Raw genomic sequence first — 55,399 nt, 5'->3', positions numbered from 1 at the left:
TTGTATGAATGGCTCTTGTTTTTATGCTGCAGAGTGTATCATGCTGACACTCAGGGCCAGGATTGTGATGATGAAGCATCTCGCTGGTTCATTCGTTATTTGGGGGCAGAGGAAACATTTCGCCTGGTGCACTTTGAACCCCAGATGAAGCCCAGGAGGTCGATGGACATCGAGCCTATTTTCCCACGATATGAGGTAAAATGGACTTTGTGTGTGTGTGTTGTTTTTTATCGCCAGATTTTAAGTTTGTTACCACAAACAACCTGCTACATACAAGACAAGGATTTCCATTTGGTTGTACTTGTTTCCCATTCATGCAGCAGGTGGCTTACCCAGATGTCGGACCTGTGATGCTCCTGTCCGAGGCTTCTGTCAAGAATCTCAGCAGCAAGTTAGACAAGGACGTTACAGCGGAGCGTTTCCGCCCAAACATCATCATAAGTGACTGTGAAGCTTTTGATGAGGTATGTGTGCCTCAGCTTTGACTCCACTGCATGGATGAAAAGTGTTTTCTTTGTGGTCTTAACAAAGGAAAACGTAACAAACTGTCATGAAAAGATCAGATTAGAACCTCAAATTGTGTCTCTACACACACAGCCCATGAGGGTTTGTTTTATCTTTACCTTTAATTATCATTTGGTTCTTTATGGCTGACTAATACTTCGCCCTTTTTAGTGTGAGCAGCGTGAACTAATTTTATCTCCAACTCAACAACCAAATGCTTCTTCAGGATTCATGGGAAGAGATCCAGATTGGCGGAGTTAGATTTCAGCGTGTAATGTCGTGTGGAAGGTAACGCAGTCCATGCTTCACACAGAATTACTTCATCAACACTTTCTCTGTAAACCAGGCATGTCCAAACTATTCCATTAAAGGCTGTGTGCCCGCAGGTTTTTGTTCCAACCAATCATGAGCACATGATGAATCAACTGTCTGAAGACTGAGATAAGGTAACCCTAACCCTAACCCGACACCTCTGCTCTAAACTAATAAAGGCTCAGCTGGAGACCAAAACATATCAAAGGATGCCAAGACCTCTGAATAACCACAAAATAACAAAACGTTATTTAATACTCAAAATGCAAAGTAAACAAACAAAAAGGGATGGAGCCCAAAGGTGAAAGAAACCAAAGGTGGGGAAGCTACTGAGCCAGCCACGTATAGTCTTCCCCCAAAATGATCAAAAAAAAAGCTAACCTAAACTCAAACAAAACAAAAACTTCATAATAAGTCGAAGCAGCCAACAAGCTCACTTTTAGTTTTCCAGGGTCAGACAGTGCAAACTATGAATCAGAATGTAAAAACCACAGAACAAAGAAAACAGGTTTATCACAACCCAACACAAAGCACAGCCTCAAAACACACAACGCCCAAGAGATCACTGTGCCATAAAACACAGCATCACACAATCAAAGTGTCTATCACACGTGTGCCAAACTTTTTACCAACGCACACAAGACAGGCACCTTAAGTCTTTGCAATATAATACTTTACATGTATAATTAATCGCTGCCATAATCAGGACAGAGAAACACTACTGCGCATATGCAACCTCTAGTATTAGTATAATCTTCCACTCATTGAAATAAACCCACTGACCCTCTTATGCTCTGAAGGCATTTGTTTGTAATTTGAATAAAAGGACAAGCCCAATTTTCAATTGAGTGTCGATAAAGAATGAAAATGACTAATTATACCTTTTAAAACAAAATGGCTCAAACACACATAACAATTTGGATTTAAACATTTTAAATGATTAGTTCAACAATGTAATAAAATGTTCTATAAGTAGTATTTTGTTCCACAGAAAAGGGCCACCGACTGGGTTGCATAAATGATAAAAACTTCTGTAAAATCACTAAAAAGAGATAACTGAGGCTGTATATTTTCCAGATGTCTTGTAGTCATGTATTTGACATTTTTTGGTTCCAGCTGCAGGTCAGTGATGAACAGATCAAACTCTGCACATACATCATTCTGCACTGTCAAGCTTAGCAATTCAATGTGTGACATTTCAGTAAAAGATTTGAGTGTTGGATTTCTTGGTCAATTTTCTGCAGTGACAGCAGCCTGTTTGCAATCATCAGAAGAAGAAGAAGAAATGGTCGTTGCGCATGAGTAGACTGGGAGAAATGTTTCACTTAATACAAATCATCTTAATAAAATGGTGATTGTTGAGTTTTGTATGTTTATAAATCAGTGAGGTATGTGTTTTCTACTTTTTTTAAAATGCAGTCTAAAGCAATTGTAAGCAAGCAAATGCAGGACAATCTGTTTACTTTTAAATGATAATTCACAAGCAAGGAACACATCACCAAGGAGATATGTTTTAACAGATTTATTGACAGAATTTGAATGAATTGTGTATTCTTGATGCGGAGTGATTCTTGATACAGTGATTCTTGATGCGGTGTGGGGGGGTTCGTCACTGCGCCCGGGCAGTGACGAACCCCGAGGAACCTGTGAGAGAGGAGAGAAGAACAGAAGAGAGGGCGGGGGGGGGGGGGGGGGACTCGAAAGCGAGAGTGAACGAGGGGGAAGCTGTTAGGTCTGTTTATACAGGAGCCGGAAGGGGTGTAATTGGTGTGTTCCCGCTCCTGAAACTGCGCTTATCAAGCTTCGAACATTGCTTTCATATTTCTACTTGAGGATCTTGGCTTTCTTACAAAATGTGTATCAGTTTGAATCATAATTTCTGAATGTATTCACAGTTTTTACTCCCAAACAGACAAGTTTTGTGGTCATACACTGGTCCTCATCTCTTCACTGAGAGTAAGTTGAGTAGCTGAGAGCGGTCTGATGCTAAAACAAAAGTCTGGCTCCATCTTTTATAGATACAGTATATCTGATAGGGCGATCGCTGCCATCTGCTCCTGATGAGTAATAGAATATGAATAAGTGTTGGGACAAAAACTCAGCAGGTTGCACCCTCTGATAGCCAAAGATATCTGCACAAAATTTCATGGTAATCCCTCCAGTAGTTCACTTCACTAAACAACGGAAATATCAACCATCATGGTGGCGCTAGATGAGAAGTTAGGAGATCACCAAAGTCTAAATGGACTCATGAACATCTGTACAAAATTATACGATAATCCATTCATTAGCACTGAGACATTTCAGACCAACATCCCAGGAGCCACACTGATAATGTAGTTAATGAAATGAAATACAAACTAGAAGTGTGTAGTAGTGTGTACTGCACGATGATGCAATGTTCACACCTCAGTAAATTTAGAGTCTCTAAACCACCTGACTACATACGTATATTCAGGCTTTTAAAAAGAAAACCAGTACAGTCAAAAGAAACATAAAACAACAGAATGTGGACGTCATGCGGCATTGCACAGGATTTTGCTGCAACGTGTTGTTGATTCACAGGAAATGCTCACTGAGGTCTAAACTATGATGGAGCTGCCTCAAGACACTGCAGAGGGGCTGATGCCTCTGCCACGGAGACAAGAAGCTGGATGCTCGGATTTGAGCTTGGGCATCCAACAAAGAGGTGATGTTTAAGATTGGTCAAATAGGTCAGTTTCAGATGATACAGTAATGTGATACATAGTGAAAAGTTGAATTTTGTGGTTAAAGCTGCAGTTGGTAACTTTGATGAGAGAGAGGACTTAGCATCAAATTTGAAGAAGTACAACTTTCAAATCCCTCCCCCTCCCTCTCCGCTGCACTCCTGCCCTGCCTCCAAAGTCCCTCCCCCAGAGGAGGCTGACGTGGACGACGGCGTGTGACCATGGATGTGCACACGATCGGTATGAACTACACTCCACACAGCTAGATATAAAATGCTTTACAGTGACTTTCACATGCTTATACCTTACCTAGAAACTCGGAGATATGAGCTTGACTGAGCTGAGGAGGAAGGTGGAGGGGCCTGTGAGGAGGAAGGGGGAGGGGGCTGTGTGTGTGAGCAGTGATCGACAGCTGTCAGACACTTTTTTACAGATTACTAGTTTCATGTAATGCTGTCTTTACATAGTGACAGTCTTAGCAAATATAACAAAAAGTTACTTTTATAAGACTCATCAACTGCAGCTTTAAAAGCAACATACATTTTTTCCTAAATGTTCCTAACATTCAAATTTGTTCATTTATTTCCACATTGGGAAACTCAACAAACTCAACTTTATTAGAAGGAATTCCTCTAAAATGACAGAACACCAAAACCTGCAAATATCCCCTTTAAAAGAGGGGGAAACCATCACGTTGGGTGTCACATCACACGTCAGGAAAGTGTCCTGTTGAAAAGTGCCGTGGTCCAAACACTTCAAAGAGTAACAGCCACAGGTAATAACAAACGCCGATAATAGGAGCTGTTGCACAACAGGAAGGAGCCTCTTACAAATGTCTGTCAGGCCTTTTTCACTGAAGCAAAGCAGCAGAGCGTCACTATGTCATCCAAACTGATGATGTTGAAGCACAGATGCATAATTACTGCATGTAGGTCTGTAATTTTGAGGATCCTGTGATTTAAAGAACCTCAACATACATGACATCATATAGACGAGACACGGTAAAATGACCTACAAATCAACGCCCACCTTCACTTAAACTGACTCTCAGGCTTCTTATTCAGTTCAATCAGTGTCATTTTTGTACTGATTCTGCCAGGGAGAGCAGTCTGGATGTCTGAGGACTTAGGACCCTTTGAATATGAGAGGGCCTCTGAAGTTTCCAGAGAAAAACACTGCTCAAGTTGTCAAACAGGAGGAGTATAAAGAAACAGAAAACACTCTTATGCCTTCATTTTAAAACAAGCCTCTGTGAAATCTTTATAACTTGTAACACGTAAATGTTGTTGGGACAGTAATTAGCAGTAAAATGTAGTTAATGTAAAGTTTGGTCCCTCTGACTGATATATCATTATATGTGACATCATTAGATTATTAATAGTGAAGCATCAGTGTTAGAGCAGCATGTTACTGTTGTAGCTGCTGGATGTGGAGCTAGTTTGCACTACTTTATATACAGTTAGCTAGTTTACACTACTTTATACACAGTTAGCTATTTATACTACTTTATACAGTTAGCTAGTTTACACTACTTTATATACAGTTAGCTAGTTTATACTACTTTATATACAGTTAGCTAGTTTATACTACTTTATACAGTTAGCTAGTTTACACTACTTTATATACAGTTAGCTAGTTTATACTACTTTATATACAGTTAGCTAATTTATACTACTTTATATACAGTTAGCTAATTTACACTGCTTTATATACAGTTAGCTAGTTTACACTACTTTATATACAGTTAGCTAGTTTACACTACTTTATATACAGTTAGCTAGTTTACACTACTTTATATACAGTTAGCTAGTTTACACTACTTTATATACAGTTAGCTAGTTTATACTACTTTATATACAGTTAACTAGTTTATATACAGTTAGCTAGTTTACTCTACTTTATATACTGTTAGCTAGTTTACTCTACTTTATATACTGTTAGCTAGTTATACTACTTTATATACAGTTAGCTAGTTTACTCTACTTTATATACAGTTAGCTAGTTTACACTACTTTATATACAGTTAGCTAGTTTATACTACTTTATATACAGTTAACTACTTTATATACAGTTAGCTAGTTTACTCTACTTTATATACTGTTAGCTAGTTTACTCTACTTTATATACTGTTAGCTAGTTTACTCTACTTTATATACTGTTAGCTAGTTATACTACTTTATATACAGTTAGCTAGTTTACTCTACTTTATATACAGTTAGCTAGTTTATACTACTTTATATACAGTTGGATAGTTTAGTCCAGTGGTTCCCAACCTAAGGGTCAGGCCCCTCCAAAGAGTCACCAGGTACGTTTTTTTAGTCATGATCAGTGGTGTGGTGATGTGGAGGGAAATTACAGAGGGGCTTTTAAGACACACATGCACAGACAGTTTGTGATGTTTATTTTGAACACTTACAGTAGGCCTACATGTGAGTAATTTAACAACAACGTGCTTCAGTGTAATGTATTGTGTAGTTTGCTTCAGTCTGCAAACATATTTAATTTGCTTTAAAAACAACCAGAGTGAGAATAACTTGGACCAATAATTTTTTGACAGTCAAAAACAAAATGTGCCGGAAACTGTGTCATTACAGGGATTATTGCCTGAAACAGCTGTGTGTTTTCACCTTAAAGGAATAGTTCAGTGTTTTGGGAAGTATGGTGTATGGTGGATATGAAGCTATTTCCAGCTAACCAGCTTCTGGTGAGTTTTGTTTGACTGACAAAAATAAACAAAATAAATGTTAATGGCTCATAATAAAGTCATATTTTTTTTTTCGGCACAGACACCTTTATTTAACAGTACACAGATTTGAAACAGGAGACAGAGGTGGTGTGACATGCAGCAAAGGACCTCCAGCTGGGACCGGGGTCAGCTGCGTATGTGGCATGCACACTAACCACTCGACCACCTCGCACCATAAAGTCATAATTTAAAAAAAAATGTTTCAAAGTGCTTTGTCAGTGTCTCCTGGGTTGCTTTTTACCTGAGGTTGGTTTCTCATTGTTCTGCTGCTTTTCGTCCAGGCTGTAATGGTTTTATTCGTGAAAAAGCATTATTGTCATTTGCAGGTTCTTTAGCCGTTATGCTGTCCTTCTCATGTTTGATCTATTTTCGATCAATCTTCTTCTTTGTGAGGTCCGTGTTGTTTTTCAGGGTCATGGGAGTTTCTAAAGCGTTAACTTTTAAACTAGCTGTGCCCGTGTGATTGGAGTTGAGGTTTACTTGGTCGCTGTCAGGCTTTATCACGGTTGTCTTCTTTCTTCTTCTTCTTTCTTTTCCCCCTCTTCGTTTCTTGGATTTCTGTGTCAAAGTGTTGTCCATCATTTGAGTGTCGGCCGTCTGCTCGTGGAGAACTTTGCTTTTCTTCAATGGTTTTAATTTATTTTTCTTCCTCACTTTCTTATCAAATGATTTCCACTTCAGTTTCAAAGCAGTGCTCATCATGGTTGTGCTGGCTGCAGTCGTTGTTTTGACCTGGCTGCTCGTCACAGGTGGTTTGGTGGTAAGTTTGAATTTTCTTGGTGGTGGTCTCGTAGGTTTTTCATTTGTGTCCAGCACAGTCACTGAAACAGCACACATGTCAGTAAGTATCCATTTTCACATGTTTACTTATTCAACTCTGAAGCTACTTACTGTGTGTTGCATTTTATGAGGCTGAAATAAGATTAAGTTTGTCTCTGAAAACAGGCAGAAATGTTTGAAATGTTTTCCCTCTTTGTCTCCTTCTATTTTAAATTTGTTTGACGTGGAAATGGAAGACTGCTTTTATATATGATCTCAATTCAATAGTACAATTTGGCAGCATATGGACATGAAATGGAGAGGAAAATGGTCTCCTCAGGACAAGAGTATTAAAGATTAAACAAAAGTTGGCAATTTTTTTGGCTTGCCAGAATGAGCCTTTCCTTCTCATCTAGTGGCCATAGTGATTATAACCAGATGACGTACTGTAAGGTAACAAAACTTAGTGGACTTAGCAAGAGACGGCCCTTTACTTCCTATTTCCAACTGTAAGTTCCCAAACGCTAACCAAGTGTTTTTTGTGTGATTGATTGATTGATTTGACCTCTAAAGGTTGGAAAACACCATGAACATATTTCAATTTTAGGTACAATTTTGGTGCCTCCACTTTGTCAGACAAGTCCAATCAAAGAAAATATCCCTTCCAAAACTATTTTCATCAGGTCTGGTATGTGCACCATGATAATAAATAAAGATATAAGTATCAGTAATAAAAATGCAAAGGTAAAGTGGAGTGACTTACATTCCTTTGGCACAAAAGGAATCTTTTTCCCCCTCACTTTAACTGGGAGCAACTTCTGCTTACATTTCCCCGGAGGAGCTCTCCTGCAGGAGTTAAAGAGGAAGATGAAAAGAGTAAGATAATGTTATGCTAATAAAAGAAAAAAACATTTCCAAGGAAAGAGCATGATACAGTTTAATGATGATATATTTTATCTTAATCATTGATTGTTTGATACTCAAAACCAGTTAACCTACTTTCAACGCCAAGAACTGACAAACATTGCGGGAACTAGTCTCATTATATCATCTGCTGGTTAACCATGCTTGATCTTTGCCAGCCGTTTGTTGTGTAATTTCAAACACCCGGAGGTTTCACTGAACAAAACAAATATTATTTTATAAATTCCTGAAAAACAATAAAAGGTTTATATTGACACGCACCAACTGTCTGACATCAGTTTTGCATCAAGTTGGGCATTAAGACTTTTCACCAGCTGTGTTTGGGGAAAAAATAAGCTTTTACAACTTATTGATGTTGGAAATAAGATACAGGAAGATTTTTATTTCCTTATTGTCACTGAATCTCATGTTCAGAACAATGAACTGATCCTTCTTACAAATATTGTGTCTGTGTATGTGTGTGTGTGTGTGTGAGTGAGTGTGTGTGTATTCAAAGCCTGATACAGCTTATTCTTCTCTGGCGTAGACCTCTGTCCAAAGCCTATGAAAAACACATCAATGAGCCACACCACTGCTCTGGGTGAAATATTCCTTCACCGCAATGTGTTTGTTTAGAATCTACTCCAAAAACTACGAACATCAATTATATTTTTAGCCTCAGGAAATAAGTTCTTTGCACAGCAGATACCACAGCAACAACATATTAAGAATTTCATTAGTGCAAAGTCAAAAGGTTGTGATATTTAGTTAATAAGGCTCTGTACTGAAAACGTGAACGCTGTTTATTAGTCTTTAAAACCATCCAGTGCAGCGGTTTGGCACATGAGATTTATTGACAATATGTGACAAAAACAAAATATAGAAAAAATCTTTTTAACCTAGCCTTTCCAATGCACCATTTGGCACCATTTCTTATGTTATGTTAAAAATGTGTAACAGCAAGCTGTGGCTGCGACTGAGACTTGTCAGGTTTGAAAGACTACAGGATGCTAAATGTAATGTTGTTGGTATAATGGAAGAGGGATACTTGTTTTTGTAATGTGATATAATTCATTCTGTGCTTTTGGGGGGGGCATTTTGTTTTTTAACCATTGCTCCAAGCAGGTATGTTTTTCCAACCTCATGTCTGCTCATAAGGTGCACACTGGGGCAGAAAACAAGATCACGTTTATTTAATATAACATGTAGGAGTCCTTGGTAATAAAATATTACTCATGTAAATAAGAGATTACTTTTTTTTTAACAAATAAGCTGTTTTCAATACTTGACACAGTGGCCATTTCAACATGCCCAATCTTAAATTACTCCCTATGCTGGCAGTTCAGTTAAAGATGCCATGACGGGGAAATAAGAGCTTTAAAACAAAGTTCCTGCTTAATTTATGTTTAGTTGTAAATGATACTCCACCTGGATGGGTCCATGAATTTGAAAACGGTTCCAAAAGGTGACGCAGTGCTTGGATACGCGGTAGCCAGAAAGTACAGTTCACCTAAAACAACAGAAACATTACCCTCTTTGGCACCGTGTTGGAATACATTGCTAAACACTTGGACTGATTGAACCTTACCTGCTTCGTCTTCAGCGAATGAGATGATAAACTTGTGGTGATGATTGATGAGCCCAGGAAAAGAACACGTTTTTTTTTCTCCCATACACACACTCCTCTCTTTCCAGTTTCCTGTTATTTTATCTTCCTCCAAAGCCATGATTCGCCTGAAAGATTGATGAATCGCTTTTTACACCATAAATCGGCAACATGCACCAACATGGGTTCATTGCATTGTGAAAATGTAAGGACGAGTAAAAGCCTCTGAAACAGCACTAAGAGAGGCTAAAACAAGACAATTAACCAAGATCTTATGGAGGGGTAAACCCAACACATGTTCAGTAGCAGAGGAAACTCTTGGCTGAATGAATGTATAGATGTATAGCTATTGCCAAGCAGGAACCTCTTTCACCTTAAATATTGAAAAAATAGGTCCAAATTTTGTGAAGTACATTCATTTGCTTTCTTACCAAGAGTTACAGAGAGTTAGATGAGAAGATTGATACCATTAGCATGTCTGTACGCTAAATTTGCAACAGGCTATTGCTTGGCCAGGAGCCACACAACTAGCGGAGACTCCAGGAATCGTTCAAACAAACCAGATACAACTATTCATTAGGGTGGATAGGCATGCAAGTACATGCAATGCCTTTTTATCCCTTCACCAAATACACTAACCAAGCTTTGCTCAAGCCTTACATCATTTTCAAGTCATGGCTTGAGTATATGCATAAAAACAGAGTCTAAATGTAGCAAACAAAGTTCATCAAGTTTGAGAACAAGAGCCTGGATACATCCTGAATCTGAAGCAAAAAAGCATATGAAAATATCAGTGCATCAATAAAAACGATAAAAATAAAATTGTGATTCAAGCCTGTTTGGGGACTTGAATTCATTCACATTACAGAGGTTTTTTTTATCATTTCAAAAATACACAACAGCCGAGCAAATAAGCCGAGAAAGCAGGTCTGTTTTTCCTTCATTCCTAAAAAAAAAAGCTGACAGAGATTTTCAACAGTTGCAGTGAAGTTCTTGGCTCAGATTGATGCATCGTCTTACCCACTCATAAAGTCGCCAAAAATGTACAAGCCGTTCAGATTGGGTGATTCACATCCTCGGTACACATATCCCCCTGTCACAGACTTCCCAACATGGTGGCTGTATGCAAATATAGGGAGGATGTCATCTGTCGTGGAGGAGAGAGAAGCACTGAAATTAACTAAGCAGATTAAAAACAGCAAAATGAAGCAGAACAGACAGGTGGTGATTGGAAAGACACAGAAAACAGCTCTTTGGTTTTATTTTCAGGGAAATTTAACATGCGCTTTAACCCTCCTGTTGTCCTCGAGTCAAGGAAGGAAGGGAGGGAGGGAGGAAGAAGGAAGGATGGAAGGGAGGAAGAAGGAAGGAAAGGAGGGAGGAAGAAGGACGGAAGGAAGGATGGAAGGGAGGAAGAAGGAAGGAAAGGACGAAGGAGGGAGGGAGGAAGGAAGAAGGAAGGAAAGGAGAAAGGAAGGAGGAAGAAGGAAGGAAAGTACGAAGAAGGGAGGGAGGAAGGGAGGAAGGAAGGAAGGAGGAAATGAAAGAAGGAGGGAGGAAGGAAAGGATGAAGAAGGAAGGAAAGAAGGGAGGAAGAAGGAAGTAAAGGAGGAAGGACGGAAGGAAGAAGGAAGGAAAGGAGGAAGGGAGGAAGGAAGGAGGAAATGAAAGAAGGGGGCAAGAAGGAAAGGAGGAAGAAGGAAGGAAAGAAGGGAGGAAGGAGGAAGGAAAGGAGGAAGGAAGGAAGGAGGAAATGAAAGAAGGAGGAAGGAAGGAAAGGAGGGAGGGAGGAAAGAAGGAACAGTCAAAACAGACAGGGTCAATTTGACCCGGGAGGACGATACGAAGGTTAAAATACTCACTCAAGGATGAGTTTTGGCATAGTTTCATATCATAGCACTCAAATCCCTCTTTGGCTCTCCATCCATAGTTTCCTCCCTTCACGATGATGTCAATCTCCTCATAGCGGTTTTGACCAACATCACCGCAGAATATCCGACCTCTGCCGTAGCGGCTGACCGGGTCTCCACGATCCACAGAACATCGCCACATGTTCCTGACGCCGTATGCAAACACCTCTGGTCGGGCGTCTGGGGCCCCAAGGAATGGATTATCAGGCGGGATCCTGTACTGCCTCCCACTGGAGTCACTTCCTTCCACATCGATGCGGAGGACTTTTCCCAAGAGAGCACTCCTGTGGAGCAGAAACACTGGATTTAGCACCATTTGACCTTCATGTCGTCCTCCCGGGTCAAACTGACCCCGTCTGTTTTGACTGTTCCTTCTTTCCTCCCTCCTTACCTCCTTCTTTTTTCCTCCTTCCTTTCTTCTTTCCTCCTTCCTTCCTTCCTTCTTTCCTTCCTTCCTCCTTCCTTCCTCCCTCCTTCCTTCCTTTCTTTTCTCCCTCATTCCCCCTTTCTTCCTTCTTTCCTTCCTTCCCTCCTTCCTTCCTTCCTTCCTCCCTCCCTCCCTCCCTCCCTCCTTCCTTCCTTCCTTCCTTTATTCCTTCCTTCTTTCCTCTTTCCCTTCCCCTTTCTTCCTCCTTCCTTCCTTCCTTCCTTCCTTCCTTCCTCCCTCCTACCTACCTTCCTCCCTCCCTTCCTTCCTTAACTCGAGGACAACAGGAGGGTTAAAAGGCCTTCATTCAATAATCTGCAACTATTTTGACAATTGGACTTATTTTTCAAGCAAAAATTGTGAAAATATGTTCCAGCATCTCAGATAATAGGACGTACTGCTTCTTTTTCTCATATAAATCATACATTTTTGAGTTTTTAACTTTTGGTCATACAAAATAACACAATTGTTGATGTTTCAAAGACCAAACTGAAATATACTCGCCGCAGATTAATTAATAATGAAGAACCTTAAACATCTTTCTCTCAAATCTGAAGCACCTTACTTGTTTTGTGAATTGCCGTACTTCCCAAACGGATCTCCTGCTTTCCCACCGTCTCCAGTGAAGATGTACAAATATCCATCCAGACCAAACAGCAGCTGGCCTCCGTTGTGGTTTGCAGCAGGTTCCTCAATCTCTATAATGACCCTGATTATAAAAAAAAAGATGTAATTCAGCGTAATCCCACACAGTATCCGTGATATTTAGCTTTTTTAGACATAAGATCCATTTTCCATGATTCCATACCCACAAGGCATCTTCCACTCTAACCATTCATCACTGACGCATTAGCGCTTGTCACTTATTCTTTATCCGGCAATTATGTCTTACAGAAAGCCTAGATGAGTGAGCCGGCCTGGGGCATGAAGGGGTCGGCTCGCCCACTTTTCATGCTATGTATGCAAATACTTTTTTTTGCCTATGTTTAGATAATAATAAAAATAACCACCTCTGAGATTTCTGCTGCCACAACAATAGGTTGGAGGTAACTATAGCTTCTCTTTGGATTCTGCTTTCAAATTAAAACACCTTAAATCCAGTTATGGACACATATTATCGGTCATATTTGGCACAGTTTTAATTTCATGTTAAAGATTTCTGTATTGTATGCATGTTTTTTCTCTCTGTGCTTTCCTCACTGGTTTGAAGTTGGAACAAAGTGTCATGTCACATACTTTCATGGCACCAGTCAGCAAAATTTAAATTAAAATCCGTTGATAATTGGTGGATTGTTTATTGATGTTGGCGGCAGCGTCGATTAAATCTAATCAAACCACACTGACACAATCGTACAAGTACAGTGAGCAACAGTGAGACTGGAAACGAGGTGAAACCGCTATATCCTGTTTATTTATGTGTTCACTAATTGAAGAATAAAAATGACAAGTTGTGGTTTTACAGTAGATTATGCACCATTTCTTTGGAAGGAGTAACATGATTATTATGTTGTGTCTGTCATATTTTTCCCCACTTTGTTATTTATATGTTTTCTATAAATGTAATACTTTTTTTTATTGATTTACACTTTAATTAATGTTTCTCTTCATAACTGTCTGTGTGTTGACTGTAATTGTCAGTGTCTGTAGCGCATCTGGCTCAACTCTTGTTTTTAATTTTGCTCTATAATAAATTGACTTGACTTTTACTGTCTGTTGATGTGATCTTTTTTGCTCACACTGCAAACCAATTTCCCCCTGGAACAATAAAGTTAACCAATCAGCTGGGTGTAACGTCACATTTTGGTTCTGTTTTGCAATGTTTTTTGGTTGTTTTTTGAGCGATTTACATTTTTTTTCTTTGAGTCATTTTATGTGTAAAGTGAAAACATGATTGTAACACATAAAGGAAAGAAAGAAGACATGTGTAATTGTGCTCAGGCCCCTACAGCCAACCTTGAAGTGATATACTGTATATGTACAGTACATGTTAATACAGGCTTTGGTGCAATTACTGCCCGAGCGTGAATGTCAACATAGTCATTATATAGTGTTTGAAAGACAGTATATAAAGAAATGTACATCATCAAAGCTAATTCCTGTACCTCTCGGAGAACGGATCAGACATGTTTGTGTCAATATAGACATTATATAGTGTTTGACAGAGCTGTACATCATCAAAGCTAATTCCCTACATACCTCTCGGAGTAAGGATCAGCCATATTCATGTCGTAGGCAGACACCTTCATCTCACTGACTCTGATATTCTCCGGCCCACTGTTGACCTGGATGGAGTAGTAGATGAAGAAGCGTCCGTTGTCTTGGTACTTTGGGTGGAAGGCCATACCCAGGAAGCCCCTCTCATCCCCTAGCCAAGGTGTGGTGAGCACCTCCCCGGTCAGGTCCAGGAAGGGCTGCTCCAGCCGGCTGCCATCGTGCAGGTAAACCCAAACGAAGCCCACCTGCTCTGCGATGAACATCCTGTGTGTGTCGTCATTGCTGTGCAGCATCAACACAGGGTTCCTCAGATTGTTGGCCACTTCAGTCAGGCACAGCTGGAGACACCCTCTGGGGTCCTCCACCACCTGCCCCAGGTTGCCGGTGAGGTCGGGGCTCTTCAGCACATTGGGGTAGCAGTAGTCCTGGTCGGACAGGTCGACCATGTGGCAGAATGTGAACACGTCTCGCTCACAGGTGTCCTGCAGCCGCTGGTTCGCAGTTAAATATTTAACCACATGCCGACATTTACCATGAAACTCAGAGCAGAAACCAAAGCAAAGGCCGGGTAGCTCTCGGACAGGTGTGTACGGGTCCTCGGCATCAAAGAGGTGGGCAGCATACGGAGAGCACTCCTGGATGGGACAAACAAGTGACTCTGTAGTGACGATCAAAGAGACTTTCAGGGCAGGGGTAAGGGTGAAAATTAAAGGGTCACTCTCAAACAGGATGTGTAGTCATCGGACTCTGGCATTATTATTAAGCATGGTGTCCCATTATAGGACACTGGCATACTGGTTTTCAAATGAAGCACCTCCTGATCTCCCATATGCATGCTACTGTTTTAGGAATGTAAAGTAAATCTATTGTCAAGGCTCAGACACACCTGGTAGTCTATTGCAGTACTGGTCATGAAGTTATTTACGCGTTTTTCTACGACCAATAAGTTTGTCACCTGCTCTTAGTAAGTTATTGGAAAAAATTGTATTGATCAGAACCAGTGCTATTTTTCTGTTAATAATTAGTGATCATCATAGATAATCCGTGACGTCACCCATTGGTTTGTGGACTGCTGCTCGGAAGCCAATAGTTTCGAATCTAGGCAGCGCCATCTTGAAAATTTCAGGTGCATGCTGGGAAAAATAAAAACACGGATTCTACTTATATGGGCATGAGGTGGGGCCATGGGCGGAGCGGGGAGGTTGCTATGGAAGCGAGGGCTGGATCTCGAGGATATTGGGCAATCAACCTGTCAATCACGACGTAGCCACGCCCTAATGCATTCCCTGCTTTATTGTCAAATATAATAAAATCAGGGAGGCCAAAATTTCACAAATGAACATCATACGGCATTGAAGAAGGCTTTAAACTAGCGATTGAGACCATAAACAATTTTGAAAACGTTTACTGAGGTTAGAAATCAAGTGAGAAGTTGGTGAATTCTCCATTGACTTGTATTGAGACGGAAGTCCTTTTGACACCAAAACGGTCGCCCCCTGGTGGCCTTTTGAGAGAATGCAGCTCTAAGTTACTTCCGCGTTGGCCTCATTTCAGAGGACCGGAACTCCCCGCCTGGTGATTATCTAGCCTATCTATCGGAAAGAATACTAACAGTTTTCTGTAATGGGAGCTTTTCAGATATTAGGCATGTTGAGTGTGAAATTCCACAAGGAAGTTATAGCTAATAATAACTAAAACACACAATTAAACAAGCTTTAAAACGGCTGTAGTCATATTGTGTAAATATGTTTGTCATATTGTGTAAAGAGTCATTACTTATACACATGTATATGTGTAGTATGTGTATATATATGTTTGCATGTCTAGATGCAGCATAAATATGTATGAGTGTATATGCATATGTACAAATACTGTAAATGTTTTTATGTTTTGTAATGTTATGTTAGAATAAAGAATAGTCTTGTTTTGACATTTTCTGTAATTTGCTGGTATGGAAATCTCCCCATCAGAGATAAGATTGCACTGTTAAAGATTGTGAAGGTGGCCACAAGATAGTGAGAGTGGAGTTTAGCAGTCTTGCGGAATTTATTAGTTTTGCTTTTAGAAAATTAATGTTTTTAACTGCAACTAATTAATTGTGTTGTTGAGTTTAATCTGTTGTGTGGTCTGTGTTGTTTTTTTCTGTGCCCCTTTGGGACAAAGAATAATGAATCTGAATCTGAATCTAGTCATTATAAAACACTTTATATTAGAGTATCATTTAGAATAAAAATAATGATAATTTTATTTGTATAGCACCTTTCATACAAGAAATGCAGCTCAAAGGGCTTCACGTCTAAATGACAAATAGAGCATAACATGTTTAAAATACTGACCACAAGAAAGGTTACTTTACTAATATTCAACTGTTTCAATAAAAAAAACTAACTGCTATTTAAAGTTTGTTTTAATCCTTTTTAAATCAAAGTTAATTGATAACTAAACTTTAATCTGTTTGCAAATGTGAGACAAACGTTAATTTAACATTCTTCCATTAGATAAAACTAAAATATATATAATATATTAGACAATATTTCTGCATAGTGTAGAGTAATTATCAGTGCACTGGGCTATGTTAAATAACTGTGCTGTGCCACAAACTTTTATAACCATCCATAGCAGCATCCAAAAACAACCACAGCAAGAAAAATATATATTTACCTGACACATGACTTCTTTCAACATATCTGCACAAAGCTCATAATCTGCTATGTCCAAATGGTCAATAATGTCCCAGTATCTCTCTGCTATCTGGTTGTCCGTTTCCTGGTCGCAGCAGCCAAAAGTCTCGTACTGCTTACAAAACTCCAGATGCCACAGAGGTTTAAAAGGTGGCTCGAAGTCCAGGCATTGAGGATGAGCTGCTGCTGGCTGAACCGGGACCAGCAGCATCACTGATATAGTTAGGATAAAGTGAAGAAAGCTCGGGGTCATTGAGGATGAGCTCGGTCCTGCAGCATCCCGCGCTCGTGTCATTTTTGCCGTCTGTCCACAGAAACAATCCAACTGTTTGCTCTCCTTTATGTGTGCACGCGGACATGTGTGTTGCGCGTGCACAAGAGTGTGATTCCCCACAGCGAGTCCCTGCTTCATTTATACTCTGTGTCTCATCACCTGACTCCAACACAGGTAAACACACATCTTGTCGCACAGCATGAAAGACAATTAAGTTATCTTTTGTTTTCCCGTCATTTGCAGTGGTTTCTGAACTGCAGCCATGTTCCGCATTATTCAAATCATTACTCAAAAATGCTCTGAAGCAATCTAACCATAACCACAGCATGCCTAACCTTCATCTTTACCTAACCTTGAAATAACCCTGAACTTTAAATCAAGTCTTCAACTTCTAATTTATGATTTACAGTCAGGGGACTTGATTTGTGTCCCCACAACATGAGAAATACCTGGCCTGGACCACACACACACACACACAGAGAGAGAGAGAGAGAGAGAGAGAGAGAGAGAGAGAGAGAGAGAGAGAGAGAGAGAGATTCACACAGATACACACACAGTTTTACTTATGTCACTTTTAGGGTATTTAGATAGACTAATATTAATTTACTTTAATCCTAACCTCAACTAATACTTACTTAAATCTAACCCTAACCTTAACCTCTGACCCAAAACTCAATTTTACCAATTTGGGATACAGCCTTTGTCCCCAATCAACTGGTGTTAGATCTGGTTTGTGTCCCTAAAAGTGGTTTAAGACAAACTTCAGACACACACAAACACACACACGCGCGACAGAGAGAGAGAGAGAGAAAGAGAGAGAAAGAGAGAGAAAGAGAGAGAGAGAGAGAGAGAGAGAGAGAGAGAGAGAGAGAGAGAGAGAGAGAGAGAGAGAGAGAGAGAGAGAGAGAGAAAGAGAGAGAGATTCACACAGATACACACACAGTTTTACTTATATCACTCAATTTTACCAATTTGGTATACAGCCTTTGTCCCCAATTGCAGCTGGTGTTAGATCTGGTTTGTGTCCCTAAAAGTGGTTTAAGACAAACTTCACACACACACAAACACACACACACACACACACACACACACACACACTCACACACACACACACACACACACACACACACAAAACCAGGCACAGTGTGGAGACATGCAAACATCAAATGGCGACCACAACACAAACTGTAATTTTGTCTCACATTCATGTTAAACTCCCTGCGGGCAGCTTGTTGTTTGTGCTGCAGATGCTCCGTCCTACAGATACTGTCTCAGCATGTCAACTCTCATTTGAATGTACGGCCTAAAGTTGTCTGTCATCATTTTGTACTGGTGCCAGCATATTCATCAAACCTCTATGTTTATGTTGTATACCACACATGTCATTTAGAACAACAGTGAGGGTGAGGTTTTGATTTTAATATTAAGTGTAAATTAGTCTTAAGTAAATAATTAATGTGTAATCTTCATTTAGATTTCCCCTTTAGGTAAAAGTTGCCCTTCTCCACACACAGTAGAGGTATCATGAAAAACCTATAACCCCAAAAACCATTATTATTACAAACTTAAACAAAAACAAAACAAAAATACATAAATTAAATAAGAAATAACCCACTCCCTATATGGTACATTATTCAAAATCATTTGGTTTATATGGTAATTTTTTAATTTTTTTTAAAGGATTGTGATACATGAATAATGACTTAGAATAAACTTTTATTTACTTTTACTTACAATTTTGTTTTTGTTTTGCTTTGTTATTATTTTTATGTATTGTTAAATAACTTATTTACTGGTCTTTATTCTTTCATATTGATGCTCTTTTATTTTTTACTGTCTACTGGGTTCTGTAATACTTAATAAACTAGACTAATAAAGTAATATCTTATTGTATCTTATAGAATTATAGAAAGTTAGTAATTTAACACAAAACAGATGTAAAATATGTAGAAAAGGAAACATTCTGTTTTTCATTAATATCATATTTATACAACAGACACAACCTTGTTTACCTCCATCCATCCTGCAGAAATGTGGGGATAATAATAATCCATTGTTGGCAGCATCACAGATAATTATAAGGAGGAGGAGTACAGAAACCTAGTTAAGAACTTTGTAGGATGGTGCGACAGGAACCACCTACAGCTCAACATCCTGAAAACCAAGGAGCTGATGGCGCAGAAAGAGCCCTCGGGGTGCAACTGAAGAACACACCCCTCGGTGTTGTTGTTGTTATTGTTGTTTTTTTGTTTTTTTACATATATTATGGCCCTAATACACCATACATGTATACTGACAATACTAATAATTTAAATTGTGTGCAATATTAATTAATATAGGCTTATTATACATATAATAATCTGTGGAATAAGATTATCTTTATTACATATTTTTACTATTATTGTTCTCTAAGCTCTCTTTTTTTTGTTCTTATTATTTATTGTTCTTTATTATTTCTTATTTCTGTTCTTATATTCTATTTTGCTGTCCACGTGCTGCTGTAACAGTGCAAATGTCCCCATTGTGGGACTAATAAAGCAATGTCTTATCTTATGCATGCAGGCAATATGATAGGCCTAGGCTATGTCTTTTTAGATTCTGCAATACATAAATAAATAAATAAATAGATAAATAAATAAATAAAAGCTCCATCCATAGTTCAGTAACACAGAGATGATCTTGCAGCATTTATCCAGCAGGTGGAGACAAACTATTTCAAAGCACCTCAAAGTGGACGAGGAAGCGGAACTTCGTAGTTTCTTTTTTATTTTGCATTTGTTTACGGTGAGGAGGAAAACGTCAAGTAGAAGAGAATAAATACGTTTAGCTTCCGTCTTAAACTTTCACATTAAAATACCTACTAATTAAAAACGTCGTAACCATAGACTGTATGGTTGTAACCAGGTTTGTTATACTTTTGAAATTTCCATTCGTTTTTAAAAAAAAATTATTTAGTTTGCTTTTTTTTTTAAATTTCAGTTCAGTTTTAGTTAGTTTAATAAGTGATTAAGTAGTTTTAGTTTCGTTTTTATGTAGTTTTAGTTTCAGTTTTTCGGAAATTATGAGGAAAGCCTTGATGAGTAGTTAAACTGAAAAGGATGAAATAATAATAATAGTGATGATGATAATAATAATAATAATAATAATAATAATAATAATAATAGCCTGTTATCTCAAGAAGTCAAACTGAACACAATACAGTACAAATGGAGAGGGGAAATAAAAATAAGCTGGGTTTTTTTACATTTTAGTTAACTAAATTATTTTTTCACTGCTACTTTTAGTTTTATTCTTAGTTTTAGTTAACTATAATAACCCTGGACCTATTTTAATTTAAAAACCAAATGAACAAAAAGCATAATATAAATGAATAATCAATTATTCTACCATGTAGGCTAATACTTGTTTTTATTTAAATGTAGTTACCATGCGCACTTTTTTTTTATTTTAACACTTTTATTTTGAAGGCTAACTCTGCAGTCTTCCGGTATCAGTCTAACTCTTTCTAGCTGCCAAGTCTGACAACAAAATATAATGTGGCCGCTTTCACCAATGCAGCTAAAATCTACCGCCATGGCACCTTAAGCTGCTGCAGGAACACTCTGGGTTTGTTGCTCGGTAGGTGTGACCGGAGCCAGTCCGCGTTTCACCCCTTTAAACTCCCCTCCCCAAAAAAAACCCAACACAACCTGCTGTGTGAGGAGGCTGGAGAAGCTTTACAATGAGCTCCGAGCACCAGAGCGACAGCGAGGACGCCGACGAGTCTCAGCAAAGGCCTGACAACACTGCCTCCGACAAAGAGGGAGACCCGGACGACATCGACGACTCGGAGGAAGAGGAGGATGACATGGCTCGGAGGGTTTCTCCTTCTGCACCGGGGAGCAGCAGGCAGGAGCAGCCGGAGCAAAGCGCACGGTCCCCGGCTGCAGAGGAGCGAGAGCCGGGCTGCATGCATGAGAGTGTCGGTGGTAGTGGAAGTGGTGGAAGTGGTAGTAGTAGTGGTGGCACAGATGTCATGAGTCTGTTCTCCTGGCTGCAGAACAGGACTATTAGACGTGGTGTGTTTGTGGACCCAGCTAGAGATAACTTCAGGACAATGACCAGCTTATATTGCTCAATGAATCCGGCTGCAGAGTCAGTCAACCTGAGCACCCAAACACACGGAGCGGTGTTCAACCTGGAGTACTCCCCGGATGGGTAAGGAACACATTTCACATTTCAAGGCCCCCCCCCCCCCCTTTCACTTTAAAACAGTCATGATCACCAGGGTCTTCTTCACTGGGTTTGGTAAATCACTAATATATATGAATTTGTACTTATAAAAACCTAGGCAGGTGCTTTAATTGCACCCTTACAATTCAATTCAAAGGCTTTAATTAAAGGCATGACCATGAAGTGCAGTATAACCAAACATATTGTATAAAGTAGTCTAAATTAGGAAAAGTGCTGTTTTTAAGATACAAACAATAAAATAATTATATATTTGTATATTATACACCATATATCACATCTCTCTGGACTTTCTTGATGCAGTAAATCATCAACACATATATTTCTAATTCTGCACCTATTAGCTATTTTAAGTTCTTGAACTTCCCTAAATAAAACTTGGACAGTCTTGCACAAGCAACTCATTAATGAAGTCCACTTGACTCAGTTTCAAGCCGCAGGTGACCAGGCAGCAGGTTGTAGGAAATTAATCCTGCAGTCAAACCAGGTCAAGCCTTGTCCTGATCTGGCTGGGTCAGATTCTGTTTGTGGGCTCAGCAGACACCAGGACTAAACAAAACCTGCTGCATGTCATTATGGGATTACATTGGTTTTGTAATAATTGAACAAAATCTTGATCAGTGACAGAAAAGCGGAGAATATTGTTATCAAATGTTGCACTTTTACATAGTTTTTTGCTTCAAAATATTTCTTATTTGCATTTAATTAACTTATATGTTTTATTCTTGGGAGATTTAATTGAGTTATAATGCATGTGTAGTGATGTACTGCAGGGTTTCATGTAGATGTTTGGGCTCTGCAGCTATTTAAAACATTTCTGCATCATCTGTGCAAAACGTTTTAATATTTTAACTTTGTATTTTCATCTTTGCACAATTGTTAGGTTCATAAAACTCTTTCTGCACTAATATTACAGATATGATACATCTTAAAGTTTTCATTGTTCTTCTATCTCTCTATCTTACTTTAAGGCTGTTTTATATTAGTCTGTTAGAAAAAGAAAAAGTACTGAACAAAGCCAATTCAATTCTGCTTAGGGCACAAATAAATACACATACACACAACGTTTATTATACACAGTGAGGTCTTCTCTCTGGATACTATGCGACCTAAATTAGAAAATTAATCTTGTGGCACACTTGAATTAATCCTATTGTCATTATTACAACTGTCTTAATACTGCATCACAGTCAAGGGTGTAGTTTAAATATACATTAAATTCAGTTTATTTCAATTCATTGCTTTTTGCCAATAGACATGTCGTAACAGTTTTAATTCATCCTGTGTTCAATAAATGCTATGAATTCTAATACTTTATCATTTTAGCTGCAGGTAACAATTCAATTCCATTATTAATTAAGTGTGTTGTCTGTAAAATGTCAGAAAATAGTGAAAAACAGGCCAACCCGAACATATCCAGATAAGCATCATGTACGATAAAGAAAAGCATCAAATCTTTAAAAAAGAAAAAGAAAAAAAAGTAAGAAGCTGAAACTAGATCAACAAATTGTTGCAGCTTCCTCTTGGTTCCTCACACAGTTTAACATTTTAATTACTTAATTACTTACTCTTGCTGTTTTCCTTTCTTTTTACCATACATCTTGTATCTAATTATGAATTGCATACCTGATATTCAAATGTGTTTTTATTATATTACTGTGTTCTGGCTTGAAAGGAGATGTTTTTAAACTGCTTTCCTCCTAAAAGAAAGTCCTCTTATGGGACGATAAAGATCTGATCTGAATTTAAATGAGAAACAGTTTCCCTGCTGCTCTGTTTGCTTCATTTTCTTTTTGTCAGGTTATGTTTGGTCTTCTGATGATCACTGATCAGATTCAATCTCGATCCAAACAGTTGAATGAATCTAAGAAATTCGTCCATGAATTCAAAACAAAATAAATCAGCTGATGTAATGTGACCAAAGAGATGAACTCTCTCTGACCTGTGCGTCTGCTCTGATCTGTGCGTCTGCTCTGATCTGTGCGTCAGTTCTGATCTGTGCGTCTGCTCTGATCTGTGCGTCTGCTCTGATCTGTGCGTCAGTTCTGATCTGTGCGTCTGCTCTGATCTGTGCGTCTGCTCTGATCTGTGCGTCTGCTCTGATCTGTGCGTCAGTTCTGATCTGTGCGTCTGCTCTGATCTGTGCGTCTGCTCTTTAATCTGTCATTGGATGTGTCATGAGTGTGTATGTAGCCTACGTGTACGTCTTTAGCTGTTATATGTATTTTATCTGTATTTATTGTCTGTAAAGGCAGCTACTGTATTACTATGCTACTAGTACTGCTACTACTATGCACTATGCACTTTGAGTCCGTAACAATAAAGTATATTCTATTCTATCTATTCTATGCTCTGACCTGTGTGCGTCTGCTCTGACCTGTGTGCGTCTGCTCTGACCTGTGTGCGTCTGCTCTGACCTGTGTGTGTCTGCTCTGACCCTGTGCGTCTGCTCTGACCTGTGTGTGTCTGCTCTGACCTGTGTGCGTCTGCTCTGATCTGTGTGCATCTGCTCTGACCTGTGTGCGTCTGCTCTGACCTGTGTGCGTCTGCTCTGACCTGTGTGCGCGCTCTGACCTGTGTGTGTCTGCTCTGACATGTGTGCGTCTGCTCTGATCTTTGTGCGTCTGCTCTGATCTTTGTGTGTCTGCTCTGACCTGTGTGCGTCTGCTCTGATCTGTGTGCGTCTACTCTGATCTGTGTGCGTCTACTCTGATCTGTGTGCGTCTGCTCTGACCTGTGTGTGTCTGCTCTGACATGTGTGCGTCTGCTCTGATCTTTGTGCGTCTGCTCTGATCTTTGTGTGTCTGCTCTGACCTGTGTGTGTCTGCTCTGATCTTTGTGTCTGCTCTGCTCAGGTCTGTGCTGACTGTGGCCTGCGAGCAAACCGAGGTCCTGCTGTTTGATCCCATCTCGTCCAGACACATCAAAACCCTGACGGAGGCCCACGAGGACTGTGTCAACAACATAAGGTGCAGTTCACATCACCCAGGAAGAGTTTAAAGTGCAACATGCTGCTTCTTGTTAACACAGTTAAAGTTTGTTAGAGTACATTAGATGCTCTCCAGATTCACATCCATCAAGAATCTTAAATAAAATTTTGCACCCTGCAGGTTTCTGGACAATCGTTTGTTTGCCACCTGCTCAGACGACACCACAATTGCATTATGGGATCTCAGAAAGCTGAATTCAAAGGTTTGCTCGTTGCACGGCCACGCCAGCTGGGTGAAGAACATCGAGTACGACACCAACACGCGTCTCCTCGTCACGTCTGGCTTTGATGGCAACGTCATCACATGGGACACTAACAGGTGTGTGTGTGTGTGTGTGTGTGTGTGTGTGTGTGTGTGTGTGTGTGTGTGTGTGTGTGTGTGTGTGTGTGTGTGTGTGTGTGTGTGTGTGTGTGTGTGTGTGTGTGTGTGTGTGCATCATATGTGTACATGGATTTGTGTCAATGTGCTGGTTGGTTCTTGGTATGTAGAAGAAATGTTTGTGTTGTTTGAGTGAGGGATTGGACAAATTCTTTAAAAAAAATGTTAGTTGTGTTATCAGTATATCTTCTCCAGTCTGTCATCACATCACAATATGATATAAATAAAAAAACTCTGTCCCTCATTCACTACCATCAGTCTGTTGTTAGCAATAAATTCAGATTACTGGCATTTCACTGACAGTATTCTTCACTGACCAGACTCATTGTCTAATCTACTAAATGCAACCCATTACAGTATGCAATTATTAGGATATAGTTTAGATACCATGAACACTGCACTTTTGTTTCACTGTGGGAATTTGTGAGCTCACTTTATAGCAGTCTATAGCACCGCAGCACTCTAACACACCTGAGTCTAATAATAAAGTCCTTGTTAAGCCCTTGACAAGCTTCAGCTGCTTGATAACGAGTTAATTATTAGAGTCAGGTGTGTTAGAGTGGGGCGATACCTAAAACGTGCAGGGCAGTAGCTCTCCAGGAGCAGGGTTGGTGACCACTGTTATATAGTGCAAACATTTCACACATTAGGATACTATTCACAAAGTAGAGGTAAAAAAAAAAAAAAAAAAGCTCCAACATCTGTCCATTCTCTGCTCGGGTTTGACGGACTATACACTAAATATGATGTCATTCCAGACACAGCCAATGAGTTGTTCACCTTGTTAGGGATTCAGTTTGTGCTGCAGCTGTTAATTATTTTCATTCTTTAACCCTCCTGTTGTCCTTGAGTCAAGGAAGGAAAGGAAGGAAGGAAGGAAAGAAGGAAGGAAAGGAGGAAGGAAGGGAGGAAAGGAAGGAAAGGAGGGAGGAAGGAAGGGAAGAAAGAGGGAGAAAGGAAGAGAAGAAGAAAGGAGGAAGGAAGGGAAGAAAGAGGGAGAAAGGAAGAGAAGAAGAAAGGAGGAAGGAAGGGAAGAAGAACGAACGAAGGAAGGAAGGAAGGGAAGAAGGAGGGAGAAAGGAAGAGAAGAAGAAGGAAGGGAAGGAGGGAGGGAGGAAAGAAAAGTAGGAAGGAAGGGAGAAAAGGAAGGGAAAGAAAGAAGGAAGGTTGGAGGGAGGGAGGGAGGAAAGAAGGGAGGAGGGAGGGAGAGAGAAAGGAAAAGAGGAAGGGAGGAAAGAAGGAAGGAAGAAAGGTAGGAACGAAGGAAGGCGGGAGGGAAGGAAGGAAGGAAGAAAGGTGGATGGGGGAAGGAAAGAAGGAAGGGAGGAAAGAGAGAAAGGAAAGAAATAGAGAAGGGAGGAAAGAAGGAAGGGTCAAAACAGATGGGGTCAATTTGACCCGGAAGGATGACACAAAGGTTAAAAAAATCACTGATTAATTATACATCATTGGTGAAACTCTAAATGTCTGTTGCCCCAGAAACCACGTTTACATCCTTTTTAATTGCTTGATTTGTTTGACCAGCCGTCCTTCAATTCAAACATAATTACTTTAATATCAATATTTAGTGAGATAAGTAGAAAATCCTCACATTTAAGAAGCTGAGACCAGTGAATATTTCAAATTTTTCTTAATATGTGAATTAATGTTTTATTAACTATTCAGTCATATAACTAATGAAATTATCTTCTCTGCACTGATACCAGTAGAGTTATGATTGTGTTCATTTCTACCTCTTCAGAAATATTCCTGTTGCTGTGGTTACTTCACCAACAGCTGCACATAAAACTCAAACAATACCATCACAGACTCCTGTCTCCTTCACCCCTCCCATCACATAAATCCTAGAGATAAATGAGAAAGAAAATGTGTTTTCATTCCTAGAAAGTTGGTGATGGTTCTGATATTTCTGAAATATGTGACTAATCCAAACTGTTTCTTGTTTTGTTCCAACTCTCTTGTTTTTGAGCAACGCCTCTCCATATCATGTTCCACCTCGGACAAACCGTCTCAACTGGATCATACAATAAAAAGCCATCAAATCTTCTGTATTCTGTCTTTCCTGCAGATTTACAGAGGACGGCTGCCCGCACAAAAAGTTCTTCCACACTCGATACCTGATGCGAATGCGTCTGACACCCGACTGTTCCAAGATGCTCATATCCACTTCCTCAGGGTATCTGCTCATCCTCCACGACCTGGACCTCACCCAGTCCCTCGAGGTGGGCAGCTACCGCATGCTGCGAGCGCGACGGACTCCCCTCAGCTCAGGTCTGATCACATTCTTTCTGCCTGTGATTAATAAAACAATTTGTATATATCTCACCTATTATATCACTCAGTTTCTAGATTTGTGGCTTTTCCCTTCACGTCAATTTTTTAAACTGTGTGTTTTGCTTACACTTATTAATAATTAGTTGAACAAGACTTGAGTATTTGTTTTTAGGCCTTTTTATCAGGCAGAAATACAACTGTTACCTGGTTTTTACATTTCATATCAGTTTAAATTTAATATTTAAATTTTTTTTTCACCATTTTACAATTTAATTAAGCAGTTTTAAGGTCAAACTTTGGGCTCTTGATAACCTACAATGTGTATTTGTCATTATTATTATTGACACATTGACTGTTTTTGACTTCAGACGGAGGCACATCAGCGTCCAGGTGGGCAGGAACTCCTCGTCAGGGAAACGACTCCAGCAAGCTTCACCCACATAGAGAAGGTCAGAGACAGTCATGGAGTGAAACCGAGACACTGATACCTGCTGACGTTCTCCTCTGAAGGAATAATGATGATAGAAAGTAAAGTTCTAACACCCTTTGTTCTCGCAGGCCTTTCTCCCAGGAACAGCCTGGAGGTTCTGACTCCAGAGATCCCAGGAGAACGGGACCGAGGGAACTGCATCACCTCCCTGCAGCTCCACCCGAAAGGCTGGGCCACGCTCATCCGCTGCTCCAGCAACATGGACGACCAGGAGGTCAGAGACAGTTAGCTGTAGATACACCTGACATCTCAAAGAGTGTCTCTGAAATAAGACTTTTATAGACTTTTATACATTAAGAATTACAGTACGTGACCTCTGTTGTCATCTAAAAGGAATGACATCATCACTGCTTCAGCTTATAGGAATAATGCACTGAAAATCTATCTTTTGAGTATGGTGAGCATTAGCTATTTGTAATCAAACCTACAATCAGAAATCATAGTAATTGAGTGCAAAACTCATCAGCTCATTCTGCGTTTTGGTGCAGCTATCTAAACAATACTTTTTTCAGTAATTGAAAATTGAGAAATGTAAACTTTTCTTCCTACAAACCCTTTTTATTTTGTTTAAAAAAAATCCAAATGATACATGTTGTCTAAAAAGAGACCACAGAGAAAAACTTTAACTAAAATTTAGATTTAAATCAGGAACAATCTGATTACAGAATAAGCAAAAACAAGAAAGTGACCAGCCTTTTCGCACATCTGATTGTTTTAGCTTCACTACAAAAAGCTGCTAATGTTTGGTTGGTTCCACTGTGAGTCCTGAATCAATGTAAAGTGTCCTTCCAGTGATGACACCAATATATTTAATACTACCAGGTGATGCTGTGATACTGACCCCCGATCTCTCTTTCTCTCTCTCTCTCTCTCTCTCTCCCCAGTGGACGTGTGTGTACGAGTTCCAGGAGGGAGCGCCCACCCGCCCGCTGGTCTCCCCCCGCTGCTCACTCCGCCTCACCCACTACATCGAGGAGGCCAACGTTGGGAGGGGCTACATCAAGGAGTTGTGCTTCAGCCCGGACGGACGGCTCATCTGCTCTCCGTACGGCTACGGCGTCCGCCTGCTGGCCTTCGACGAGCGCTGCGGCGAGCTGGTCGACTGCCTGCCCGTCCAGACCAGCTGCCTCAGGGAGATCCGCTCCATCTACTCGCACAGCGACGTCGTGCTCACCACCAAGTTCTCCCCGACGCACTGCCAGCTGGCCTCGGGCTGCCTCAGCGGTCGAGTGGCTCTCTACCAGCCTAAGTTTTAGCATCCGGTGCCGTCAGAGAACGATTGCGCTGCAGACCTGGGTATAGAAGTAGTTAAATCATCAGGGTTCCTGCACAAATCTGGAAATATATAAAAGTATTTCATGTTTTCCCTGTTTGATAAGTTGCACAAAAGTTGCAAAAAAAAGTCAGTAAAAATGTAGAAAAGTATTGCACTGCCCCTTTATACTGTTTATGCAACTACATATTTTCTAGGATTTTTGACTCCTCTCATTTAATATGCAGATATTTATTGTGGAAAGAGTCTCCTTAGTGTACTTTGGTATAAATTATATTAAAAATATTAAACAAAAATCTCCAAATCTTAAACTATTGGAACCCTGAATTCTCCAGCATTTGTTTTAAAGTGCTCATTTGTCCAGATGGGCGGAGTTTACTGCATCCAGACGTCTCACACAAGATAGAAATCTCAGTATTAGAGCTTAAATTGACTTTAGTTGAATATTGTGATATTCTTGGTGTTCGTGCAGACAATCTGTACGGGAAAAAGTCACCCATCTGGCACCCAAGAGGGATATTACACGAAATATTTTGAAGTACTTCTACACCCAGGTCCGCAGATGTGAAGCTGACTGAGTTTGTTTGGGTGGGGAGGGGGAAAAGATGTAAAGAAGGATAAGACTTCAGCTGTGGACCTTTTGATTGGGCTGCAGCCATGAATGGAAACTTCCAGCCTCTCTGACCCTGAACTTAACAAGAAAAGTGCAAAAAAAAAAAAGAAAAAAAAAAGAAAAAGACTTTGAGGCAACGAAACAAAGAAGGAGCAAAACTAGACTCTCATCCAGACTGAGGACAAGGACGGAAGTCTGAACCTTGACGCTGTCGATCATTGAATGACTCTGCAGGTCGTCTGTGGATCTTTTTTCATACTAAAGATTAATTTTGATCTATAGCAGTAGTAAAACTTTGAATCTTACACGTTGAGACTCAGCACATCCCCTGATGTCGCCGTCTCGGGACAAAAAAACACTAAGGATGCAAAAGGACAGACGTTTAAAATTCACGAATCCTAGCGAGACGAACAAGAAACAGGCGAGTGCTGTCGGTCGTCTCGACTCGGCGTCCTCCGCTGCTCCGCTCTGCTCATGCCTTCTCCACAGGTGCTGCTTCTCTGCTCATACAATCTGAACTTTGACCCCCTGCCCCCTCGCCCCCCTGACTTAAAGGACCTCATCAACAAGCCTTTTTACCACTTCGCTCATGGACGGTGACCTCTTCTCTCCTTGCCTACCTGCTGTGTTTTTTTTGTTTTTTTTTTGTTTTTCATCTGCACCCTGTCTCTCTCTCTCTCTCTCCTTCTATCATGGTCTTTATCGTTTTTAGTGGTTTTATTGGTGTGTTCATTTGGGCACTGCTTGTAGCACGGTGTTTTGATTCATTTCATCACTTTTTGCCATTATTGACGCCACTTTAAGGCTATTTACTTTAGAGACACTCCTCATTTTCCTCCACAGTCTGCATGTTTTTTTCTTCTTTTAATTTTTAAGCCTATGAATGGAAGTCCAGCTGCTGCCAGTTAAAGGACAAGTTCACAATTTTTCCAAGTCAAGTGTCCATATGAGCAGAGAATGAGATTTTTCCTTACTGTAATTATTCCTCCTTGTCATACTGACTATTTAAAAGAATGTGCTTTCAATGTTTAGACATGGAGGACAAAAATCCATAGCCCCCACTTTAAAGTTTAAACCTTATATGAGGCGTCAGCTCCCTGAGTTGGTCAAATAAAGTGGATATCTCTCACAGGAAAAGTATTTTTAGTTAGCTCTTTGTGTTTCCCTGTCCAACTGCAGTGGAAGTATAGTAACAAAAAGAAGGACTTTGGCTCTAAAAAGGCTGTAATATTGAAATATATCTACTTGATTTGACTCATTTGGATGGCTAAAGCTTCATATTAGCTTTATATGAACTTTAAATACTTTTACTTAATTTTTGCACTGGAGGACGACTTTGGATTTTGTCCCCCATCACTTCCATTAAAGGTGCATTATAAATGGATCTTCTAAGGGTCAGTATGAACAGGACGAGTGATTACAGCAAGAAAAACGTGTCAGTGTTAATTTGGGGACCTGATTTTTGATTTAGGACAGATTTGGAAAAATGGTGAAACTATTCTTCTAACTAAACTCAATCTGCCGTTGACATTTTCCAGATCCACTTTCTGTACAAATCATTATTGCAAAATGTTTCACACTTTTGCCTCCTCTGATCAGTTGCTTATTGACTTTCTCTCACGCAAAAATCCACCGTCCTTCAGGTATCAAGGCGTGGACACACAAGGCAACTGTTTCGGCCAGCAGTTTTTTTTGCCTCAGCGTAATTCGTTTAAACCTTCTTACAAGATGAAATTGTTGCCAAGAAACTTTCAGCTAGTTTTCTGATTTCCTACTTTTGTTTGATCCACATCAGTGTTTGATCTTTTTTCCATTTTTCTCATCTATAGTTTCTCAGTTTTTACAACGTTGTCACCAGGAGAAAAACGAGACAACAAATTCTTTGACTGTTTCAGCGCCACTGATGCTTTTGAGTTTGCAACCAGCGTAGCAGACGCTTAGATATATTACACCTTAACATTAAACTGGTAACAGGTCTGTACTGACTGACTGAATAATAGATAGTGACATGCTGTTATGTGAGCAACAGATAGACATAAACTACTATGCATACCAGCCTTTATGGAGATCCTCCTTTCATGTCGATGCGAGGACGATGCTCCGTGTTGAGCTGTCAGATGCCAAAATGTGTTCTCATGTGAGGTGAGCTGAGAACTAAAAATGAACATCTGGTGTTATGGGGTAAAAAAAAAATGGGGTCAATTTAACATGATGTGAGGTGATGTTTAAAAATAAAAGAAGAAATTGTCGGAACACAGATGGAACTTAATTCTCAGCTCACATCACAGTCCTGGATGTAATGAGGAAAGCCGCTTTTAACACTTTGTACCTCAGTTTGAAGCTCAAAATGTGTGTTAAGTCTGTCAAAATGGGGTTCAGTTCACTTTCAGTTCAGTCAGTTTCTTTTCTTATGGGACAAAACTATTTTCTCCCTTTACATGCATTTAAAAAAAAAAAAAACAGCCTCTAGTGGATGTGATTTCATAAGTGAAATGTAGTTTCATTGTTTTTAAAGTGACTGAACTAAAAGTTGAAGGACCAGCCATGCTGTATATTCCCTGCTGCTTTTATTTCACCTACTCACACGCTCTTCGGAGAGAAGTGTCTTATCTGCCATTTTCACTTCAGGTATAGAAACTAAAGAAACCGGGTTCATTTTTAACAATTTGTTTTGTTTTTTTCTCTGTCCTGTTTTAACCTGTATTTTGTTGCGGATTAACTGAATGTTCTCAGTATGCACTGTCACCTCGAGTGAACACAGCTGGAGGAGGGGGTTCGCACTGTTGTTTCCGACATGGCTTTACACAGAAAGAAATCCCAACAATGATACTGAAAATGGTACTTATCATCACTGAAATAAAAGGTTAGCTTCTTTTGCACTGCTGACTGTTTTGTGTTTGAGTCAAGTATTTTAATTTTTAGTTCCTGGATTTCTTGTTCACCTCTCAGCCACCAGATGGCAGTCAAACTTATTAACAGCTGCTTAAAAGTCTGTCCCACTTTCTTCACACTAGGCTCAGATTTAGACACAAGAATATACATGTATATGCATAAAGATAACACACACAAGGAATATTTATTTGAGACGTTGTGGTCCCGTTGGACTTCTGTCAAACAGTGTAAGGGCAATGTTACATATCAGACCAGCTGACACTTATATACTCAACTCAGTCTCTTTACTCATCAGATACATAAACAATTAGTTAATAATAAAAAAAACAAAAACAAGTGATTTTGAATTTTTATCATTCAAAAAAAGACTGTCCATAAATGTGTAGATGTCCATTAATCCTTCAAAAAGTTCCTTAACTTGTTTGAAACATTTTGGACGTTATCGTTTTCAGTTTGAATCTTTTTTAGGTTTTCTCCACTTGTTCAGGTGTTTATGTGACAGTCAGGGTCAATACACCCAAACACTTCACTGCTGAACTTATAAGTGATCATATTTTAAAGGAAAAGTTCACTTTTTTTTCACCTCGGTCTTGAAACAACACTCTCGTTTCCATATGAACAGAGAAAGATGTTTTCCTCGCTGTAATCATTCCTCCTGTTCATACTGACTATTAAAAGATCTTTAAATGAGTCTTAGTGATGGGAGCTAATATCCACAGTGTTTCCACACAGTCATTTAAAAGTAGATGTGAAGCTTATATGAGGCTTCAGCAGTCTGAGTTAGTCATATCAAGTGGATATCTATCCATATTTTTTGACTCATTTGGACGGCTGAAGCTTCATATCAGCTTCATATAAACTTTAAAAATACATTTTTACACAGAAGGAGGACTGTGGATTTTGTCCTCCATCACTTACATTATAAGTGCGTTATGAAGGGATCTTCTAATGGTCAGTGTGAACAGGAGGAATGATTACAGCAAGAAAAAAGTGTCAATGTTCATTTTGGCTCCTGATTTAACTTGAAAAATTGTGAATCTATCCTTTAATGCTGTGATCACCAGGTGCACATCTATTGCTGTGAAGGCAGCACATTGAACTGTGTGCATGTTTTTAAATTGGGTGAAATGACTCTTTAACTGTGTCCTCTCAGTAATAACCAGTAGGGACGTGTCACTTTTCCCAGACGGCACGCTTCTAAGGCTGAACTCTTTCAACCTATAATCCAGATCAGATTCGGGAGGCTTCGTCTGCCCCTCGTCCCTTCTCATACTCTCTGGGCTCCAGAGGATCGAGCTTTCCTCGCCTGCTTCTGCTGACTCTCCCTAAGGCGGTTGGTGACCTTGGTGCTGGCGCGGAGCTTACGGAGCCTCAGAGCTCGGAGACGCAGCTGAAGGTCCTGCGGTATCTTTCCTCCTCTGGCCCGGATCTCCTTCAGCCTCTGGATGGACGTTTTGGTCAGGCCGAAGTCGCAGATGGTGGCATGCAGCTCCATGCCGACGTTGCAATGACGCACTGCTGGGTAGTAACCCTCGGCCCAAACCACCACCTTGTACTGGCCCGGGTTCAGAAGGCGCCAGTAGTCTCCGTCAGCAGCTGCAGGAGAAAAATATAATAATGTACAAAGAGAAAAAAAAGATTGTGTTGTCTCCACAGCACAAATCTAACAGTAGTACTGTGTGTAGCAATGTCTCATCAAACTGTTGCTTCAGTTACTGACTGAACAGAGGTGATCTGTTTGCACTCAGAAGTTGATTATTTGTGCAACAGTGTTGTGAGTTTTTCTTTGCTATAAACTGTAGAAAGAAATATTCACACATCCAACCCTGGAATAGACTCACAGCTCAGTATCTAAATGCTTTGCTCATAGAGAGTGAGGACAATCTCCTAGGTTATGAGGGTTTAATTATAAGTAAAATGCTGGGAGCTATTATTCCAGTGTGTGGATCATTTGTGTGATTTTTGATCCAGGACCTGTGAAACTTTGTTTTTGGATGTGCGTGCTCTACACTTTCTTTGTTCAAAACTGGGTGGAAACAATTAGAGAGTTGAAAAAAACCCTGCATTGCAGAACTTTTCCAAAGTGTTAACAGCAGCCCTTCATATCGGGGCGGAGACATGCAGAGGAGTAATTATACCACACATTTTTAATTCATCCTCACAATTGTTCCACATGATCTCTCCTTTAATTGAAATGCATTCATTTTTCATATTCATCCATGCCTTTTTTTAAAGTTCATATTTTCTGTCTCCTCTAACAAACATGTTTAGAATATTGCATGGTAACAAATTATTATACACTTCATACATTCATCACATACAATCATTTAATTTTAATATGTGTAGTTTTGTGAAGTGGCCATTAGATAGTTCTCAGAGATCTCTGATTGTCTGGTATAACGAACATCTGTTGATCTATGATTAAAGTCAGAGTCTTTCAAGTGTTTTATTATGCTAAACATGTAACTGCAACTTCCCTGGTTAAAGTCCTCTCTTTTCACTCATTTCCTGTCATCTTTTTAATGTTACTATCAAATAAATGCAAAAAAAGAAGAAAAAAAGCTAATCAATAAAACAACTAAAACTTAAGGAGGGTGGAGCTGAAACACACAAAAACATGTGAAAAGTGTTTTAAAGCTTTTACAGATTTTGCTTGGGGAAATTAGACATCTACATCTCAGCATTGTAATGTTTGAATTTTCCGTAACGCTGTACTTTTGTCATGAGAAAGAAAAGCTCACAGAGAAATAACGTCTAGTTTCTCACCTGATCGGATGTCGTGGTCGTGGTCCTCCACTTTGATTATAGCGTCTGGGATTCCTTTTTTAGTTAGTTTATCCCTCACCACACCTTTGAGCCCTCTGTGAACCTGAGAGGAGACAAAATGCTGAACTGTGAGGCTCCAAAAGGGGACATTAAAGGCAGAAACTGAAAATATTGATTCACTCCGAAACAGCTGCAAATCGACAAGAGCACGACCAGCAACAACGGACATTTAAAAGGTTAAAACAGCTGCATCTTTGTAAAACCGCAGAAGCCGACTGACCTGCTCCATGTAGACGATCAGAGACTCCTTGTTGTTCTCCCACTCGATGGGAAGCTCACTGGCATGAGGGTACTTATCGCAGGAAAGCTCCACCGTCACCTCAAAGCAGTTAGTGTGCAGGTAGCTGAAGTCGTTCATACCTGCAGGAGAGAAACACACAAAGAGTCCACAAGTGTGTTAAAGGAAATCTTTATTCTCTGATCTCATTTAACCTTCCTGTCGTCCTCCCGGGTCAAATTGACCCCGTCTGTTTTGGCTGTTCCTTCCTTCCTCTCTTCCTTCCTTCTTCCTCCCTTCCTTCCTCCGTTCCTTCCTCCGTTCCTTCCTTCTTCCTCCCTTCCTTCCTTGACTTGAGGACAGTACAGGAGGGTTAAATCCAGCTTTCAGTAAAGCCTTTGTTGAGCCTGTTCACACCTGTCATGTCCATACTAATCACATCTGGACAGCTGAGACACATTGCTGTTCCCACCTGTCACTGTTGTATGTCTTGAACTGACCACTAAGACAAATGTTTCAAGAACTAATTTACATATTTGGGCTATTCTGTTCAGATTACTCCAACTATATACATCTGTGCTCCACCTCCATTGTCATGCTTTTACCAAAACGACAACTGCATCCTGCACTGATGATATATTTTCTTGTTACATCCTCGCAAGGAAAAACCTCAAGACGTATTAGTGTTTATGCTCCAGAAGATATGTGGTCAAATGTGTCCAAGACCACCTCGGCAAGTGGATTAAGTGGTTGGCTCACAATGTTTCTTTGCGGTTATTTAAACTTGTACTTATTGCTGTTCAGTTGTGATTGGATCAGCCCAGACACAAGTTTTAATGCCAGATGTAATCAAGGTCACAGTTTTAAAAAATAAAGCATTACTGTGAACAATAAATAGTTTCTGATCGTATCTGTCCTGCATTTGGGTCTCTCTGTGACACCCACATGTGAATATAAATGAAATGATCTACTATTGTGAGAGAGACAGCAGGGAACAAAAGCACTTAATTAACTGTGAGGAGTGTTATTCAGGATTATGGTGCACAGAGCTACTAAATTTAAGGAGTAAAACTATTGAGTTTGATCCTTAATTGACCAAAATTATCCCTATAAAATGTGATTTATCTCTTCAGTTTGAACATGCTTAAGTAATTTGTGTGTTAAACCAGTAAATATAAAGTTTAATAAGACTTTTTCTAAGTGTGCTAAACTAACCATTAAATGAGATGTAGACCCTAACTGCACAGATTAAGGGATGTTTTTAATATATTTTTAAATGTTTGTCCTCTAGTAGCAACATTTTTTATTGTATTATTTTTTTTACAAGTTTTATCATCTGCACTTTCTTCCATCATTGATTAACAACGGCTGTCCACTCCTCCTAGAGCAGCACACGCACATTATTGGACTGAATCGTCTCAGATGGTTTGAATCATTCAAAGCTACGAGGAGACTCACTGCCAGGGACGGTGTGCCAGGCTCCGCCGTTGATGATGTTGTTGTGTTGTTGGAAGTCTTCGGAGTGGCAGACGCGTCGGTCGGGGTTCGCCAGCACCAGGTTGGTGGAGGCGTAGACGTGGGACAGCCAGCGGAAGAAAGCGTTGTCCGCAGTGGGGGTGTCTTCCACAGGAGCCCAGTCACGCGTGCAGTCGAAGGGGTACGTGATCACCAGCTCGCCTCCGTGGAGGTTCGCACTGAGCACGAAGGGAATATCCTGCATCCAGTTGATGACGGCTCGAGTCTCTGGAGCCACCTGCGAGACAAATCATCATCAAACAAACAATTAAGTTCGGGCATATTATTATTATCATTCTGACAATACCAATATTCCTCAATTTTTTATATTTCCTGTTTACTTATTTCTTAACTAATTTTTAATGATATTCTTTCTGTTTTTGATCTCCCCTTTGCTGCTTAACCCTCCTGTTGTCCTCGAGTCAAGGAAGGAAGGGAGGAAGAAGGAAGGATGGAACGGAGGAGGAAGGAAGGGAGGAAGGCAAGGAAGGAAGGAAAGGAGGGAGGAAGGAAGGGAGGAAAGGAAGGGAGGAAGGAAAGAAAGGAAAGGAGGGAGGAAGGAAGGGAGGAAAGGAAGGGAGGAAGGAAAGGAGGGAGGAAGGAAGGAAGGGAGGAAGGAAGGGAGGGAGGAAGGAAAGGAAAGAAGGAAGGTAGGAGGAAGGGAGGAAATAAGGAAGGAGGGAGGCAGAAAAGGAAAGAGGAAGGGAGGAAAGAAAGAGAGAAGGAGGGAGGGAGAGAAGAAGGAAGGAAGGAAGGAAGGAAGGAAGGAACAGTCAAAACAGACGGGGTCAATTTGACCCTGGAGGACGACATGAAGGGCTGATAAGGGATTATTTAAATTTATTGTCAGTGGTTGGACGTAACAAAGTACTTTTACTCCAATGCTGTACTTTTTAAAGTACTTTCATTAAAGTAGAGTATTTTCATTTTATGCTACTTCAAAATGGAAATATATAATAATATAGGATTTATTTCAAAAATTGACTTTTTTTGGATCTGATGCAAAACAATATAAGTTAAAGGAGTGAATACTTTTTACAGCTGATGTATATGTGTCTAACAAATATACTTTTGCATACTGATTGCTTTTACGTTGTAATGTAAGCATACAATTAGTCTGCCTCAGGAAATATTTAAAGAGATTCAGGTAAAAACTTTTTTTGCATTTGAATGCTTTGTTATATGTCTACATTGCTTTATTAGTATTTTATTATATATATTATTGTTATATTTGATCCTACTTTTTCTTTATTGACATTTCATGTTTTAATTTATCTCCATGAGTAATAATAAACCTGAGTTAAGTTTTTATACTGTACAATGCAGTTGGTTTTTGTCTAGTTTCTTTCAAAGGAAGCACTGTAACCTTTTTTTTTTTTTTACATCAGCCTGCAGAGTTTTAATAAGTTCTTCAACAGGGAACCTTTTACCAAACCAAAGAGTGACCAAAGCTCGGTCTTCAAGTAAAGCCTCTGTTTTCTTGGCTCTGATCATTTCCTGATTTAAGGACATTGAAGGGCTCGCATGCCACTGAAATGGAAACATTTCCTCTCCTCAAACTGTCCGCACATGACTAACAAAAACTGCTTTTCTCTTTGCTCGACATTTATGGCCTGATGAATCTCTAAACTAACATCTTTTAAACGTCACCCATTCTTCTGTGGCAGCCTTTGGCATAGCACACTGGAATTTACTTCTTTGTAATTTAGTAACATCTGTTAAAGTCAGATTGTGTGTCTTTTGTCTCTTTTATAAGTCTTATTACTTAGCTTGATACAGGATGACTTTAAAATCATGAATTTGTAATTAATGAATTTGTATGTTTAGGTTTCTTGTGTCTTTAACTGGCATACATTACTGCTGTTCTCAATGTCACCACTAGATGGCGCCAAAGTTAGACATTTACAAATTCTGCAAACATATTCCTGAGTTTTGCAACAATGTGTATTGATTGTTTTATTGTTGTGTACATCTCCACTGTTGTGAAGCAGCAGCATCTCTTACGACGGCGTCTTCTCTGGTGTAGTACTCCGGCATCGGGATGTAGTGATTGGAGACTTTGGATTTGTCTACTGCCACCTCTTGAGCATCCCACATGATGTTGTTCAGGTCCGGAAAGTTACTGTTCAGGTCTATTCTGTCAACGGTGTATCGTCCTTCAGCCCAACTGGCCAACTCTGAGCCCTGCAGCACATAAATCAGAATAAAATTTAGTACAGTGGATGAATTCATAATACATACGGGACATGAAAACTATGCCAGCGTCTGGGATAAAATAATACTTTGCACATCTTGAATTCTTAATGAACAACTCAATAAATGTACTACTACTACTGTGAGTGATGGAAGCAGAGTAATACTAAGATTACATGTTTTTCACCTTGTGTAAAGATATCTATTCATCTTTATTTGCACAACATTATCTTGTACTGACAAGATATAAACCTGTATGGGTCTAACAGTGTAATTTGCAAGAATAATGTTTTTACAAGCAAGTGAATTTATTTTGTCTCATTTAATTTAAGGCTCCAGAAAATCACACCAATTCCCACATCTATTATCTCATCAAGTTTTAGCAGAATTAAACTGTTTGTGGTTGTGATTTAATCAACTGTTTTGACGGACAGCCAACTTGTAATCCAACACATTTAAAAGGTACCAGGTGGAGTTTCTGACCTCTAGCATTGCTACAGAGCAGGTCTTGTATGACTTAAGGAGACCGTTTCGGTGTCTCATACTGCACGTGCATGCATGCATGCATGTCCACGGGTGACGTGATACACAGGCCTGCCAATGGTCTCACACTATTCCACAGATCTACAGGTGGCTGTAATGTGCCAAGAAACACTACGACGTGCCAGCAAAGGAAGGGAAGAGGAAGATTGCAAGCTAGTAAACACGGATGTAAAGTTTTAAATGAAACCCTCATTCTATGCAGGACTTAAAATACTTTAACCCTCCTGTTGTCCTACAAGGAAGGAAGGGAGGGAGGAAGAAGGAAGGGAAGAAAGGAGGAATGAAGGGGGGAAGGAAGGGAGGAAAGAAGGGAGGAGGGAGGGAGGGAGAAAGGAAAATGGGAAGGAAGGAAAGAAGGAAGGTAGGTGGAGGAAAGAGAGAAGGAGGGAGGGAGGGAGGAAGGAAGGACAGAAAGAAGGAAGAAACGGGGAGGGAGGAAGGACAGACGGAAGGGAGGAAGGAAGGAAGGAAGAAAGGAAGGAAAATATGGAGGATGGAAGGAAGGAAGGAAGGAAAATATGGAGGAAGAAAGGAAGGAAGGAAGGAACAGTCAAAACAGACGGGGTCAATTTGACCTGGGAGGACGACAGGAAGGTTAAAAAGCAGACTTGTAACAACTGTTAGATCTGAAGGAAGAACATTTTAATGACTGAACAAAACTTTAGTTTGTTTGCAAGAAAACTTGACACCCTACACCTTTAATTTGAGAAGAACTGCCCTTTTTACTTTAGAGCCACAAGAATTAATCATCATTCACTTCACCTTCTCGTAAGCTGCTTCATATCCGTCAGGGTTCATGGAGGGCAGGAGGTGGATTCGAGTGTCGGTGACCAGTCGGACGATACGCTGGTTTCCCTTCTTGTACTCACGGCAGATGTACTGCATGAGATTGAGGACCAGCTCTCGGCCAAGAACCTCGTTCCCGTGCATCCCTGCCACATATCGAAACTCTGGCTCACCTGCCAAGAGAGAAAAGAAAATGAGACTCCCTTTACTCCCTTTACTTGCACAAAGGCATAACATCAGCTTAAAGGTCTCGCTGTACATGAAGCAAGTTCATTTCTTTAGCTGGAGCCCAGAGGCACATCAGGAACACATTCAATCTCTCAGATAAAACATTCAAAACTTTTAGCGCTGTGTTTGGCAACAGCGTGAAACTCTAACACAGTACTTTGCCAATAATCATACATGGATTGGCCAGACTTGATGGCAGACATTCCTGAATATAAAGAACAAAACCACTGGGACTCCAAAGACCCAAAATCTGCATGATACATCAGCAGTTCTTGTACTGTATAACTCAAAAAGAAGAAATGTTCAATGCCTTAACCTCTTCTTGCATTTGGCACCAATGACTGTTTAACCATATAACCACGTAATACTAGCTGTTAACAACACATAAACAAACTAAATTCCCATTGGTAATACAATTTTAAAATGTGTTTATATGGTTTGCTTTTAGAAGAAAGAAAGACAAAAAGTGCTCCACTTAATCTATTTATGCTTAGTCTGCATCTGAAGACGGTATGACAAAGAAATCCCTCATTTTTGGTGGTGACTGTTCAGACCACAATGTCAATTCTTTATCAGTTTATTTACATAAGAGAGGCCTTCTCTACATGACACTCCAGCCTTTCTGTGTGGTGCTGCTGCAGAAACCGGCCTGTGTAAACACTGGAGGATGTTGAACTGGATCCCTGAGCAGCTAAACTCGACTTAGGACGATTTGAGAAACTTGATAAACTCTGCTCAAGAAAAAAGACCAAGTTTAATCGATCTCACCGAGTTCATGTTTGCCGGGATTATCTGAGATCTCCATGACGTAGAGTTTGAGACCCAGATAGCTCTTCCCTATGGTGTAGATGCGGGTGATGTCCGGACACTCCTCAGTCACAGACCTCATGAGCTTCGGGGGGTTAAAAAAGACAAGTTGGAGTAAAAAAAGTCTTTAAAGGGTTAAATCTGAACTCTGGGAAAATCTGCAAAGTGTTTACAGCGTGAGTAAAATCCTTGGCATTAGCTTTAGGGGAACCAAAGTTACTCATCGTGCATGTGTGGCCTCGCAGCCGTGCTTCACGCTCTCTAACCTTTCTCATCTCTTTGTAGTTGTGGTGTCTGAAGTCAAGATTGTCTTTTGATGCTGGTTCTTGCTCTGAAGCGTAGATGTCATGTGGATCTACGAGGAAACAGACCATTGGGTTTTATTATCTTGATTTCCTTTACCAACATTTTAATGTATTTCGAAATGTAGGTTACTGTCAACACCGTCATAATTACTAACAGCTGAGTATTTTAACCTACCGTTGACACGACAACCGAGTATCTCAGCTCTGAGGCAGATGGTGCCGTTCTCGTACCAGGTCTGTGGGTTGATGCGGATGAAACGGGCAACGGTGGGAACAGGAAGGAGTCCGAGCACGGGAATCTCTTGATTCTCATTTCCTACAAATACCTGTAAAAATGAAATGTTAGAAATATATGTCCGTGCCATACGAAGAGCCAAACGATATCCCATGATGCTTTTGGCTGAGCAGCTGACTGTGGGAGCTTGATGCTGGAGGATTTGGCGTCACCTTTGACCTTTTAAGATTTGGTTGAACTGACACGTTTACATGTAAGGCTGCACAATCCCATAAAGATGACAGTTTCAAAACAGAGACGTATATTTTCTCTATGATTTGCAACTTTAATCCGGATGGATTGCTATGAAACTTTGGACACACATTCATGGTCCTCAGAGGATAAATCATACTGACTTTGATCTTATGACTACTTCTCTAGCGCCTCCCACAGGCTGACATCTGTAGTTTTGAGTGAAATGTCTCAACAACTTTTTGATGGACTGCCAAACATCCATGCCCTCCTCAGGACTACATGAACTATAATAACTTTAATCATCGGGTCTAATTTTGATTTTATCCAATTCTTTATTTTATGACTTGACGAAGATTCAAATAGGATCAAAAGTAAAGTCAGGGAACGCCCTGGTGGTCGAGTGGTTAGAGCGTAAGCCACATAATCGCAGCATCTCTGGTTCAAATCCAGACCCATGCTGCAGGTCATTCCCCTCTCTCTCTCTCTCTCTCTCTCTCTGTTTCCTCTCAGCCTCTCAGCCAGATATCGTCTGAATAAAGGCATAAAAAAAAGTCCAAGTTTATTTATGTAGCACATTTCAAACCACCTCAGTTGACCAAAGTGCTGAACAAGCTTAACATAAAAGAACAATTATGAGTAAGTGGTTGGAGTAAGTGTTCATGTGCTACTTTTTTCATAAACACCTGTACAACAAATTACATCCCCATCAGTCTCTGCTCTACTTTGTTTAGTGCTAATTAGCAAACATGGTAAACATCATACCTGCTAATCAGCATGTTAGCATTTAGCTTAAAGTACGTCTGTGTCTATGTGCAGCCTCTCAGTGACTGTAGACTTTTAGTTTTATTACTATGCATCTGGTTTTTGATTTACATTTTTTTAGTCATGGGATAACCGTGCCAGATGTTTTTTTCATTTACATGCGCTAGTAAAAATGGTAAAAATGTCAGACTGATATCTGTCTGTTAGCAGAATAACAGACTGAAAACATGACCTCCTTGGCAGTTATGGCCTTTAAATGAAAAACAGAGCAAAAAAAAATATTTGTTTCAACCCCAGTTCTGAGAAAAGAGACCAAATTTTTCCAGTGAACTATCCAACAGACTGACAAGTGGTGCCAATTGGAAAAAAAAATGTTTTACTTGTCGTACAAACCTTTGTATTTCGATTTACACCTTCATACTGTTGCACTTAAATCTGAATACACATTTGAATTTTGCCAGTAAATGAGTCCTTCTCTTAACAATCATTAACTTTGATTATATGCTATTATATGCTGTTATATAATCTGTTACATTGTCAACCACAAAGTTGCTGTATTTTCCTCATTTGTGTTCATTTTTAGTCATTCCCCCCACACTGTTTTGTACACACTGCATACTGTATTTCTCTTTGGCAAACTCTCTTTCTGAAATCTGTTTTCCATCTGTTTGAGGTCCGATGATCACGGCCGTTACATTCCTCATATCAAAGAGTACAAAAGCCGTTCTCACCGCGTGCTTTGTCCCATTCATGCAGGTCTCCCAGTTCACAGAGTCATTGCTCAGCTGGACTTTGTAGGTTTTGACCCAGTCCCACCTATAAAGAGCACAGAGAGGACATATGAGGTACAAGACATTCATGTTCAAAGGCTTTAATCCACTGAGATCCAAATAAAAAACTTTAGATAACTACTTGTGTAACCAATCCTTCGTTATGCTGCACACAACTGGAACAAACTACCAGCAGAACTGAAATCAGCCCCAACTGTCAACATTTTTAAATCCAGGTTAAAAACACTTCTCTTCTCCTGTGCTTATGATTGAGCTCTTTTAACCCTCCTGTTGTCCTCAAGTCAAGGAAGGAAGGAAGGAAGGAAGGAAGGAAGGAAGGAAGAAAAGGAGGGAGAGAGGAAAGGAAAGAAGGAAGGGAGGAAGGAAAGGAGGGAGAGAGGAAAGGAAAGAAGGAAGGGAGGAAGGAAGGAAGGAAGGATGGAGGAAAGAAGGAAGGTAGGAGGGAGGAAGGAAGGAAGGACGGAAGGTAGGAAGGAAGGAAGGAAGGACGGAGGAAAGAAGGAAGGTAGGAGGGAGGAAGGAAGGAAGGAAGGGAGGAAGAAAGAAGGAAGGGAAGGAAGGGAAGGAAGGGAAGGAAGGAGGGAAGGAAGGAAGGAAGAAAAGGAGGGAGGAAAGGAAAGAAGGAAGGAAGGGAGGAAGGAAAGGAAGGAAGGACAAAGGACGGAAGGAAGGAAGGAAGGAAGGAAGGAACAGTCAAAACAGACGGGGTCAATTTGACCCGGGAGGACGACATGAAGGTTAAAGCACTTTACATTTTAATCTTTCATTTGCACTCTATGTCCTTTTAATGATTTTAAAGCAAATCATTATTTTATGCTGCAATCTTATATTTAATGCTCTATTCTAGTATCTTATTTCTCTCTTTCTATTTTTCTGTACTTTGTTTTTATTATTAGTGTGGGGGGTGGAGGGATGGGGGGTTAATTGTATTCAAATTACATGTTTTTCTGTTTTATGTAAAGCACATTGAGTTTCCATTGTGTATGAAATGCGCTATATAAATAAAACTGCCTTGCCTTGCCTTTCGTGTGTTAATCATTTTTAGAGACAGGCATATTGATATCTCATTTTCAAACAATAAACTCTTCAGATTGTGATACTACCTGACCTCCAGATGGAGTTTCGGCCTTGCAGGATGACTCCGGTGAACAGGGTTGGGTGAAGGGCGTCCACCTCCAGCCACTGGTGTTGGTCCTTGTACTCTGCACACCAGGCTCCATCGTATATATCTCCGTCGTGAATGCCAGACTAAAAAAGAACAAAACAAAACGCGTGTTACACAGAAATATGTTGTCAACTGCAGAATCCATTAAATCTTTCCAAAAAAAGCTCCTGGTTCTGTATTGCATAACATTTTCGGTATTGACCTGATTGTTAAATAATTGCTTTCAGACTGCGGGGGCGGTGACTGCCAAAAGCGTTGCTGGCTCTAACTATTACAGACCGTTTCTACTTATTTTCCAAGAGACTCCATTTGTAGAAAAAACGTATTAAAAAAGGCTCAAAAAAGAACATTTCCTACAGATAATGTAGCCGCTAAAGTTTTTATTATAATTGTTATTTTACGTGCCAATAAGCACAGACAGAAATCATTGATGGAGTGTGCAGGCAATTTATTTTATAGTCTATTATTTTCAGGAAAAAAAGATGATACAGTGACGTTAAGTGAAAAAGAGAGGACATGATTATCAGAATTTATAACCAATTAATATATTTTGAGCAGTTATTTGTCTCATTTTTACAATCAAAACATAATGAAGGAATTACTTTATATGTTTAAATACAGCTTAAACATGAAGTCAATTCATCCAAAAGTTGATCAGCTGAAAATCAATCAATATTAGTGATACAGAGAAGTAGTGATCAACTACTTTGATGATTGATTAAATGTTCGAAGTCATTTCTTGAAAATTGATTAAATTCTTTGATTCCAGCTTCTATAATGTGAATATTTTCTGGTTTATCAGAACAAAACGAGACATTTGAGGACGTCACTGGTATTTAGGAATCAGTTATGAACATTTTCTGACATTTTATTAATCAAATGATGATTAATCGAGAAAATACTTGACAGATCAATCAGGAATGTCAAAGAAAAACTCCCCAAAAATGAATGATTGCTGATGAATGTGAGGATTTACTGCTTTTCTTTGACTTACCTGATTGTTAATTGAATATTTGGGGAGATTTTAAACTGTTGTAGCAGCTATATGAACAAACATGATTTGACTTTGGTGTTCTGTGAGCTTTTTATGGCCACTTTAACTATTTTCTGACATTTTAAATGATTAGTCAATTAATCAGAAAACTATTAGGGAGGTTAATGGATAATGAAATACAATTATAATAGTATTTATGGATTCAAATGTGATTTTTATTGTACAGAAGAACTCAACCGGATTGCTCCAAAATAAACCAAAGTGTCACTCTGACGTCTCATTATAATCAAATGCATTGATGCTTCTTTAATTCTCCGCAGCATAAGAAGCTTTTCACTGTACTGTGAGTATAAGACCAACCTGGATATTCATCCTCCCCCTGTGAGGACCCAGACCGGTCCGAGGATAAGAAGAAGCTGTGATCTGGGAGTCGTCAACCCGCAGAGACTCCAAGCCGAGGGGAGGACAGTCTGGAAGAGAGCCACAAACACTTAGGAGATCAAAATCTTTAGGTTTGAGTCTGTGATGCAGAAACAGCTGTGGACCGACTACTGAAGGGTTAAACTCGCTCTCTCTCTGTCTCTGTCTCACTCTCTCTCTCTCTCTGTCTCTCTCTCTCTCTGGTTCCTGTCCCTGTGATGCAGAAACAGCTGTGGACTGACTACTGAGGGGTTAAAAACTATCTCTCTCTCTCTCTCTCTCTCTCTCTCTTTCTCTCTCTGTGTGTGTGTCTCTCTCTCTCTCTCTTTCTCTCTCTCTCTCTCTCTCTCTCTGTCTCTCTCTGTCTCTCTCTCTGTCTCTCTCTCTCTCTCTCTTTCTCTCTGTGTCTCTCTCTCTCTCTCTCTCTCTCTCTCTCTCTGTCTCTCTCTCTCTCTCTCCCTCTCTGTCTCTCTCTCTCTCTCTCTCTCCCTCTCTGTCTCTCTCTCTCTCTCTCTCTCTCTCTGGTTCCTCTGAGTAAGCAAACTCATGCCTGATGTAATTTGAGGTCCCAGCGTTTTTTTGTATTATGTGGAATATCTCTAATCATCCTGGGTCAGTTCAGTGGAAGTTTGGAGGCCCCTCTACTCCTCCTCTGCTGGTCTGGGGGAGTGAAGGAACAGCAGACTATACAGATAAGTGAATCCACGGAGGCTTTGAATGTAACTTGAGACGTGGGTTAAGAGCCAAGAGAGAGTAAAGTCAAACATTCAGCAGAGCAGGCGGGATGAGAGCTACAGCTGTAGGGCATTTTATGGTTTTGGGAACAACCAATAACATTCCCATGAATCACAAACTTTTTTTTTCTTCTGTCAAATAGCCTTAATTGTTCTTTTTAGGTCAAGGGTTGTTTTCACTGCCACATCTTCATAACTAAAAACAAATGAGCCTGTGCCTGTGGGGGAGGTTTACATTGGCATTTCACACAATCTGAGGACAAATCCGCAACTTATGTTCAAAGCTGAACAAATGTTTGTGTGATTTAAGTGTTACATCATCATTTAGTCCGTTTTTGCACAAAATATGCTGATTCAGGCTTTTTAAATGTTACTATGTACTGGTTTCCTTTGTTTTCAATGACAGTTTTTGCAGTTTTGGGGTGTTGGTCAAACAAAGCAGCAATTTTTCCTTGAGCTATAAGAAATTGTGATAAGATGTTTTTTCCACAGTCTTCTAGCAAAACTAATCATTAGATGCATTCCTGAATATGTTATCCACATGAATCCAGAAGAAATTCAAACATAAGACAACATATTTAGTGAAAATCAGGCTGTGAGCTCAAAAGAAAATGTGTCAAAGGACCCATAAACATTTTCTCTTTTAATCCTCCATCTGAAACTGTACATGATTAGCTAATCTGCAGCAATCTTAATAACTAATAATTATTGTATTGTATTATCTTTTTTTGGTTCCTGCTTGTCTTTGCATGTTAAAAAGTTCTTTGTTATATGATTGTAAATTGAAAATCTTTGAAGTTTGGACTGTTGGTCAGACAAAACAAGCAATTTGAAGATGTCACTTTCTCTAGAAAAGTGTAACAAGCATTTTTCTTTAAACTATTTTAAAAAAACTTATCAGGATAACCCAAAAAGCAATCAGTATCTTATTTGATTATTTGATTATTTACAGGTTTACACAGTTGCTGAGCTGAGTGGCTGTAATTCAGACGCTCAACAGGTCCGTGAAGGCATCATTAATTAACGACACTTAATTAACATTAAGACGTAGGTTTAATTAACCTGACGTCTCTATGGCCTCACGGAATAAGTGAGTCTGGACTATTTGGCTGAAGTACAGATGTGGTTTAAACATTTTTTGTCCTACCCAGTTGAGTTTTCTCATCTTCTGTCTTCTCCTCTGAGTCTTCTTTTTTCTCTTTTTTGCTGATCACTTCTTTGCTGTTTTTCTTGGTTTTTTTAGTGTCCAGCTTATTTTTTCTGACAGTGGTGGTGAGCAACTTTGTCCCTGTTGCTGCTGCTGCTGTTGCTGTTGGTGCAGTTTGTCCCTCTCTGCTGTGACTCTGCGGCTCCACAGTCACAGACTTTAAAGTCGAGTTGATCGATGAAGAATAAAAGCTTTGAGTCGCTGTATCGTTTTTCTGGGCTGCGGCTGCATCTAAAAAACCTCCCAAAAGAATCACTGCAGCCAAAATGCACAATGGGTTTTCCATGTTGCTCTTTGTCTGCCGCAGAAGAGTAGGGGGAGAAATTTCCCCAGCCAGTTTATGTAGAGATGTCAGACCTCCATCCACATCCCTCCTCCTGTACTCGTCCCTCCCTCCCTCACTAAAGTCCCGCGAAAAGCTGCAGTTCAAAAAAAAACTTTAATTGCAGTTTTTATGATGCCGCTTGCATTATGCGTATAACAGTGACTCATATGTATTACGACATGATTAATCTTTAAGACATTTGGTTCAAATTGTAGGAAAAAACTGTTTGAGTTGGCAAGCACTCACTCATTATAGACTGTGTTCATAGCCTGTAGGTTAATAATTCATATATTTATTATAATTAATTAGCTCCTTGACTGGAAACTAAGTATTTTCTGTGAGTTAAAGGAAAAAACAGAAACTAAACCAACCACACTCTCTCTCTCTTCAACTAACCTTTAAATACCTACAAATTACTCAGAAAACAACATGTGTTTCCTTTTCTCCTTTTTTTTCATTGTTCTGCTTTTTGCTTTCTTCTTGTGAACAGAGAAGGATGTGTGGGGGATATAGGCTAGACAAAAAGTTAATAAAACACTAAATTTGACCAATTAAAGTATTATAATTATTATATTAGGCTATGGTATTTACATGCATTTTGCTGGTAAATCCCTCAGTTTGCAATGATACAAGGAACTTCATAATTAAAGCCATAATGACACTTAAATACTGCAGTAACAGTTGAATGATTACAGTGTACTTCATAGTGTTATGGGCAGATAAGTTCCTGTCATTTTAGATTCAATCCAAATGCAAAATGATTACAGATTTCCTTTTACTCTAAATATGTCTCAGTTTGTTTTCCAGGATGTGAACTTTTCTGCCTCTCATAGATAAAGAAGACGACTTAAAGCTGAAAGATGGCACCGTTTTTAGGTCATAGCATCTTTAGGGGACGACATCTTAGATCATATACAGTAGTTTACAGTCCTGCAGAGATCTGATCTGCAGTCTCCCAGGACCTGAAGTGGGAGTCCAACACTGACTTTATCATCACAAAGTCTCAGTGGAGGGTCTATTTCCTGCACCAGCTCAGGAAGCTCAACCTCCCTCAGGAGCTGCTGATTTGGGTCGGGACAGACTACAGCGAACAGTCAGGTCTGCAGGAAAGATAACTGGTGCTGACCTACTCTCCATCCGGGATCTGTACTCCTCCAGATTCAGGAAACAGGCAGCGTAAATCCCCTCAAACCCTGAACATGATCTGTTCCAAGTCCTCTCCTCTGGTCGGCGCTACAGATCACTGAACACCAGGACAGTTTCTTCCCCCTTCACCGTCACACTGAGGAACTCATTCATCAAGCAGTGTCAAACATACGTTCAAGCAGGCTGTATAAACTGTACACAGACATGTACACACTCAAACTGCACATATTACCACTTACTATATGTATATACAGGAAGTTATTACATTATCCATCTCAGCACTATCTGTACAAACATTATGCAATACTTGTTTACAGTCTGCAGAAACCTGTTTAATAGACACTGACTGTATGTTGATGATTTGTTGTTTATTTTATTCCTATAACTAATTTTTAACATACTTGCTTGTACACACTCTATTTTACTTTTCTTTTGTCTTTGTAATCTATTTTAACCTAATTTTTTTCTCTAATTTTTAATAAACCTTTTCTCTTATTCTCTCTTACTTATTTATATAGTTATTTTTTACCAATTTAATTATATATTTTTTGCTTATTTGATTTTTAAGAATTTTTATCATTTTTATTTTATTTTGCATGCATTGGTCTCCAGATTTGATCATTATTATCATTATCATCATTATTATTATTATTATTATTATTTTATTATTTATTTTTATTATTATTATTTATTTATTTATTTTTTATTTTGCATGCATTGGTCTCCAGATCTGTCTTTTAAAAGGTATATTATTATTATTATTATTATTATTTATTTTATTTTTGTCACTTGTTCTGTCTCATTATCTGTTAACTGTAAAGCACTTTGAACTACACTAGTCTGTATGAAAGGTGCTATATAAATAAAGTTTGACTGATTGTACATTAGTCATATGTTTATGTTTATGTGTCTCTGTTCTTCCGTTCTGCTGCATGTAAATCTTGCTGACCATTGTTATATGTACTCTAAGCACTTTGTGGAGCCACTAGAAACTGGAGTTAAATTCCTCGTATGTGTAAACCTGGCCAATAAAGCTGATTCTGATTTAGATGTTTAGACTTTTGTCCGTTATGCAACATCATTAAAGAGAATTGAGTGAAGAACAAGGAGTCCTGCGACAGATGGTGCAGCCTGCACAGATCCCTTATCTCAGCATAACTCAGCATCGGGGAGTCAGACTGGGATTACATGAAGCAGCTGAGACGTTGAAATCCACAGAAGAAGAAGAAGAAGAAGAAGAAGAAGAAGAAGTGGGGCAACAAGATGCAGAAACAACCAACCTGCCAAATACCTGAAAAACTGTGCTGCTGTTTAAACCCTTACGTACTGTTCAGGGAGACATTTAAACCTTTTTTTACATTTGAGAGATGAAAAGACACCATATTTTTTGTTTTTTTTTGCAGCTGATACATATTTGTATATATGCAAATGTACAAGTTTAACTAAATAATAATAATAATAATAATAATAATAATAATAATAATAATAAATCAGCATTCAAACATTTTTATATAAATGTTCACTTGGACCATAAAGTATTGATTTTGAATATGACTATGAACAGTATGTAAAGGGTTAAAGACAAATCTGCTCACACTAAATACTGATTGAAGTTAATTGATAAAAAACTATTCATAATATTATTTTTTGAAAGCGTCCCCACTTTACTTTTATTGCCTGAAACTTTTTTTTTTTACAGTTATGTAAAGTCATAAAGTTGTTTCATCACAAAAAAAGAAAGTGCAGATGCATTTTAGACACTTAAGATGATATATAGAGTGAATGACAGTGACAGTTAATGAAAGTATAAAACACACACTACTTTCCACTGTAACCATAATTTGCATCCTCCTGGCATGATTCTGCACTTTTGTCTCTTTTTAGCCCTCGATACTCTGATGTAACCTCACAGACTGACTTTTATGTGTATTTTTAGGATTTCCTCATTACTATATGTGTGTAGGAGAGAATCATTCAAATTTGGTTTGCTGCATGAAGTCAAATACTCTGTTAGGCAGGTGCATCCTGTCAAACTGCCACATTGTGTGTGTAGGTCTCCCAACATCAGCTCCTATACGATGGCTCATCTGATATCCACCTACTCAGGATAACTGTAACTCTTTTTGCAGGTAGTGGTGCCGTTTCCAGTTTTGGTTTCATCACTCGTGTATTTGATGAATTTTCATACTTTACTTCTTGTCGTTAAACATGTGTAAAGCTTATTCTGTCAGTTTGCTGTTTTCCATCCTTAGCTCCCGTTTCTTCTTCATTTTCTTGGTGATTTAAGGCGTCATTGGGATCTTGACATGAGAGACATGCATCATTAAAATACATGTCTGGGTAATGCTGCTGATCAATCCCAGTGACTCAGAGTTAACTGTCATTTTCCCCAGATTTGTTTTAGGAAAACAATTTCCCGAATTATCCATTCCAACTCTCTGGCAAGCTACTTTTTCTTTTTTTTTTTAATTTTCTGTAACTAAACTCACATTTTCTGCAGTTTGTTCTGTTCTCAAGTCGTGACCTCGAGCTCTTGCTGATAACTTAGATTTCCTCCAGAACTCCAGCCATTTCCTGAGAAACATCTAATACAAAACAGTTCAGCTCAGTCAGTCTCTTAATAACAATGATAAAACCAGCACATCCTCAAATGTTGCTCTTGTATTATGTTCTCCATGTCCTTCCAGCTTTGGTGTGTGTGAGTTTTAATAAAGCAGCAAAACTGTGATACTCAGACAAATGCTGTTTCATAATCACTAAAGTACAAACACACCAAAAGGAAACACATCCTCTCTTGTTTCCTTTCTAATTATATATTTTCAGATTGTCAGCAAACCATCACATCTGTGTTGAATTTAAGTCCTAATGTCAGCTTTTACACTCTTCTGTTACTCGGCCGTCAACATCCGGCGAATTTTATAATGTCGCAATGTAAGACGACATTAAGTTAAACAAGGAGTCACTCACTAAGCTTCATATGAGTCTCTCTCCCTGATGGTTTGTGCTCGTCTGTACACAAACAGGCTTTATAGTGAATGAAGCTGTCGTTGTTTGTGTTTCCAGGTTTGGCTGAGCTTCATGCTGTCAGCATTTTAATGATCCTCTCTTCAGCACAGAGTCTCCTCAACAACTCTGAATTCATTCACTAAAAATTGGTGGAAATGTTCCTCTTGCTGCTTCAAAACCAGAGTCTGTGTTAAATGTTTTGTATCTAAAAATAAAACAGAAAGACAGAATTTATATTTCACTTCTTCTTAGTTGCAGTGTGTCAGAACGGGGTAAGACAGTGTATCAACCCTCCTGTTGTCCTCAGTTCAAGGAAGGACAGGAGGAAGGGATGAGGAAGGAAAGAAGGAAGGAAGAAAGGAGGGAAGGAGGGAGGGAAGGAGGAAGGAAGGAAATGAGTAAGGACAAAAAGAGGAAGGAAGGAAAGGAGTAAGGAAGGAAGAAAGAAAGAAAGAAAAAGAAAGAAAGAAAGAAAGGAGGGAAGGATGGAGGGAGGGATGGAGGAAGGGAGGAAGGAAATGAGTAAGGAGGAAAAGAGGAAGGAAGGAAGGAAGGAAGGAAGGAAGGAAGGAGGGAGGAAGGGAGGGAGCAAAGAAAGAGGGAAGGAGGGAAAGAATGAAGGAAAAATTAAAGAAAGAGAGAGGAAGGAAGGAAAGAAGGAAGGGACAGTTAAAAGAGATGGGGTCAATTTGACCCGGGAGGACGACACAAAGGTTAAAGGTAACTTCCAGACTTATTTTAAGATGTCTATAAAATATTCAAATTTGAACAATAATTTGTGTCATAGAAGGTTTTTCCCACAAAAAAGTTCAATTACCTTGTTAAAATGATTATAATCCCATCTACTCCTTCTTACTTCATCTACTCCTACTTCACTGTAAAGTCCACTCTCAGTGTTTGTGTGCTGGTTGCTTCCAGTTTCCACTTCATGCTCATGGAAGTTGAATATCGGACCAGGATTGGCTCCACAGTAGTTGCTAAGAGGTGCGAGATCTTAAAGTGGAGTCTAAGATGAGCTCAGACATTTTCCCCTTCAGCAGATGAACAAGAAGAAAAACACATTTTTTTAGTGGAGGGGGATCTCCGAAGATCTTGCACACTTTCCTGTGTTATGACCATCTAAGGACAGATAGTGTGTCTATAAAGCCACATTTTGGGCTCCATAAATAAAACCTGCTTGACAAACTGAGTTGTAAGCATTGATTTAATGTGTCAACCTCAGAGATCGTAACTCCTCCGCAGCATCTTTGACAAATAATGACTCTGCCAATAACTGAACACCTGGGATTCCCTGAGTATTTATTCAGATCTGAAAAAGCCTTTTGGATGAGAGGCAAAAAATATCTTCAAGAACCTACAAGAACAAGCCCAGCTGGTTTTGACTCAACAGTTTTGGAAACACCATGAACTGGAAGACAGAGAATCCTCAAAAGATGCTCTGCCAATACTAAATGCTTCAGGGTTTGTGGAGACAGATATGTGAATATTTTATCATGCAGGAGTTTTGTTTTCTTTTAAATCTTTTATTGCTGAGACCAATATAAAAACATCTTGATCCACTGAGGTATGTTAAGTATTTCCTGTTGACGTTAACGCTGCGACTAACTGTTATCTTCATCATCGATTAATCTTTCAATCATCAGCCTACTTCCCTGGGGACCATGGTGACGACTTGAGATGTTTTGTCGTGTCCGATCAACAGTTCAAAACCTAAAAGACCTGAATTCAGACAATGATGCTCAGAGCTGATGATTTTACAGATTACACATGAAGTTATTAAAGTCTCATATAGAAATGTTTTAGGATTCAAACATAAACAGCATTACAGAGGAAGCGACTTCAGTCCGACATGCAGATATAAGTGCACACCTTTCCAACCCACACACACAGGAAATGTACTTTCTTCTTATTAGTCATCTTTTTCTGAGAAGCTGCAGTGAAAAACAGCAGATCTGCACGTTGTAGACAAATGACATGACATTAAAAGAGCCAGTCGTGTGCTGTTAATCCTATTTATAATTTATTTGTCTGGGTAAACCAGATGACTGTCTATTTGAGAGACGGCTGTTTGGAGGAAGCAGTTACGATGCCTTTTTAGGGGATGGAGAGACAGACAGACGAACCCTGATAACAGATGGCTGATGGTATAAAGGATGAATGCAAACACAGGTACAACAAACATCCACATATGTCAAAAGTCTTCTGAAAACTTACTTGGGAATTATGAAAGCTTAAATATCAGATTTTCTGTTCATGGATATAAATAAATAATCTATGCTTCATGAGGTTGGAGGATTTTGACCCAGCTTTAATGTTATTATTATTACTATCTAGCCAAGATTGCATCATAAGATCACAAGAACACATGTGTTGGTTAAAAATGTGTTAAATTATGCAACAGTACCAGAAAATAACTGATAGCTGTGGCTCCAGCTTTCAGACCTTTGTGATAAAAACAATGAAACATCTGTTATTAATGTCCTCTTCACTGCAACACTACACCAAACCAGTGGTGCCCTTAAAACAAGTAAATGTCTACTTGCAACCCCTCCTCATGGATTATGTCTTTGATGTTGACATGAGCTGAGGACAAGTTGACCTAAGAGGGATTTTTCCTACTTAGATCCTACTTAGATTGTTTGGATTTCTACAGGAATAAAGAAGTGAAAGTGACAAGTGTTCAGAAAAAACAGTAACAGAAATATCTATTTTTCTGTCTTATAAGTTGAATCATCTTGTGACTGGTCAAATTTAAATTGGATCCCTGACCAGGTTG

General features: G+C 39.4%; 4 protein-coding genes across 4 annotated transcripts in view; 2 read left to right on the top strand and 2 right to left on the bottom strand.

The window, feature by feature from the left end:
* Nucleotides 1-826, top strand: part of marc1 (mitochondrial amidoxime reducing component 1) — a 7,597-nt gene extending 6,771 nt beyond the window's left edge. The window contains exons 4-5 of the mRNA XM_053335548.1: nucleotides 321-464; nucleotides 731-826. Of these exons, the coding sequence (XP_053191523.1) occupies nucleotides 321-464; nucleotides 731-796 (210 nt within the window). The 3' untranslated portion in view covers nucleotides 797-826. The remainder of the gene's footprint in view (nucleotides 1-320; nucleotides 465-730) is intronic.
* Nucleotides 827-6,633: 5,807 nt separating this feature from the next.
* hhipl2 (HHIP-like 2) lies at nucleotides 6,634-17,065 on the bottom strand. The gene is made up of 9 exons (XM_053336257.1): nucleotides 16,751-17,065; nucleotides 14,072-14,724; nucleotides 12,441-12,584; nucleotides 11,397-11,732; nucleotides 10,559-10,708; nucleotides 9,521-9,666; nucleotides 9,361-9,442; nucleotides 7,793-7,875; nucleotides 6,634-7,091 (listed from the first exon to the last, which is right to left on the bottom strand). Exons 1-9 carry the CDS (start codon nucleotides 17,063-17,065, stop codon nucleotides 6,634-6,636), a joined length of 2,367 nt encoding a protein of 788 aa, XP_053192232.1.
* Nucleotides 17,066-20,645: 3,580 nt separating this feature from the next.
* Nucleotides 20,646-29,063, top strand: wdr32 (WD repeat domain 32). Its single transcript, XM_053335643.1, has 7 exons — nucleotides 20,646-21,241; nucleotides 24,130-24,243; nucleotides 24,385-24,582; nucleotides 26,711-26,913; nucleotides 27,285-27,365; nucleotides 27,475-27,620; nucleotides 28,291-29,063. Exons 1-7 carry the CDS (start codon nucleotides 20,766-20,768, stop codon nucleotides 28,660-28,662), a joined length of 1,590 nt encoding a protein of 529 aa, XP_053191618.1. The 5' UTR covers nucleotides 20,646-20,765; the 3' UTR covers nucleotides 28,663-29,063.
* Nucleotides 29,064-32,367: 3,304 nt separating this feature from the next.
* cpxm1a (carboxypeptidase X (M14 family), member 1a) lies at nucleotides 32,368-48,437 on the bottom strand. The gene is made up of 13 exons (XM_053335642.1): nucleotides 48,087-48,437; nucleotides 46,146-46,255; nucleotides 44,735-44,874; nucleotides 43,567-43,651; nucleotides 41,780-41,930; nucleotides 41,566-41,654; nucleotides 41,261-41,384; nucleotides 40,241-40,437; nucleotides 38,747-38,926; nucleotides 36,686-36,980; nucleotides 35,231-35,370; nucleotides 34,951-35,053; nucleotides 32,368-33,780 (listed from the first exon to the last, which is right to left on the bottom strand). The coding sequence occupies exons 1-13, from the start codon at nucleotides 48,430-48,432 to the stop codon at nucleotides 33,452-33,454; spliced, it is 2,289 nt and encodes a 762-aa protein (XP_053191617.1). The 5' UTR covers nucleotides 48,433-48,437; the 3' UTR covers nucleotides 32,368-33,451.
* Between the last annotated feature and the right edge of the window lie 6,962 nt (nucleotides 48,438-55,399).

The sequence above is a fragment of the Scomber japonicus genome, chromosome 16 (assembly GCF_027409825.1).
Source record: "Scomber japonicus isolate fScoJap1 chromosome 16, fScoJap1.pri, whole genome shotgun sequence".
NCBI classification, from domain to species: Eukaryota; Metazoa; Chordata; class Actinopteri; order Scombriformes; family Scombridae; genus Scomber; species Scomber japonicus.
The sequence above is the reverse complement of the archived record's forward strand: the minus strand, read 5'-3'. Positions and strand labels throughout refer to the sequence as shown.

Coding starts and splice junctions, on each gene's coding strand:
- wdr32 (XM_053335643.1), top strand. CDS start 20,766: ATGAGCTCCGAGCACCAGAGCGACAGCGAGGACGCCGACGAGTCTCAG. Junction 21,242..24,129: donor CTGGAGTACTCCCCGGATGG/GTAAGGAACACA, acceptor TGCTCTGCTCAG/GTCTGTGCTGACTGTGGCCT. Junction 27,621..28,290: donor GCAACATGGACGACCAGGAG/GTCAGAGACAGT, acceptor CTCTCTCCCCAG/TGGACGTGTGTGTACGAGTT.
- cpxm1a (XM_053335642.1), bottom strand. CDS start 48,432: ATGGAAAACCCATTGTGCATTTTGGCTGCAGTGATTCTTTTGGGAGGT. Junction 41,655..41,779: donor ACTCGGTTGTCGTGTCAACG/GTAGGTTAAAAT, acceptor GTTTCCTCGTAG/ATCCACATGACATCTACGCT. Junction 35,371..36,685: donor CTGGCACACCGTCCCTGGCA/GTGAGTCTCCTC, acceptor TCTCTCCTGCAG/GTATGAACGACTTCAGCTAC.
- hhipl2 (XM_053336257.1), bottom strand. CDS start 17,065: ATGACACGAGCGCGGGATGCTGCAGGACCGAGCTCATCCTCAATGACC. Junction 11,733..12,440: donor TACGGCAATTCACAAAACAA/GTAAGGTGCTTC, acceptor TCTGCTCCACAG/GAGTGCTCTCTTGGGAAAAG. Junction 9,443..9,520: donor ATTCGCTGAAGACGAAGCAG/GTAAGGTTCAAT, acceptor CTGTTGTTTTAG/GTGAACTGTACTTTCTGGCT.